General features: G+C 49.5%; 1 protein-coding gene across 4 annotated transcripts; it reads left to right on the top strand.

The window, feature by feature from the left end:
* Nucleotides 1-20704: 20704 nt before the first annotated feature.
* On the top strand, nucleotides 20705-49025 carry CXCL12 (C-X-C motif chemokine ligand 12). 4 transcript variants are annotated; one of them, XM_060034607.1, is made up of 4 exons: nucleotides 20705-20849; nucleotides 25047-25164; nucleotides 27338-27424; nucleotides 48709-49025. In XM_060034607.1, the coding sequence occupies exons 1-4, from the start codon at nucleotides 20789-20791 to the stop codon at nucleotides 48791-48793; spliced, it is 351 nt and encodes a 116-aa protein (XP_059890590.1). In that variant the 5' UTR covers nucleotides 20705-20788; the 3' UTR covers nucleotides 48794-49025. The 4 variants fall into 4 exon arrangements, with proteins under 4 accessions (XP_059890590.1, XP_059890591.1, XP_059890593.1 ...); XM_060034608.1 differs by lacking the exon at nucleotides 48709-49025 and adding an exon at nucleotides 32653-35870; XM_060034610.1 differs by lacking the exon at nucleotides 48709-49025 and adding an exon at nucleotides 30008-32643.
* The last annotated feature ends 22070 nt before the right edge of the window (nucleotides 49026-71095 follow it).

Here is a 71095-nt window from a genome sequence, read left to right as displayed (position 1 = left end):
AACATCAAAACAACACAAAATTACAATAGACTTCTCATTAGAAATTATTACAATTAAGTGATTTTTTAAAATGCTTAAGGAAAAAAAAACTTTTAGCATAGAATTCCATAGCCAGTAAAAATATCTTTCAAAAATGAAGGAAAAAAAAGGACTTTCTCAGAGAAACAAAAACTGAGATAATTCACTCCAGCAGACCTCCTCCACAAGACATGTTAAAGGAATTTCTTCAGGAAGAAGGAATATGACATAGGTTAGAAAACAGAATCTACACAAAGAAATGAAGAACACTGGAAATAGAATAAATGAAGGTTAGATAAAATTCATTATTTTTAATTGCTCTAAATGATAATGGAATATCTTTAAAGCAATACTAGTAAAAATGTATAGTATATTTATAGCTTATGTAAAAGTAAAATATATGACAGCTATAGCACTAAAGATGGGAGGAAAATTGGGAATAAAGATCCTTATATGACATGTGAGGTGGTATAATATTATTTGAAGGTGAACTCAGATTATTATTGTTATTTTATTATTTATTTATTTATTTATTTATTTATTTATGTATTTATTGCGGTACACAGGCCTCTCATTGTTGTGGCCTCTCCCATTGCGGCAGGCTCTGGATGCGCAGGCTCAGCGGCCATGGCTCACAGGCCCAACCGCTCCGCGGCATGTGGGATCTTCCCGGACCGGGGCACGAACCTGTGTCCCCTGCATCGGCAGGCAGACTCTCAACCACTGCGCCACCAGGGAAGCCCAAGATTATTTTAAAATGTATATTGCAAACCCTAACACAACAACTAAAAGATTTTTTTTAAGTGTATAGATATAGACATACTTAAATTGAAAACATAAAATAGAAATAGACTAGGTAAGGATTTCTCTCAATGGAGTCTAAACAGGTGCGGAGGGAATCAGAGCTGGGAGGAGGCAGGGTTGGGGGTGGGTGGGTGGGGTGGGGGTTGTGATCACTTGGTTAAAATCAAGAGTACTGCTTGGGACCAGTGTCCACAACTGCCTTTTTTTCCTTAGCTTATGCAAAAATCAGTACTTTCTTTTGTTACTAGACAACTTGTCCACTCATAAAATGATTTTACTGAATAATTTCCTTTACCTTTCAGTTCTGTATCTAGTCCTTCAAGTTTACCAAGGGATTACAACAAAAATACCAGACATACTTGTAAAAACTTTGTTGACCAAAACAAGGCCTACATAATGCAGCATATTTATCAATAACGAGCTACACTCTTCTTAATATTGTATGTTAGCCTGTTGACTTTTATCTTTTTATCCATCTTTTGCTTCTAAACAATGAAAAATACCAAATTGGGAGATAGGCATGTACACAATTATCTTCTTACTGATGCAACATTAAATCCTTTAAATTTACCAATCCATTGATCATCCATGACTACAAAAAGAGAGAAGAGAAGATGAGAGGTGAGGAGAAGAGAGGAGAGGAGAGGAGAAAAAAGAAAAAAAAGTGATTTCTATACCAGCATTTGTCAGGGTTATTGACATAGAATCTAGAAGTAGTCTTTCAAATTTAGAACAGCAATTTATTTTAGAAAAAATAGACACCCATTTTCAGATTAAATTCTATCAAAAAGAGGGACCATCTACATATAGCCGAGGCACTGACTCTCCTATAATGAGAATCTGGAACTGTGGTCACCACACAAGCCATATCGAAATTTAAATAACTTCACCAAAAGCAAATTTCTCATGAGAAACCAAACTAAAAGCACTAAAATACAACCGAGCAACTGTAAATTTTCACATGGAAACCACTTCTCCAGATGGTTGAGGCTCTTGAGGACAGCATCATTGCTCCAGAGGCTAATTTACTGCCTATATGAACTTGAAAATGGTTCTTCTTCAATGAAAGTTAAACTTTCCATTCAGAACTTTGGCCATTAATAATTTTCCCCAAGGAATTTCTGGATTTTTTCATAATAAAAATCAAGATCATGAGAAAATGCACTCTAAATTTTTTTTAATGCTTGTTTTAAAGAGTAAATCTTTCCTTTTTGAAAATAAAGCTTTCTTTTTTCTGGTGAGGTATTTGTAAATTTTTAGTTATTCTAAAATAAAAATTGTATACATTTAATGTTTACAACATGATATTTTGATATACCTATACATAGTGAAATGCTATAGTCAAGCTAATTAACATAGTTGGCTTCCTCATATAGTTACCATTTTTTGTGTGTGGTAAGAATATCTGAGATCTATGGTTTTAGTAAACTTCAAGTATCCATTGCCATATTATTAACTATAGTCACCATGGTGTGCATTACATCTCTAGAATTTATTCATCTAGAGATGAACTTTGTACTTTGTACTCTTTGACTAACATCTCCCCATTCCCCCCACCTCCCCATCTCCCGGCAACCACCATTCTGCCCTCTACTTCTATGAATTCGACTTTTTAAAAAGATTCCACGTATAAGTGAGATCATGCAGTATTTGTCTTTCTGTGTCTGACTAATTTCACTTAAAATAAGGTTCTTATCTCAAGACAGTACTATTAGCTACACTAAAGATGGAAGACAAAGGGTCACATTGTCCAAATTGGGTATTTATAACATAGAAAGGGCATATGGCCTCGCTGGTAGCAACTGTGACGGGAATCTGAACCTGACCATCAGTTGTCTGCGCTGGAGACTAGAGGCTTCCAGCCTGCACACCATCAAGGTACGGGCTCCACAAACATGCCCTGAGCCCTGCTTGCCTGCTGGCATCTAGACGGGGCACTAGAGGCCCAAACATGAAAAGGACACTCCTCCTCCTCAAAGAGTCACATCCTGGAGAAGACAGACAGACTTAGAATTAATTAAAAATGACATTTCAAGTAAATGTAGCCAAGCCTCCTGCTCAGTAATTTCTCAAATGAACCAAAATAACTTAATCTAGGAAAAATGAAAAATATTCTTCTACACAAAACCAGGGAAGTCCCGCCTCATTCCAGAATCTCTGTAGACTAGCCTCAGACGCACCAGAGTTGGGAATGAGCTCAGGGACAGAGGTCGTCACATCACAAAACTAGCCACCCCAGGACAACGCTGTCTGGCTGAGGGCATGTCCCCACTGCCCTCCAGCAAGGAGGGTGAGGGCCAGCGGCTGGCACTCCCCTGAGACTTGAGGGTAAACCCCAATTCGCTTCTCCCACCCAGTGCTGGTCCGTATGGGCAAAAGGACTAGAGAAACGTGTTACCAAATAAGGTTTCTATTTTCTGTGACCAGGTTTCACAGACAGGAGGGGTGTGGTGAGGAGACATCTGACTTTATAACAATAGATCGTAAGTGACTCGATAGAGGAAAAAATACACTGAAGTCGAATCATGAAAAGTTTTTGAGCCACAAGGCATTTTTCTAATCTGACTTTGTACTAACATATCAAGTCTTATAACACGGTAGTATATCTATTTATTTTAAATTTTAAGTTATACAATAAAACTAAAAATCAACTATATCCCTTCCAAATTCCTGAAGATGGTTTTTGAGATGGAAGAAAACAGACCATAGTTCAAAAGATAGAAAAAATTTTAAAACACCAAAGAAGCATTAAAATAGAACACAAAAGCTATGTCTTACAGCATCTATTTTATGCAGTAAATATAAATGTATAAACCCAACTCACAGAAGAAAAGCTTATCTCAGTCAGGACCAAAACAAAACAAATCTCAGGCATTCTACAGAAATATGCAATTAAAATAAAGGAACTTAGGAAGGTTGAAAGTAAAGAGAATAACAAAAATACCCCAGTTCATTGTACCTAAATAGAAATCTGGGTGTTAATATCATACAGTTACATTCAGGGCCAAAAAAGAGGATTGTGTCATAATAATATTGAACTGTATTCAATATAAAAATATTGTGCTCAACATATTCAATATAAAACTATAAAATATTGTATGATTTTTTGTTCAATGATTTAAAGTTAGTTTTATTTATTAAATAGCATAGCACTAATAAACAAAGCAATAGCCAAAGTAAGTAAAAGTATAAATTTGGCAAATCACAAAATCATTAGAAGATTTTAATGTAGCTCTCTCATTCAAACCAATAAGTCAAGAAATTAAGGATGATTAAAATGCAGAGAATCTAAATAATACAATTAATTAGACTGATCATATATATAAAACACATACATATATTTATATAAACACGTTTATTTATATGAATAGGTCTCCATGCATTGCAAACAGAAAGTTTACATTCTTTTCTACTGTCCGTTTTCTTATATTACTTCATGAAGAAGATTTCAAATTAAAAAAGAAAATAAGATGAAAAATAGCAGAAACTACTTTCTGTAAAATCAATAGAGTCAAACTAGAAATACATAATAAAGGTTAGTCACTGCCAATAATAACAAGGAACAATTTTGGAATTTTAAAAACTCTTCCCCAAACAATACTTTGGTCAAGAAAAGCTGAAGATAGCTCATGGAACTTTCTTAAAACTCCTTATCAAAAAATGTGGGATTCTGTTTATAATCATGGAAAAATGTACAGCCATTAATATTTTTAGTAATAAATATGAAAAAACAAAAACAAGTGAATTGAGAATTCCATTCAATACATTAAAAAAATTAAATTTGCTAAAAAGGACATTAAACAGAATATAAGCAAATTAAGAAGTTAACACACAAAAGCAGCATACAATTCATCATGATACAAAAGGTATTTCTTTGGGGGGAGGAAGGAGAATAGAATAGAATACAATAGAATATTTATTTGCCTAGTCAAGAAAAACAAAAATAAACTAATAAAAGAAAAAGAAAGGAAGAAAGGAAGATGGGAAAAAATAGAGTAAGAGAAAGCACAAATGTACAAACTTAGGTATTAAAAAAGAAGAAACAGAATTATACGTACATGTTAGTGACTCTGAAAACCTGAATAAGATGCCCTCTTTTCTAGGAAAATACAAATTATCAAAATGGACTCCAGAAGAGATAGGAAAGCCTAAAGAGCAAATCCAAACAGTTGTCAAAGAACTACGCCCTTTAAAACACCTGATCCAAACTTTTTTCTAGCTGAGCTTTTTGCAAACACTGAATTTAAACTGATCCAGATTGTAAAGTTAGGGGGAAAAAAGCCTCTCAATTATTTTTTGGAAAGCTAGTAGTACATCTCTGACATGAAACTAAAAGAGATAGCACAGAAAAAGTATAGAAAACTCTCACAGATATTGATGCATAAATCCTAAATTAAACATTAGCTTAAGTAAGGATGCATAAATGAGAAATGGGGCAATGTGCCAATGGCAGCCAATTTGTGAGTATCTTTCTTGGTCATTGGGTCCAACTACGTTTCTGAGACTGAAGGCAGGGTCCTGGCTGGAGGAAATGGAATGCAATTGAGTGCTTGGACCAAGGGCCTCCGGGGCTTGACCAAGTGCGGCTGAGCTAGGGGTGTTTGTAGAGGATGGGTCTGGAGCAAAATGCCGGTACCAGGCAAAGACTCTAGGCGGGTCTGAGTCTGAGAGGTTGAAACGCCTCTGTGAATGGTTCTGGGACTCTGCTGGAAAGTAGCGGTGAGCATTGACGCCTGGCCTCAGAGGTGCGGTGAGCAATGAGGGCTGGGCTCTCCCTCCAGGACAGAGGTGCAGGGGCGTGGGGTGACCACAGTGGCCTCTGGGAGAGAGAACTCTCCTCTAAGCAGGAACAGAGTGGTCTGCAAGACAGGAGCCTGAAGCCCAGACTCAGGGGCTTCACAGTTCCTGAGCACAGAGGAGATTTATCTTAGATGGCGGGGGAGGAACTTTGAGAAAAATAAAAGTGTAAAGAGTGAAAACATCAAAGTAGCAACAAAAGACAAAGAGAAATGTGCCATGCTTTACAACTTACCAAGCTTCTTTACAGCTTTTAGCCTGTTTCTTGTCAAGGTTTGGACAATGACCACGCCCAGGGAGGCTGGGAAGTTAGGGAGCACACCCCTCCCCTGCTGTGCTCCCCCTCCAACTATGATGAGTCACAAAATAAGTCACATGCCAGGTCCAGCCACCCATCCAGGCCTCGTTCTCCCCACTGTTGGGGCTTTCCAGCTTGAAGACCAACCCAGCTTGGAACGCCCCAGCGTCTTCTGAACCCATGAAGCTGTCCCTCTGCCCTTTGCCACATTTAACTCCATTGATTCCACATCCTCCGCGAGGCCCTGGAGAAAGTGATTTGTGTAAATGATGAGGTAAAGCGAGAAGGTTATATGGCAGAGCATGATTGATTCCCTGGGGCTTTATTGTAATAACTTTAATCTTCTGGAGCTCATCTGGTACGAATTTAGGAACCGTGCGGCATTTTGCTGAAATTCCCCCTTAATGCAGCCCTCGCTCTGCTGGCCTCGGTGGTTACGGAGTTCGCCATGTTTATGATTTGGCCCCAGGCTCCTTATTAATAGGCCTTGAAAAGAGGGTGTGGAATGTGTTGGCGCCTTTAGTTGTGCTTTTCTTGGGGGAAGAAACAAACAGAAATCTCTACCTTGAACCGTCTGCGCTCTGCCTTCCTCGAAAGAGAAGTAAATCAATTTGTGCTTCCCAGGCCCAGCTGGGGTGGAGAAGAGTCTGGCACCTGCACGGTCTCTGAGCTCTTGGTGTTTGCAGATCAGTGGGGAGAAGTGGGCTTCCTGAGGTCTTTGTAACAAGGAACTCAGGTCCTTCCACCGCTGGGCCCACCAGGGTTAATTTTTAAAAAGACACGTGGTTTGGGGTGCAGCTCCCTCTAGTTTAACAGCTCTCCTGGTCAAATCTGCCCACACTGGACATCAGGAGACTTGGGGTCAGATCCCCAGGCTTACCGACTTCGGACAAGTCACCTAACCTCTCTCCACATCAATCCCTCAGAGCACTTCCTGGAGTGGCCTCCAGGAAGGAGGGGTCCTCTGTGCTTTGCATCCACTGGGCATCAGGGTACCAAGGTCAGGGAAGCAGAGGCTGATCATTCCAGTGACAGTGAGTCTAGTGCACCTTCCAAGCTTCGCATTCAGAGCCTCCTCTGCAAAACCACCTGCCAGCAGATGACAACAGGCCAGGTGCTGCGTTAATGGAATGAGACGTCAGTGTTCCCATGACCCTCTGAGGCTTTTGTAAATCAACAGAACGCAAGCAAACAGCGGTGCCCTTGTAACCTTGATGGAGCCGTGTTGTGACCAGCTGAGATGGTAAGAATTGTGGCACCTTGAGGCGCAATGCGCCCTTCACAGTTTCCAAAGCACTTTCACCTACTTATTCTTTGTAACCAAAGGCTTTGGTCAGCCTTGTTTGCGAGCATGGGGGCTCAGCACTGTTAAATGACTTTCCCTGGAGCACAGCAGGAGTGCTGCCTGATAGAGACAGGCAGTGTGGTCCTCCCAGGATTCAATCAGACAGCCCACATTTTAGTCCTGGCCACTCATCAGCTCTACGGTTGGGCAAGTTATTTATGTCTCCTATGCCTGTTTCTTTCTTAAGTTAACAAATGGCAATAAGATTGCCTGCTTTGTAGAGTTCCTGTGTCAACTAAAAATCTAACGTGTGTCTGTTTCCCAGGAGCATGTCAACACAGTGTATGCTCGGTAGAGCTAAGCTCACCTCCTCGCTTCTTTCACTGTGTTTCCTGCACTGTAGGTATTGTACACATATTAACGGACAGTCGTAACCAGAAGAGAAAGTGTTCAATTTGTGCACTTGCTGGCACATCTGTTTGAAGGCTGGTGATGCCCAGACCTGGCTCTCGGGTCACCTGGCAGCTGGTATCCTCCACGCCCTCCTTGTCTGGCACTGTCTACTGTGAGCTCAGGATTAAGGGGCCCATGAGGACCAAATCCCTCAAAGCAACCACGCGAGCCCCCCGCAATGCCACTCTTCACCCTCGAGGGGCCTCGCCAGGCCATACGACCCAGAGGGAGGGTACTATTGTCTCTGACCAGACATCCTGAGTATCCTACTACGTTCTGAAAAGAATCCAGCACTAAGAAATAAGGCAGAAAAAAGCCAGCTGTGAGAGCCTACATTGGATTCTGAACCTTGCCAGCCCCCCGCTTCTGCTCTTGCCAGCTCCCCACTCTGGGGAATATCCAGTAGCTCATCTATTTCCCAGTAGCTGGGGAAGAAAGGGAGTGGAAGGGCATTAGAATGCAAGGACCCTCCACCAGGATCGGGACTGCAGCCACAAGACCCGGATCTATGCACCCCTGGCTGAACCGCCGGGACCAGTCTGCCCCACTCTCCAGCGGGCACTCCCAGCCATCCTTCGCTCTGCTCCTCCCCTCTTTCTGGTCAGGGGCCCCAATGAGGCCCCCCGACCTGCCTTAGGACCAAGCCCAGGCGTGAAATACAGGAGGGGTCCACATCCTCTTCTCTCCTTCTATACTTTAAATATGCAAAGGGGGAGGGAACCAGAGACCTAATCTTCCCTGAGGCAAGTCCGCCAGCCCTTCCCTTCCTCCGTCTATTTAGGAGAAACAGTCAATCCCAACGCCGTGCCCCCCCAACCTTGGCCTGGGTTTGTTCTGTTGGGTTTTAGTCACCTGTGATTGCAGAAGGCTTGCAGATGTTCTCTTCTAACGAGCCGGTGGAATTTTTATATCCCTGCTGTTTCCATTATAAAAGCTTCTTAGAATTACATTTCATCTTAAACCAAGCCAAACCGCTGCTCTGAAAGGTGTGCCATGAAACTCCACTGGGCACCCTGAGATTTCAGAGGCCTTGTCCAGCCGGCTTGTCCAAACAGACCACCCACACCCAGGAGCCTCCTGCGTGCATGCGCGTGGGTCCTTATGACAGTCCGAGGCCAGAGCCTTAGCAGGCCAGGTCCCCTTCTAACAGGAAACACTTCCTGAGAGACGGGGCTTGGCCAGGCAAGGGGCGGCCTGTAGTAGACGCTGTGATGGGTCACCAGGTCCCCTTTCCGGCCCGAAGGACTTGTTTCTTCCAAGTGCTGGGAGTGTCACCGGCTGAAGGCCAGCCTGCGGCTGCCCCATCTGAAGCTGCCCTCTGCTGGAGAGAGCAGCCTCACCCACGGTCGTGCTCTTCCCAGGGCGGCATCACCACCAGCCCAGCAGGGTGGGAGCATGAGGGCCCCTTTCCCTCAGAGTCTGGGCTCTTAACTGGCATCTTTTTAAGGCATCCCCCTCTGCTCAGTCCTGCTTCCTTCCCTCCCCTTCCACAGGTATCAGCCTCGGGAGTACTCCAGAATAAATTTGCTGCATATTAACAAAGTACACAGGTAAATGAAGACATCGACTGCAATCCCAGTAGTCCTGGGCTCAAACATTTTCAGGGGGCCCCCTTTATCCCCCAGAACTCTGCTGCACTCCCCACCATGGTCCAATGAGGCCAAGCATGGGGGTTCAGGTCATCCTGGGCATGTCCTGCCAGGGATGGACTGACTGGACTCAGATGGCCAAGACAGTGTCTAGAGAGAAAAGCAGAGACATGAAGCTGTAGGTGGCGGGACAGGAGGGCTGCGGGGGGCATTCTGGCCCCTGGCCAAGCCCCCTGAGTGGGTCTGAGACGGCCAAAGGTGGACAGCTTCCAAGATGGAAGCTCTGAGGCCCGGAGCCTGGTGCAGGGAACAAACAGGGGCTGCTCCAGCCAGCGCTGAGAGGAGCACGGCCTCTGCCTTGGCAGCTGGAGCAGCGTGGTCCCACTCGGCCCATGGCGCGCACCGTGGCTTTAGGGTGAGTCCCAACAGGAGGGCCGGCGTCGGCGTGTCCTCAAATAGCTGTGCGGGCCGGACATGAAATAGCCGGCCGCAGCCAGATGCCTTTGTGAAGGGGGGGCTCCAGTGAAAGGGGGCAGAGTGACCATCTCCTGCAGATGAAGCCCATTTGTGCCCATGGGCTGGGAAAGGTGGGGACAGTGAGTAATACCACCCTACTCCTTGGTCGGACACTCGAGGTCTCTGTGACCTGGTCACAACCTGCCCTCACTGTTTAGCATCTGATACTCCACCAAATCATGGTCCTAAGTGCCCCCAACATGACCCGTGGACAGCGTCCTCGTCCTCTCTTGTGCTCCCCTAACCCTCTCCCTCCACCTGCCTCGTCTTTACTTTTTAGATCTTTTCAGTCTTAAGCATTTAGGAAACCCCCTCCTTGATCCAACCTTTCAAATCTCCCCCACGATGTGCCTCTCCTCTGCCCTCCCCCCCCTTTTTGTAGCTCAAGACCTCAGGCCCATCCTGATGAGACACCCCCTTCCTCCTGCCCTGAGAGGGTGTGTGCCGCATGAAGGAGGGGAGAAGCTGGGATTTGTGGTTGAGTGTGAGTTCAGATCCCATCTGTTCCATTTATGGGTGACAAACTCCCCAAGCCTCAGTTTCCTCATCTGCGACAGAGGGGTGTGTAACCACGTGTAGGCACCAGGTGAGCTCCGAGGACTCTCCTTCCAGGGAGCAGAAGAGCTGCTGGGGAGTTCGGGTTGTCCACTCTGGCTTCTGCCTGAAAGCCGTACTCTTGCGGGTCAGCCTCTGCCAGGACCTCCAGTTACCCCCTGAAAGGGAGGGAGGAAGAGCCCAGGGGACCACAAGGGAGGAGTGTGCCCTTGCCACTGCAGGGCAGACTGGAAGCAAGGAGCACCCGAGGGCGGCGCTGGGTGTCCAGGAGGGCCAGTCCTGGTGCTCAGGTGTGACTGATGGGGCTGGAGATGTGGCATCGCTGAGATGACTCGGTTTGTTGGTCCCTCGGGGAAAGCAAATACACAGGGTGTGGGGCGAGGGGCCAGGGGGGCCGTTGAGTGCCCAAGGACAGGAGTAGAGGTGCCTTTCCAGATTCTTGCCCCAAATAGATCCCAGGAGGTGGGGGGCTTACTGGGCAGGAGCACAGAGGCTTCGTGGCTGCTGGCTGGCCTGCCTCACCATTAACTCACCCTCCCTGAGCTGACCTGCCAGAGGCGGAATGTGTGGGGCTCACACTCATGCTGGGCTCCAAAGCGTCTCAAATCTGCAGCTACGTAAGCCAAGCGGGTTCTGTCCAAGGTGCCTGGCTGTTGGGCGGAGACTCCCGCTGGCTGCAGTGCTGAATGCCCCTCTTCCCTGCACGGCTGTGATCTGAGCTGAACTTAGCACTGGCTGAGCAGTGCCCAGGGTCCTAGCATGGACACGGCAGGAGGGGCTGGGAAGGTGGAGGGGGCCAGGCTAGGGAGCTTAAGGCTCTTTTTAGGGGCACGCTGGGTGCTACCACCTACTGGTGCCCCTCCTCACTGGGCACAGACCCTAAGGGGAGCCTGAAGTGGGCAGCGGGCCATTGTGAGGTCTGACAGGTAGCTCTCCATCCAGCCCAGTTTCTTCCTTTATCTTATCTGCAAACTAAACACATCTACCATCTGGCAACCTGGGGAGATGGAGGTCAAATTTTGCACACATGAAGAATTTCTGCCTGAATAAACGAGTTTTTTGTTCGTTGGTTTTTATTTTTATTTTTTCCCCTCTTGGTTCCTGGTCGTTCTCAGAATCGATCCAGCTGTTCACAGCCTGGGCCACCTCCTGGCCCCAGAAGTACTCTGGGGTAAGGACACCCCTGGGCTGGCTAAGTGAGAGGAGGGGAAAGGCAGGTCTCACTACTGTGGCCGGGGCAGGAGAGGCCTGCCCTTGTTTGGGGTGGAGGGCAGACAGGTGGCAGCCAACCCCAGCCTCGCCCTGCCCTCACTGCTCTCCCTGGGGTCCTGGAACTGGAGGCTTGCTCCAGGGAGGGTGACTGACTTTTACCAACAAGCACCCTCTTCCTCCTACCAAGATGCAGCTCCTGGGAAATGCCCTCCCTCCCCGGACCTCAGTACAGCTCTCCTGTCCTGCCCTGCTGTCTCCTTCCACCTCCCCTTTCCCCTTCCCCACTGCTGATGGGGAGCTGCCCTGGGTAAAGAGATCAATTTATCTTCACTCCCATCTCCTATCAGTTCCTAGGCCTGCAGAGGGGCTGGTTCTCACTGAGACCATGATTGCCCGAATTCCAGGGGCAGGTGCTTACAGAAAACAAGCTCCCATTTAAGAGCCTGTTACGGTGCCAGGCTGAAAGCAGCAAGGGGGTGGGGTGAGCAGTGGGTGCTCAAAACCTGTTTTTCTTGCTGTCAGGTCTGACGCAGGGAACAGCAGCGTGCAGACACCTGCCTGAGAAGCCTCTGTGTTGAGATCGAGGTGGCCGACAGTGACCACAGGCAATGAATTGTTTTCCTGGCGTCTTGCTAAGGTCAAATCTGCTGAAGCAGCTGCACCTTCACCCCTACACGAGCTGCTTCTTCCTGACGGCACTCCCAACCCTCTCAATGTGTACACCAGCCTTTAGAGGTCCTGCAGCTGAGGGCGTGAAACCCCCCAGGACCCCGCCTCTCCACCCGCCACCTGAGCGACCTCCCTCAAGTCTTTGAGTCCTGGATTCATTCCTTGTCATCAAAATGGGGATGAGAGCTCCTGGTTCAGCGGGAGAGAGAAATGCATGCAAGAACTGCTTCATAAACCAAGAAGAGTTGTAAATTGGGAAGACGTAAATAATAATAAGTGCTGGCATTTCCTGCACTTACACAGAATGGAAGCGTGCCGTCCTCCAAGCTTCCGGCTCCACCAAAAGGGAAGAGCAGATCCCACCACCTCTTCTAGCGCCTGTAAACCATGTTCCATTCTAAGAAGCTGGTGCCTGGGCATGACCTTAGCTGTGAGGAGTCCAGATCTGCTAGGGCAGGGATGAGGGGAGCCCTCGTCAGGAGCCCAGAGAGCCATGCCTGGAATCCTCCAGGAAGGCGCCAATGGGTATGAGACAGGAGGCCCATGGCCCACGCTGGGGCTCCCAGTCGGCCTGGGCCTCCGAGGCTCTGCAGACCCCACAGCAGGCCTCAGACACAGACCGAAGGACTGGGGGCCTCATTCTGGTCTTTGCGGTCAGCTATCTGTAGGGTTATTAAACTGCCTCCTCTCAGCTCTAGGGTAGAACGTAACTGTGAAGTTTCAGATCCCTACTACATACCAGCCAGTGCTCTGCAAAGTGGGCCTTGGGTCAGGGGGGAGTTTTCCCTTCCACGTCCAAAGCAACCAAAAGACAGGCACCTCCACACCCAAACTGGAGCGAGCCGGGAACACATGGGCCATAGCATGAGTTCTGGGCAGAGTCTGGTCTGCACTGCCAGCTCAGCAGGTGATGGGAAGTCCATTCACTGTCTGGGCCTGGGTGTCAGCATCTGAAGAGTGGGTCGAGCACGCTCACCCTACAGTGCTGCTGGGAAGCTCAGCTGAGCTGGCAGTGTGACCCAGCTCTGGAATCGTCAGGGTCTGACATTCGGCCGTGGTTATCTTCACACACAGGACCTCAGGCTAAATGCAGCCTGGAAAGGCAGCTTCGCGCTTGGTCCCTAAGGAAGGACGGCCGTCCGCATAAGTTTAAGCTTTGCTTTTCCTTCAGACTTCAAGATCTGTGTGAGGTCTAATGGGCTCTTTCTACTGAGGCATGAGATTCTTATACAGCTAAGACTGCTATCTCTGCATGGTGGAATATCAGAAAAGCATGGGCCTCCTGAGGGCACTGGGACGAAATACAGCCTACAACTTCGCAAACCAGTGGTGCTGTTGGACCAGGTACAAACTGAAGTCACCCATCTCTGTTGATAATGGCCTGGTGTGCAGCGACTCTCACCCCGCCCAGCCAGGACAGGACAATGTGCTTTTCTTGGCCCACTTTGGGCAGGGGTTCCTGACCCCTCCTGAGTTATGAGTGCTCAGGGCTGGAGCTTCCTGCTCAAAATCTCAGCTCCAGTCAACTGGTAGACAGAATTATACCCACACTGACCTGCGGAAGAAGCCGCAGAAGTAAATATTGCCTCGGGTCAGAGCCCCTCCTGGAATCTCAGAACTCTGTTGAAACCTGCCAAGGCAGGGGTAATACATCACCACCACCCGTCTCTGTTTACAACCGGGTAATGCCTTTTATGACTGCCTCTCTCTACCCTGAATATTTGTTTTATTGCCCCTGTAGGGAGATTTTTCCATTTGGCAAAAATCATCAGATGGCTTTAGTCATGTTAACAACTGCTCATTAAATGCAAAGGAGTAAACAGTGAAATAAAGGTTTGTTTCTTTGCTGTTTTTTTCTTTCTTTCTTTTTTTTTTTTTTTTTTGTTATTTATGGAAGAAAATCATGGGATGGGCAATAAGAGGTAAAGGGTACTCAGATGTCATCCCTCCTTAGCGCCTTGCCTGGGTGGGAAGCCAGGAAACCTTCCCTGCCTTTCTGGGAGCCCATTCCTTCAGCAAGGAGAGAGCGAAGGTTTTGATCTGTTTCAAGGTGAGGGCTTGCTGGGTGATCTCTGGGTTTTGGGCCCTTTATGCTTGATTCTTCTTCCCCTGTGGCCCAGAAATCAGGAGGTACATCTTTCTGTTCCTGGTGGAAAAGGCTTCTCAGGGCTAGAGCAGTACCTGGAGAGAATTGGTGTGGAGTGGTTGAAAGGGAGAGCCAGGTAGATGGGTGGTTGGATGGATGGATGTATGGATGGGTGAGTAAACAGACGGAGGGGTGGATGGATGGATGGATAAGTGGACAAATGGATGGATGGATTGTTGGGTGGATAATGAACAGATGGGGGATGTTTGGATGAATGGATGAGTGGGTGTATAGAGGAATGGATAGATGTATGGATGGGTGGTGGAAGGGTGAATGGATGTGTGGACGAATGGATGGAAAGTTGGATTGCAGACTTATGAAAGAAGTATAGCATCTCTTGGTGGCAAGCCTAGGGCTGTGAGGCAAAACTTGGGTACTTTACAGAGACAAAGGGAGCATCAGTGATCCATCAGTCTGATTACAAACGTAAAAACTTCATTCTGCGAACCTAAGAAGAGAAAGGTTGCTGGAAGCTGGAAGCCAGTGAGATTTCATGGGTGAGACTCAAACTCCCAGTCAGCATCCTGGATTTGCATTGCTTAAAAACAACACCACCACCGCTAATTTACAAAGTTTTATCCATAACTTATTCCCAAACAAAAATATCTTTTAATGATCAACTTGTTTAACCTCTTCAGTCTGCTTCTGAGCAGTGGGGTGGGAGGATGCGTACCTTAGAGGTGCTGGCAATCCTCACCCGAGTCCATCTCCCACTTACATCCCCTGGGCCAGGCTGCCAGGGGGACCCGCCTTTGCACTTGGCTTTGAAAGTCTCTCTGGGCAGCCTCCGTGTGCAGTCTTGTCCAGCACATCTGTGAAGAAAGACTTCAGACTCTGGCCACAGGGATGTAAGGTGGAGGAAATGTACAAGTCCCTCCTCTGAACAGGGAGGGCCAGTGGGGCTGGGATCCTTACTTCTCCGACTAGGGGCCCAGCTGTGCAGGCAGTAGGCCCAGCCCCTCCTCCATGACCCACAACAGTGCTTGACCTCTTTCTACATCTGAGAATCCCTCCAGATAGGATACTGCTCATGTGATGCTCATTCCTGGCATGACGGCTTCTCCTCCTCCCCCGTACACAGCCCAGGCCTCCTAAACAGACAGAAAGGGTGTCAGTAGCTGGACTTCACATTCACCTGCCCAGACCAGAGGAAGAGGAGGGCTGGTGATGCTGGAGAGAAGAAGCCTGGATCTCCTTGCCTCAGGCATGACCAGGACTATTTCTGGAAGGTCAGAATTGGGGCTAGTGTGTCATTAAACTGTTCATAGCAAAAAGGAGAATAAAAAACGATCACTCCCATACTGCTTTAATGCGCCACTTGCCAGCCTAATAAGACTCTGTTGCAGCAAAATTCAAGAAATTCTCTCACTGAGAAAGTGGGTGATTTCACAACTTACCTTCCCAATGCCATTCCCACCCTCTGCCCACAGGTCCTGAAGTTGCAGGCAGGGAGCCCACAGAGAGGGGCTCCATTGTGTCGCGAAGAGTGTAAGACCCTGGGGTCGGGTTACCAGACTCAACAAATAAAAATCCTGCACACCTAGTTAAACTTGAATTTCAGATGAACAACGTATAATTCCTTCTAGTGTAACTATGTCCCATGCAATATGTGGAACATATTTATGCTAAAAAAAAAAAGACACATTTATCTGAAATTCAAATTTAACTGGGTGTTCTCTATTTACGTGGCAAATCTACTCTTCTATCCTTCACCAGGAACAGCTCTACTGCAGAGGCAGGCTAAGCAGGTTGAAATCCCCGCTCTGCCAAAGAGTAGCCGTGTGATCTTAGTTCCCAAATCTGGGCAATGGGGTTAACACTGAACCCGCCTCGCAGGTAGATGTGGGGATAAAGGAGGCAAAAGGTATCCAGCACGGAGTAACTCCTGTGTAAATGTTATTTATCCCCCAGGGCACACACTTCCTATCACCCCGGGGTTTATGGTAGGGGCTGGTGTATACTCCAGCTCCAGAAACTTTGATGGAGCTCCAGATGCTGAGGCCAGGCTGCCCAGAGGCAAGGGTACCAAGAGAGAGGGGTAGGATTAGGATTGACAGAGCAAATCTGGACCTGCCTCCACTGATTTTGGCGATGTGGTGCAGGCAGAGTTGCGTTGGTCTGTGGGAGCTGGTGTGCAGGCTGAGGGCACGAGGATGTCCCAGGAAATACCACCCCTGCTTTACAAGTGTCCATCAAGGGAGAGTGTTTGGGTACAGCCACCTTACACAGAAGATCTGGCTTGTTGGACGTGCACCTTCACCTAGGGTGAGCCCTGCCTGCAGCTGTGTCCCAAAGCCAGCCAGGACCCAGCACAGAGCGAGCCCCATGCAGGAGCCCTGCCTCAGCTTCCCTGGGTCCTTCCCTCCAGGATGAACTGAGGCTCTTGGAACTGGCTCCTGAGGTCAATTTTGGATCCAGTCAATGAAAACATAGTCAGCCTGACAGATGCTAAGCCCAGGCCCTGGGAACAGGACTCCAAGAGGTTCCCTAGACGCCTGCCACGGAAGTGACCTCCATCCCCACACACACTGGTGTTCCAGAATCCAGAGACGCTGGTCCAGAGAGTTGCGCCTTTGTCCTTGGCCAGCTCTGCCATGTTGGCCAAGGCCTTGAACCGCTCTGAACTTCAGGCTCTTGTCTTCAAAGCTGAGATATTAGGGCTTATCCTGCTGGTGTGATCTTTGTCAGAACCAAATGTGACGAATTCAGAGAAAGCAAACTGAAGTCCTGTGTAAATATCTTCCTGAAGGCCTTCTCTGTGCCAAGTGCTTTCACACTTAGTAAATCCAAAGGCCAACCCTGAGAGATAATATACCCATTCCACAGATTATAGCATCGAGGCTTTGAGGTTTTGTCTTTCTCGCGGGCCTCCTGGTTCCCAGGGTAAGACATATACCAGTGAACCCCAATGCGAGATGTCAAAGGTGGGAGAGCAGGGGTGGGTGGGGTGCAGCCCCTCCAGGCCCGCATGCAAGGCTGTATGAAAGAAGACTCATGATTGGGGTGGGAGGGTCATGGGTATCCAGGGCAGGGGGTTGGGATCTCATGGATCCCCGCACCCTTCCTGGGACCTGAACACTCCTGGGTGAGCATTCTCTGGCCTTATCTGGATGGCGAGAGTGAAGATGCCATATCTCCCTTGTATTATTTTGTTTTACCACTTTGAGACCAAATGGTTTGTTTATAAAAGGGGGAGTGTCAAGCAATTTTAAAATGTTCTTTATTTATTTTCAAACTTCAGATCTTTTTGTACCCCTGTCTGATTTTTCGCTATCTCCCCAACCACCTATACTATTGCATGCTTTGTTAATTTAAATCTACTTATTTTTTAAAACTTAAATCATGAAATCAGTCTTGAGCAATATCTGAAATGTCTGCTTTAATGTGCTAGTTATTTTTTTTATTACTTTAAAAAATAAGTTTATAAATCTATGTTGTTTAAAGTAATGTTTTCAGAGTACCACCTGAAGTCATCTTGTTGGTTTCACACTGGGAAACAATGATTGGGTGCAAACTTTCAACCCTGTATTAAGGTCCTTCTCCAAAATCCAGTCACTGAACTCTGAAGGTGTGAACAGCCTATTGCTGGGCAGAGGGCTGTGGGCAGGCACCCGGACTGTCACTAGGGGTCTAGAGACCATAGTACAAAATCGAGCCTTGGAGATGCACCTGTCTGTTAACCCAACAGCCAGACCCCTGCCTCCCTCTCACCTTGAACTCCTCATGACTGAGGTGTCTCTGAGGAGCTGCAGCTCTGAGTGCCGAGTGTGGGAGAAATCTGCAAGATCTCATAGGGAAGGTGGCATTGCTTTGGGCCTTGACAGGGAACTGAGTTTCCTGGCAGAGAAAGAAAGGTGGAGCCTTTTAAGCAGAGATAGTGCCATAAGCAAGAGACAGAGGAGAAAGGGTAGTGGGCCCTGCTACCCTGAATTTGGGAGGCACCCCTGTGACAGAGCCCAGAGCCCAGGTTAAAAAGGCACAGTCCGGTCCCCAGAGTGTTGACTTGTGCAGAGTTTTAAATTTAAGTAGCTTGCCAACCGGTCCATTTTCTCAAAGAACTTAATGACCTTCCATAGTTTACGTGCTTAATTACTTATGTAGAGTGCCATTTTCTTTTCCCCCATCCCCCCAGAATGTACACTCCAGGAGGAAGGGGGTTTGGGTGGTTTCGTCTGTTTGTGCTTCCTTTACTGAAGTATTTCAAACACTTATCCCATGTCTGGAACATAACAGGTGCTCAGTAAGAATTCTAATGAATGAATGGAGGAAGTGATGGCACTGATGGGTCCCACACTAATGTCTGTCCTGGGGCTGCGGGGCGCGGCCAGACAGAAGGCCCTGGTTTCCCTTCAGCCCACGCGGGTCCCTCCCAGTGGCTCCCTCAGGCTGTGGGAGCAACAACCAATTTGTGACCAAAAGCAAACAAATGAGATGCTTTGACATTGGCTTTGGCCGGACTTGCAGGTAAGCCTCCACAAGCGCGGCTGTCGCCGGGCTCTGGCCTCTGTGGTGTGCCCCTAAGTCCCGGCCACCCGATATATGACTGAACCTTGCAGCTTCACCGGTCTGTGCAGTGATCTGGGGCAGGCCTGAGTCTTGGTCCACTCGGACCGCAGGAGCGCGGGGGAGGTGGTGGGGGGAAAGGGGGGAAATGAGAGACTTCGCCACCAGAGGGCGTCCGAGCTCAGCCGCCGCGCGCCAGCTTGTCAGCAGCGGGCTAGGGCTCCAACTGGGAGATTACCCGCCCCAGGTCTCCCTAGAGGTGGAGACAGGGGAATGCCGGAGGACCGTCTTATCCGTTGGATTGTTAGTTCTTTAAGGGCAGGGACCAAGTCAGTGGGATTCCCGGCTCTACACCCAGCACCCAGAAGCGGGCTCGGCCCGGAGTGAATGAATGAATGAATGAATACAGGTTCACAGAGCACCTAATTGGGCGCGAAAGTAGTTTGGGAAAAAAAACGAAAAATGCAAAAGACACCCATCCCCACGGCCGGAAACCCGGGGCTCTCGCAGCTTCCTGCTGATTGCCCCTTCCCTTGGCCCCCAGTTGGAGCAGCTGAGCCCAGGCCGGACGGGCCCCTCCCACTCCCCCAAAGCCAGAGATCCGGGACTCCAGAGACTCGTTCCCACCAAACACCCCTTGAATGGACGCGGGGACAGAATCCACTCCATTGTCAGGTTATGAGGGAAAGAGCAGAGGGAGGTGGCCGGAGAGGCTTGTGACCACTGGCGAGGCTCAGAAGGGCGCTCTTCTCACTCCTGCGCCTCCCAGACCGCCGCCTGCTTGCAACCCTGTGCTCTGCTGGGGCCACCTCGGGTGTCCAGGTTAGGGTGCGGCAACCTACCAGGAGGGCTGGACACCGCCGAGAAACGACCCCGTGGGTGTAGTTCTCTGCACCAGAAGGACGTGGAGCACTCTCCTGGATGTGGGGGGAGAGCGGGAGTTCTTTCATCACTTCGGGCATCCTTTGGGGAGAGGGAGAAAATAACTGAAGTGTAAACAATTATTTCTAGCTTCCATTTCTTGAGTACAGACTATGTGCCAGACGCAGTGCTGAGCACTTCGTGGTGGTCGGGAGGGGAGTCTCAAGTCAAATCCCACAGCTCCCCTCCGCGGGGTGGGAACTGGGTTTATTCCATTTCACAGTGGAAAGAGCAGGGGTGCAAAGGGCTAAGTAAATTCACGTTTACTAAGAGCCTCCGGGGCGAACTGCCGTTATTTCCTTTCGGTGGCAGAGCACTCTATTTTAGAGCTTCAATTTCACAGTTGAGGAAACTGAGGCTCGGCTAATAAGTTATAGCTCTGGCTTGGAATCGAATCGGAGTCGCTCTGACTGCAAAGACTAGTCTGCTTCCCTTAGTCCCAGCTTTCCCGGCCGCGGAGCAGCGAGCTGAAGCCGGTGGTCACCTCCAGGTCCTACACTCCCCCAAAAGGACCCTCTTAGCTGCCCGGGACGCAGCTGGCCTAGCTGGCCCTCACCTCTAGGACCGATCTGTTTGTTTTTCTTTGGTTCTCATTCTGTTCCCGCCTCTGGGACTCAATCTTTCCATCTGCATAATGGGAACAGTAACCAGTCCCATCCCCGACCCTCACTTAGCGGCTGACTTCCTCGGTGCAGGTTAGGCCTACAAAGCAGGGCCCAGCGTAACCGAGAGGTCAAAGGCTGGGGCGCACCGCAGGCCCAGGAGCATCCCGGGCGCGGAGCAGGGGTGGGAGGGAGGGGACAGGGGGAGCGGCCGCGTGGGAGGGGACTCTGGTCAGAGCCCCAGGCCGCAGGCAGAATTCGGCTCCAGGCCCGCCCCTTGCCGCGCGCCCGCCCCGCCCCGCCCCGCCCCGCTTTCGCCTCTAAAGTGCTGGGCGCGCGCCTCCTGCTGCCGCACTTTCACTCTCCGCAATCGCATCCCCTTCGCGTCCTGCCTCCGTCCACCCGCCGCCCGCTCTTGCCATGGATGCCAAGATCGTCGCTGTGCTGGCCCTTGTGCTGGCTGCGCTGTGCCTCAGCGACGGTGAGTGCGCCCGGCGACGGAGGCGTGGGCAGGCGCCAGGCTCTTGACTCCCTGCGGGGCCACGGCTCCTCTGCCCCGGCCCGCGCCGTCCCAAGCGAACCTAATCCGCGCCGCTTTGCACCCGGGAGGTCGAGGCAGCCCACCTCGCGGGCGCGCTCCCTCGGCGTGCGGCGTTTGAGGTCCCCAGTGTAGGGCCCCCCGCGCTGAGGCTCGCACTCCGCTGCTGAGCTCGGGTTCCGGGACGCGGGAGCGGCCGCCAGACCTCGGGCGGGCTGCAGAGCGAGGTCGGGCAGGATAACTGGATGCGAGCGCGCCCAGGGCGCTTTCGGAGCCGGAGCGGGAGGGCGCGGAGGTGTGGAGCCGAGTCGGGAGCCGCGGGTCCCTGACCCTTGACCATCCACCTCCCAGCTAGTGCCTTCCCGCGGCCCAGCTCGGTTTCCAGAGTAGAATGGGCTCCTGGCTCCGTGCGGGGCCACGGCTCCTCTGCCCCGGCCCGCGCCAAGGCCCCGCTGAGCACCGCGCTGGAGGTGCGTTCTGCGGTTCCTATTGGAAAGAGCGCTTTGCAAAGCCTGTCTGGCATCGCGACTTGCTTGTGGTGGCAATGCGATCGGGTGCAGCTGCGAGGCGTCCCTCGCGGTCTTATCGTTCCGAGCAGCTGTCGGGTTTGCAGCGAACGCCTGGCTGCGCTTCTGTACCGCAACGCGGTCCGCAGCGACGCGGCGAAGCTGGAAGCGCGTCCAGACAGTGCCTTCCCTGCCTCTTTCTGGGGTCACCCAGGAGAGGCCCAGGGGCGATCTGGGTCATGCATGCGCCTGCCCAGCCCCCAAAACACACCTGCAGGCTGGCGCCTTTGTCGCCAGACAGGCGAGCACTGCTCTATCTCGGAGTGAGCGCTGCAGCAAAGTTCAGTCGCCAAGGCTTTAGGCCATGGGGAAAGGTGGTGTACCGTTTCACTGTGAGAGGGAGAGAGCTTTTTTCCTTTTGAGGCTTAAGCGAAATCTCACTGTCCTGTTACAGGACACCACTGCTGCAAACCAAAATAAACTGTTGCCTCTGAACGCACAAAACAAAACCATGTCAGCACGGTCAGGCCATGCTGAGCTTTCTTGGCTGCGAAGTTTCCAGCGAATCCTGCAAAGGGTTGAAGGACACTGTGCTTGGTGCAGCTGAGGTCTGTGCAGGGCCCCAGGCCCTGGAGCAGTCTGCTAGGTGCCAGCTGAAGACCTCTGCTGCATTCTCACTGGCTGGTGGCTGACCACCTGGGAAGTGTTCTTTAAAAGTGTAGCAAGTTGCTGGTCAGAGCTGCAGAGAGACTGGCACCAAAGGGAATTCAGAATTTTTCTGTAAGCTGAAAAAGTATCCTAGCCTGTGTCTTTACACTGACACTGACACCCCCAACCCAGGTCATGGGGCACACTCTGGTTTGGGTATTAACAATTGAGTGGTTTGGTGAGAGTAGACGTGTCATCATCCAGCTGTGGGAGGAAATGGTGCTTCTTCTAGCCGCCCCCTCCCCTGGGGAACTGCAGAAGTGACTAGAATGCAAGGACCCAGGTCCTTGAGTCCTGGGCATGGCTGACCTGGGGGGAGCACAGAAGGAGTAGGGGCCTCATCCACAGACTCCTCCTGACTCTGGGAAGGGTTGGTTGCTTGCCCATCTGAGTTGCCCTCTTGGCAGCCAAGTGGCCAAGTCAGGGTCCTGGGCTCCCGCTTAGTCGGGCTCTCCTTGCACGCATAGGCCAGAATGAACTTTTTGACCACCTGGAGCCTGTGTACCCATGCTGGGTCCCCTTGTTCAGGCTCTGACTCGGGCTCCTGCCCTCCCTCCATTGGCTAACCTCAGCCAAGCAGCTGGGTCCCCGGATGCCCTGGGCTTCTAGGGGTTAAAGTCAGGGTGGGCCCCATTCCTAGGCCTGGCTGGAGGGGCTGGCTTGGGCGCTCTTGTCTCTGCATTAGAGTGGAAGGACTGCTCCGGAGCGGAGCCAAGTTCACCAGAAGCCAAGTTCCCCCGAGCCCTGGGTAACATCTGGACCAGTCAGGCCTCTTGCCTGTACACGGACCACATGCAAAACAGTTGGAAAAGTTAGTAATATTGACAAAAAGCTGGCAGGAAGGTCACCAGCTGGACACAGCACCTAGCTCTCTTGGTAAGAACACTTGGGGCTCTGTCACTTTAAAAAACCTGTTGAAATTCTCCACTTGACAGGCAGGCAACTGGGTCCTGGGAGCAGGAATAAAAATTGCCTTTGAAGGAAATGGATAATCCCAGGAGGTGGAGAGGGGAGAAGAGAGAAAGAGAAAGCTTGTATTCTGAGCTCAGAATGGGCTCTGATTTCTGGCCTGATCGCCACTGCTTCGCTAATGGACTCAGAACAGCATCTCAGGGACACGGGGGAGGAGCAGCCCCCATCTTGCACAGCGCTGCCCCCAGCAGCTGTCCTACTGTGCACCTTGCAGTTTGCTGCTCTGGGGTTGGGACCAGTCCTGCCTCACCAGTGGGCCCCACATGCCGGTTCTGCTCAGCTCTGAAGGACCCCTGAGAATTTCAGGGGAACCTGGAGGCAGGACACTCGGAGGGGAGACTTTGGCTCTTCCTTTACCCTGGCCACCCAGCCCCCAGCTGCAGGCCACTTTCCCAGGTGATCTGGTTACAGGGCCATACAGACTTCTGCAGGGACCCGGTACACTTGCTAAAAGCCAGGCCCCAGCAGCGACTTTCTGGACTTAGCCCAGGTGTAAACCTGAAGCCTGCTCCAGGCTCTCCAGTGCCACGAGTCACTGAGAGCCTTGAAGCCAGGCTTTCTTCTTCCTGGTTTTCAGGGAGTCGAGTTTGGTCTTGGGGGTGCCAGGTGGTCTGCTTTCCCCCTGACTTGTTGGCCATGCCATCTCTTGACGGAGTTCAGCCTTGAGGAAAAAAAATGAAGTCCCTCACTCACAGGCCTCCCCAGCTCTCTTGCCCCACATATGGAGCTTCAGAACCACCAGGAGCCCTCTGGGAGCTCTGTAAACAGGCAAACTTTTTTTTTTTTTTTAATCTCTGGACTAAATATTCTCAGACCTACATTTAATCCCTGATGAAAGGATCCACAAATTCAAATAATTTGGGGTATTAAGTAGGGCTTGGATAAAATCTGCAGAAAACATGCACACATCCACGCGCACACATACACGCACACACACATCCACGCGCACACACACACACACGCGCGCGCGCACACACACACGCGCGCACACATCCACGCGCGCACACATCCACGCACACACACACGCGCGCGCACACACATACACGCGCGCACACACACACGCGCGCACACATACACGCGCGCACACATACACGCGCGCGGGCGCACACACACACACACAAAAGTCAGTACCCACCCACCCACCCCCCGGAGCTTGCAATTCCAGACTTCCAGGGTGAGCTGTGGGTTCTGCAGGAGCCCTTTGCTAATTTACACTAATGAGTGTCAATTATGGTATTTTGCAAATTGGTGAATTGGCAAACAAAGATGTAATACAACCCAGGAGGCTGGAGCATCCCTGCACAGGCAATGAAAGCCACGTTTCCCTCCAGCCCTGGAAGTGCAGGGAGAAGATGGGCCCTTGCCTGCCCTCTGGGGACGCCCAGGTAGGAAGCCGGTGGGATTCTTTTGTGGTTGCCTGGGCTTAAGGTAAATGTGAGGACAGAGAAGACTGCAGGTGGGGGAGGGGAGCATTCCCAGGGGAGCTGCAGTGGCTCCTGGGAGAGAGCGAGCCTGGAGCCTCCTTCTTCCCCCTCCCTGGTCCCTGAATCGGGAAATCTTTCTCAGTTGGCCATGGAGGAGTTTATTTTGCAAAGAATAACTAGGAACCTCAGTACCTTGGACTGAAACAGTTCTCTCCTGTGATTAATGTCCTTCATCTTGAGACACCCAAGCAGGGGCCTTCCGATTTTAGCTTCCCTACCCTCCTAAGGTCCAGCTCTCCTCAGGTCCTTCTGGCCTCTTGCCCTGTAGAAGCTGAGCCTCAGCCCACTCAGAGCTCCCTGCGCTGCCCAAGGAAAAGGTCTCTGCCAGGATGCACCCATGACTCCTCCCATCGTTCCCCATCCTACCCTCATTCCACCGTCTGATCACTCGGCTGCAGACTCAGACACACTTGTATCCCCAAGGCCTGGCAGGATAATAACAAGCTGCTTTGTTCTCGTTACCTCTCTAGGGAAACCGGTCAGCCTGAGCTACAGATGCCCTTGCCGATTCTTTGAGAGCCACGTCGCCAGAGCCAATGTCAAGCATCTCAAAATCCTCAACACTCCGAATTGTGCCCTTCAGATCGTGTAAGTCTGAACATCCTCCTCCAGGGATGTTCCATTTGATGGCCATAGTAACACCTAATTCACAGACTTGTTAAAGCTAGAGAAATGACACATGCCGAGTGTCCAGGCTCGAACCTGGCATAATTAGAGGCAGCTGATAGTACCACCAGGCAGGAGTTTTAAAAGCTTCTCTTACCCTTGGTGCCGTGCTCACTCACAGAGGGTCCTTGCCTCTTCTTTCCAAGCTTCCTCCCTTTAGTGCAAGAGATGGGAGCACATTCAGATGCACCCTTAGACTGGAGAAACATGGGATTCACCAAAGTTTCTTTCTGCTGAAGTACAGTAAATTAGCCAGCCCCTTGCTAGTAACAGTTCTGCCAATTTCAGGGCTTTGGTGCCCTAATTTAATCCTTTATCACATAGCACAAACTCACAAGACTCAAATTCAGTTGAAGTCATCGTTAAACTGTTTGGTGAAACTCAAAATTACCAGCGCACTTAACTGCATTTTCTGAAAAGCCAACACACAAGGTTTCAGTTTTGCTGGTGTTGATGGCAGCTGCTAACATTTGATTTTATTCATGTGGGAAACGAGACATACCAAAATCACACATACATGAGACACTAAGATCTCTCCTGGAGAGCAGGAGCCTGAACCAAGTCCAGAAAGAAAGCCACACGTGGCCGTCCATTGCTCGGCCCTCCGGTGCCCATGTGTCCCCGTGCTCGCTCACAGCGAGCTTGACCATGTGTCTAGATGTCGGGGAGTGGAGGCTCGGGGTCTCCTGGGCAGAGCTCACCTCCTGAAAAGTCCCAGCACTAAAAGCAAGACGGGAACACAGCAGTTGGAGCAAAAGCTACACCCATCTGACGACTCTCCACCCAACACCAACTGGTTTTAGGTTTGACTTTTCTTTTTCTCTAGCCTTTGCTGCCTTGAATGTGTTTGTCATTTACAATATGCTTTAGGGCACTAGAAGACGAATTTTTTTGTTTTCATTTTCTTTGCTTGTAATAAAATACTCTCTTTTGAGAAGTATTTAATCAGATAATGAATTCAGCGAGGATGGGCCCACTTTGCAGTGCAGACTCTGTGGGTTCCCTTGCCTCGAGGTTGAAGGAGCCAGATAGAATCCTCATGTCTTTCCGGGCAAACACATTAACAAACAGCAATCCCCAGAATTGGACCTGGATACGCCTTGCTCTGAGCCAGGCCCTCTGCACAGCTCGTTGACTCAACAGGCAGGCTGTGTGAAGACTCCTGGTGTCCATGAGCCTCTGTGCTGGCCGCACGGGTCCTCCTAGACCCCGAGCGGCTGGGCGGTGGTGTCCTCGGGCTGCTTGAGATTACCTGGTACCCAGGGGCTTTATGGAGAGGGATCCAGAGACAAGTCCAGGTCCTCTTCCAGGAGTCTTCAGAGAGGGAGGCTCTGAGTAAAGGTGAGAATTGGGAGGAAGGTGCAGTACGAACTTTCAAAGAACAAATGAGACAATGAACATTCAGTGAACTTGTAAAATCTCTCTGGAAACCATTTTCTGGCAAACTACCTAGACTACCTCTCCCCCTCCCCCTCCCCCTCCCCCCCACTGCCCCGCACTGTACTCTCACCTCTCCATCCCCCAGCCTATGCGGTACCCCTTTGTAGGTCTCCTGCCTCTAGGCTTACTCTTAAGTCTGTCTTCCATGTACTATCAAGATGGTCCATCAAAAGAAAAATCTGCTTCTGCCACCCCACAAGGTCCCGTCATAAACAGAATTGCAGATGAAGCCCCACTGCTTTGCCCCTTACATCTGGCCACGGGCTTCTTGAATGTCCTGTCTCCCAAATTCCTCACATCCGTCTCTGCACTGTTACCCCTTTGGGCTATTTGCTCTTGCTTTTCCTCCCCCCTTTACTTCACTTGCCCAGCTCCTACTTATCCTTCAAAAGGCAACTCAAATGTTCCCTGTGTGAATTCTCCCTGGACTCCTTAAAGACTTTTCTTCACTCCCCAGTGTCTCTGGGGTAAAACTTGCAGCACGGCTAGCACTGTCTCCCCAGCACACCTGGGGTTCCTGCCAAGCCTGAGCCTGCCAGGCGGGGCACCCCACTCCAGTTGGGTCCTAACCTGGGTGTCGGATGAACAGATGCCCAGGTCACAGCCACGCTCCCCTCCGATCAGCTGCACACTGTCGCCTCTTCTGTTTTGCCAGGGCAAGGCTGAAGAACAACAACAGACAAGTGTGCATCGACCCGAAATTGAAGTGGATTCAGGAATACCTGGAGAAAGCTTTAAACAAGTAAGCACAACCACCAAAAAGGACTTTCCACTAGATCCACTTGAGGAAAGCTAAACCCATGTGAGATGAAAGGGCAAAGGTGTGGGGGAGGAAGGCCTGAACGGTGAGGACCAGGTGTGCCTGGGGGGCAGCGCACTGACCTGGGCACGGGCGAGAGGTTTGCCCAGCATGTAGACAACTGCATTTATAGCCTACGGTACAATATCGCAGCGTGTGTTCATCTGTGCCCCGTACCTTTCACATTGGCTGTTTTATAACTGGGGTTTTTCTAAGACATTGTATCATCCCAATAGCATTTCCCACCAGTCCGTTCCCTCATAATCATCACAATCATCATCATTCTCATTACCCTTTTTTAAATCGATGATTATTTCAAGCTTTGTATTTGGTTTGTTTTGGAGATTCTCCTTTTCTCCCCGGGGGAGTCTGAGCACAGTCAGGTGATGGCCAAGCAGGGAGCTCAGATAAGCATCCTTCCTCCAGACGCTGAGGCTCGGAGGAAGACTGTGGGCGACTCCAGCAGGGGGTGCCTCTCCTGAAATGACAACCCACGTGCTGACCAGTGCTAGGCAGCGGCCACTACCTTCGCCTCCTCTTTCAAGCTCAGTGATTGGACGGGTGGGCTCCATGCAGAACTGCCATCACTGGGGACTGTGCTCAGAGACCCTCTCCGGGTCACTCCCGGCCTCTTCCTGCCTCCCAGAATATGCTTTCATCTCGCTTCTGCTTCTCATTTCTCTACGCACCCAGCTGGAGGAGGGTGACCGCAGGGGCTCCCACCCTGTGGCCCCCTCCTCCCTTTGCCCGCCCCTCCTCTGCAGGCCCTCTGTGAGATCCTTCTCTGGCCTCCTCCAGAACGGGGCTGGCCCTCTGCTGGGGGTATGAGATCATGTCTCCTCCTTCCCATGAAAGACGGTCTTTGCAGAATCAAATGCAGTTTTCAATCTGAGAGCTTGCTTTGAGGAATTTGGTTTCTGTAATTGCCTCTGAAACCTGTGTATGCCACGGAGGCTCTACAAACTCTGAGGTTTCTGAAATCAGGAGTGAAAAAATAGATGAATCAACGAGCCTCTTGCCACTAACCCCTCCTCCTGAAGCCACAAGATGGTTTCGGGTTCCAATCAGAAACGTTGGCGAGATGGAATCCCCTGCATAAACGTGATCCACAGATGGGCCTGGTGGTACTTGTAACTTTTTTGCAAGGCATTTTTTTATATATATTTTCGTGCACAATTTTTTAAACGTTACTTTAGTAAACAAATGTATTTCAGAATATATTTATAGTCGAACAATTCCTATATTTGAAGTGGAACCATATGAATGTCAGTGGGTTACATTTCTCTATTACCGTAAACTACTGGCGATTTGTAAAGAAATATATATGATATATAAGTGTGACTGCAGCTTTTTAATGTTACCCACAGTGTATTTTTCCACTTGTACTAAAATTGTATCAAATGTGACCTTATATGCACTAGCAATAAAATGCGCATTGTTTCATGGTATAAACCTCCTACTGTATGTGGGAATTTATTTACCTGAGGTGAAGTCCGTTAGTTGTCAGACATGGGGCTCACACACATTTCTGCAATTTATTCGGATAAGCTGGCCTGCTGGTCAGGTGCCTTGCATCCCTCCTGCCGAGTTCACATGCAAGTGACAGCACATGGGCCTTGCTCAGGAGCAGATTAGATCTGCAGCTCAAGTTTTTATGTCTTTTTTTTTTTTTTTTTTTTAAACCCAGTAGAAGCAGTGGGGCTAGTTTTCTGAAGAATCATATTTGACTCACTAATTCCTCCTCCCCTTCTTACTGCTCCTTGGTCCTCCTAACATCCCCACGTAATCTCCAGAGACTCAATCCTCATCATATCCAGCTTTCACATTTTCCCATGTAAAAATCCCATCATTCCAGCCCATGGCTAATATCAAGCTTTCTCAGGAACAGGTGGCCTTACCCCATAAATCATTAAATACCATTCAGCTTGAATCATTTTAATGTGACAGTCAAGAGCCAATTGCTCTAATAAAGTTGCTCTAATAAAATTCTGCTAACCAGCTCTCTCCCTTGCCCTCCAGAACAATCCCAGTCATTCCCAGGGGGTGTGTGCACAGGCGTCCAGAAAGGAGAAGGTGGGGTCAGGCTGCTTTCTTTCTCTCCTCCTGGAAGGCCATCTGAACCTTGGGCCTCCAACCTCCAAAGCTTATTCGATTTGAAATGCAGAGATTTTAAAGATAAAGCAGAGAGTTCAGCTCTGCATTGAGATGTAAAGAAGCCCTAGGAGAGCAGGTTGGGGTGAGACGGAAGACCAGTCCAGCCTGGCCCTGGGCGTGCCTTCCCACCCTTTCGGATCAGTTCACGGGTATCTGTGTTCTGGAAGCCCGTCTAACATTTTTTTGAATTGGGGAAAATGTCTAACTTATTTTAATGAAGTACTGACAGACAGTGCTTTGCCTGGGCGCCTCCAGACCTGAGACTAAAGACAGGGTTAAACAAATACACGGGCCACTTTTAAATATTGTGCAGACTGAGAAAGATTCCTGTTTATTTCAACGTTATTAATGGTTCTACTAATTTTATCTAAGGGGGCGCAGAGAAGAAAAAGTGGGGAAAAGAGAAAAGATAGGAAAAAAGAAGCGACAGAAGAAGAGAAAGGCTGCTCAGAAAAGGAAAAACTAGTTATCTGCCACCTCGAGAAGGACCACAGTGCACTCTGCTCTTGTGTCTCCCGGCGCTTTGTAAATCTGCCCCAACCCTCCTCCAGGGCAGAGCCCCTGCTTCCCGGGCGGGCGCTCAGACTTCCATGGGGGAGCAGCATTTTGCCGCCACTGTGGCCACCCCGGGTCCTGTATTTATGTGCTTTTTAGGGCCTTTCCTGGTCTGCTAAGTTAAGAAGAAAGTAGTTGTACAAAGACCGGGGTTGGAGTCTATGACACAGAGCCTGTGTGCTCAGGACTCTGTCTAGAACAGCCTGGGACTCCGGAATGGCCCAGCGCTCCATCTAGAATGGCCCAGGGTCTCTCTCCAGCATCACCCTGGGCTGAGGAGCCTCCACCCTGCCCTCCGCTCCCTCTCTCGCAAGGCCCATGATCACGAGCGCTCAGAGCTCACACAGCTCCACACTCTTACGATCTGCGTTCCCGTCTGGGGCCAGCGTGTGGCCACCTGGCCTGTGCACAGAGCGGCCCGCTGGCCCAGCAGCCGGCATCTCACCCAGCAAGGGCCATGTGCCTGATACCCTCTCACCTTCCACTGCCGGTGGCATCACTGCCTTTGCGGGGCAGAGCTGGCTGTGGCCATGCCATTTGCAGGCGGTAACTGACTCCTTTCCCCAAATGCCTGCTGCCTGGCTCTCCACCACTCTGCCACCTGGGGTAGGACTTTTCTGGCCTCTCCCTCCCTGGGCCTGGGGCTGTATGAGCAGCTTTACCTCCAAGCTTGGGCGGGTTTCTTCAGACCGTGTGGGGAGAATGGCTGACAGCTCTGCATTTCCAGAGAGCAGTTGTGGAAATGCTTCTCAGGGAGCCTCTTTGCAGGGCAATTCGCTTTGTAGATTCTTTAAACGGGTTCCCTGATGCAGAGGAGTTGTGTGAAGGGCCTGTAGCTCTGGGGACCCCTAGCCTATCCCCTTCCCCCTTCTGCATGACCCCAAGTGATTAGGTTCTGGGACGCAGCTGCCTCGGTCCTCACTCACCACCCCGACCTCAACACACATACACACGCAGATTCAGGGCTGAGCTTTCTTGCCAAGTCTCTCTAACTTGGACTGGAAGGAGGGGGATCACAGGGGAGAGCAAGGCCCTGATTTCAGTAGTGCTTTGAAAAGGGAAACCTTGAATATCTACTCTTCTCCCCATCCCCCTGTCACACATGGACACACACTCACCCTGTACCCCAGACCCCTGGTCATAATTTCAGTACATGGATCCAGAAAGACGACATGGTTGAAGGATGGGGCACATGGATTTCAGAAGAAGAAACCCAAGGTCCTTGCCTGTCACCTGGGTCACAGGGCGCTGTGTCCCCCTCACGCTTTAGTGCGCTCCTTTTAATTGCAGCATAAGGAATTACAGCCATTACTTTTCCTCACTGGAGAAGTGTCCCCCTAGGGCACTGTAGCCAAAGACTTTTACTTCCCACTGCCATCCCTTGTACCTGGCTAACTCCCCCAGCCTGTGGCCCTCTTGCCAGCAACAGGGATGGCAGGCCTGCTCCCGGGCGTGTGGGTTGCCCACTTACCTCATCCTGCCTGTGGTGCCTCCGAAGGCCTCTGGATGGCTGCTGGGCTACCCAGGGCTGCAGTCCTTTCCGTGGAAGCCAGCAGCAGTTCTTGTCTGCAGGACCTTGGCCAGGGTAGCGCTACTCTTACAAAAGCACCTGCAGAGGGTCAGACCTGTGACTCCACGCTCCCTTTTTCACACCGCAGGAGCAGTACATTTCTGTGCCAGAGAGGGTGACAGGTCTGTTCTGGGAGAGCTGTTTGCCCTGTAGCAGCTGTGGGTCAAGCTATTGCTTCCCTGAGGTAAGCAATAGCTTACAGACTGCTTTCTGCAGTGCCCAGGGAGACAGCACGGGCCACCTCTCCTGGGGGAGCCGGGGCTGCGGGGACTCAGAGGGTTGGACCCACATTAGAAAACATAGGCAAGCCCCTGTCTGTCCTTATATGACTCCTTTGGCCCTGGGGCCTCACTGTATCTGACCAGCGGGCCTCAGCCCCGCTGAAGGCAGGGTGGCCGTGGAAGAGCCGAAGAGCTGGACCTCCATTCCGTTGTGGGTTGAAACTGACTAGGCAGCGCTCGCGCGTCTGCCACCAGGTGCGCATGCGCGGTCCCAGTGCCGGCTGCCTGGGCGCCTAGCTCCGGGGCCGCTCCGCCGCGCCAGCCCAGAGGTCCTGGGGCTTAATGTCTATGCTGGGCTAAGGCATCGCACTTCGTCCTGCCTTGTGACCACTGTGCCATGCCATCTCCGTGCCCTTGTTCATCCATCCGCCCTGTGCTTGCTGTGCCCACCTGCCCTCTCTGCTTCCCGCCTTCCATCCGTCCTCCGCTTCTGCCATGCTGTCTCTCTCATTTCAGTCCCCCTGCTCAGGGTCTCGGAAGGCAGAAGCACCACAGAGATTTGGAAATCAGGGGTGTGTCCCCGGCTGGAGCGGGGCTCAGCGTCTCAGGTGTGCGGCCCGACCACTGCAGGAACCCGCCTTAATGGTGTCTCCCTCTGTTCTTGTTAACAGGAGGTTCAAGATGTGAGAGGCGCAGGTTGGGTCAGACGCCTGAGGAAACCTTACAGTAGGAGCCCAGGTCTGAAATCAGAGTTAGGAAGGGTCTGTAGCTAGCCACCCCCCGCACCCAGGCAGGCCTGAATGCATTTCCAAGAGCCTTGTCTTGCAGTTTGCCTTACTTCACCATTTGATCATGTAGCAAAATATATGGCGTTTATTTCTCATTTAGTCTGATTATCCAGTGTCACTGGCGACAGATAGGAACTTAGATTAAGGCCATTCTTTTACCTGCTTTGTTATAATATCCTTCCCGGAACCCCTTATCTAGCCAGAGGTTTCTGAGCTGTGCAGGCTGGAACCCCAGACGGAGGGAGCCTTGCCCACATCACCGTGTCCAGGGTGGAGAGCCACCTGGAGGTGTCAGCACCAGTGAGCGTGGGCAGACCTTAGTGAAGGCTGCCCTGTGCAGGGGCGGAGGCGGGTGGGGGAGAGGTTCTGGGGAGCCAGGCAGGAGCCTCACCCTTCCTCAGGGTGAGAGCAGGGTTCTGCCTCTTTGGCGAGTACCGCAGGGCTTCCCTGAGCTGAGGCAGGCAGGAGTGTGAGGCCAGGGCAGGGTGAGATTCACCCCTCATCCCAAGCTCTCCTCTACATCCCATCACGTCCTTCTCATCATTCTCTCTCTCATCCATCATCATGTGTATCCAAGACTGTCTCCATGACCCAGGAAAAGGACTCTCTCAAGAGCAAAGCTTTACTTTAAACTGGGCACCAAGAAGTAAATCAAAATGTCTCGTGTTACCTGGTCCTGGAAGCACTGTGCACGTCTGTGGCTTGTTTGGAATATTGTCCATTGTCCAATCCTGTGTTTTTGTTCAAAGCCAATGTCCTCGGTGCATGCACTGTCAGTTCCTTAAATGCAAAGCCTGAGAGTGAGGAGATGCCCCCTGGGGCCTTTGACCAGATTTTTGATTAGGGCTGTGATCCTTTTGGATGGAACCTTGTTTTCCCCATGATCACAAACCCATGTTGGATCAACAGAGCCCAAGGGAATTCGGTTTGCAGCAGTATGACCTTCGAGGATGCAGACCCTCAAGGCGTCTGTAACTGTTGGTACCTCAGAACTACAGAGAGTTTTGTCTTCGCGGTGTCAGCACTGTTTGGGGAATAACAAGAAAAGAATTTTCAACTTTTTTTTGGTTTTGAAAGCCCAATCCCTAAAATAATCAATCCTGGACATGAAGATTCCTTCCCGATTAAAATCTAACCTCATTTTTTTCACCATTTGATGATCCCATCATCTCTTAACTTGGCACAGTGGCCCCTGGACCTTCTCTGCTGCCGCTGTCATCTTGTGCTTACAGGATGTCCAGCAGGGCATTCCTCTTAGAAAAGAATGGGCTGGTTGGGAAAGTAGCTTAACAATCCTGACGTTTAGGGTGTTTCCCTTTATTGAGAGCAGTTTGTAGAGCTGCATTAAACAGTTTAAAAATCTCACTTTCTGAAAAGGAGGCACTTGAGGGCTTTTGGCTTGTTTTGTTTTTCATTTGGTCTCACTAATACTTTTCCCCTCTGGTTAAGTTTTTTTTTTAATTAAGAAAGCAGAAAAAAAAGAAGGGCAAAACAAGGAAATGTATCAATTGACAGGATGATGTAAACAACATGCAGAAAGGATATTCTTGTAAAATAATCTTGAATTGTAGGTGTTCTCAGATTTAATAACCTTTGGGTTATCAGTACCATGTGTTAGGCATTTCCATAAATATGCCTTTAAATTAGATCTTCATGCAAATAGACGCAAATCCATCAACCAAACAAAAATTCACATCCTCAAACCAGCTTTGTTATATTGAAAACAATAGAGTATGGAGGGGCCTTTATTAGTTATAAGGGATACAGAGCTGGTTTCAAAACCCTCTTCTGAAGTTAACCTGTCACTACAGGCCTTCTGAATTATACATGAAATGATCTAATTTTCAGTGGGAGAGTCATTTTCCAAGTAATTCAAGACATTTTAAAATCTCATGGAAATTTTGGAATTACCATCCCCTGGAACCCATGAACCAGAACCATTAAATCTCTTTCTCCAAGAAAATTAACATGGCCCTAAATAAATCTTGACTACAGTTAAGAATAATTTTTGTTTCTCCCCTATAGGGGGAAAAAATAGATAAGAGGAGAAACTGCAGGAAAAATGATTTGTGTGACAATCCCTCTACTTGCAATCTGCTCCTGAGTGGAGACTGCCCAGCTAAAGCAAATATGCATTTAAATAGTCCATTTGCAAAGGAAAAGGCTCTCCTGATCCCCTTTTGCTTTCAAAATACAAGTGGATCACTTTGATTAGGGGTCACCTAGCTGTTCTTCCTGGTCCAGTGCTGCCTCTACCTGACCTTCCCTTGGGCTCCGTGTAACCTCCAGGGTGGTCCTCCACTGCCAGCCTTTGCATCAGGACCCAGGCAGAGAAGACGTGGGGGCACTGAACTCACAGACGTGCTGTGTGTTGGAATCCGAATTTGTGCCTTGTGTTGTTTTGCACCGTTCTTTGTCCCACTCCGGCCAGGTGCTGAGACCCCAGCGAGACACACGAAGGACCCTCAGCTTATCTGCCTGTCCTCCAGAGAAAGGAGGGCCAGCTTTGAGCAGAGGGCCTGAGTAGCAAAAGGTTGCAGTCCCCACTGTGTGAAGTCCAGAGAACTTCTAAGCCTTTTCACTTGATCCGATTTGACCTTCCTTTTCTGACTGCCCCCTGGTGTTATCACTATGGGATCTCTCACTGGGAGTTCATCACCTTTCCCAGGTGGTGCATCCTTTTGTAGCTGGATGAGAATTGTGGGGTCCTGATCTCTCTACACATATTCCCTGGGAAATTTCCCATCCCTGGGAAATGTTCCCTGGAAACCTTCAAGTCCCCTAAGGAGACCACTGACATTGTCAAGTTGAAAAATCCCATAGACTGTTACTCTGCAACCTCGCTGGACTCTCAGTCTCTGAGCGGTGATGGGTTCAGTGTTAAATGCGATAAATACTGTATTTTGTATTGTTTAAACTGCATCTCCCACATAATGTGAAAATGGTCCAGGAGAAGGCAGCTTTCTATATGCAGTGTGCTTTTTTTTTTTAACAAGTAACAACTCCTTTTGAGAAACAACAATTTCTACTTTGAAGTCATATCAATGAAAAGATGTATATGCACTTATAATTTTCCTAATAAAGACATGTACTCAAATGTAGCAGCCAACGGTTTGAAATTAGTGTTACCATTTGGAACTCTCCAGACTTGGTTTTTCTTCCTCAAACCCAACACGGAGGGGTTATGTAGTTCTAGCTGCAATAGTCAGTGAAAAACAGGCCATTGTAATCATACTCATCATAGGCAAGAATTCTGGGGGCAGACTTGCGTCTCCTAGTCTGTGTACTTAGCAGGGGGGAAGGCTCTCCCTTTGCTCTGAATGTCCCTGGTTTTGCGGGAATCCCTTCTTAAAAGCGAGCCAGCCCGCTACTCCAGCCCGCTACTCCCTCCAGAAGGGATAGTTTTGTGCAAGGGCCTGGGTGTTTTCCTGTCAGCCGTGGGGAAGGAAACTTCCACTCTGTACTTCTCAGGCTTAGTAGAAGGCAACAGAGGCCCCGTCCCCGAAGGCATGGCCAGACACCCAGCACCTTTTGTATTTTCTGTCCTGCACCGGGGCCTCTGCTGGAAGCCAGTTGCTGATTCAGCCAGCAGTGTCCTGAATACTGGGGACAGGGGCTAAGCCCAACAGACAGGGTTCTGTCCTCACAGAGGTCAGTCAGCCTTTCCCACTTTCCACCACATCCCCTCTGATCCAGTCAACCATGCTGGAAAGAAGAGGCCAGCACAAAGCCCCCAAATCCAGATTGTTCTGTCCTCCAGACCCTCTTGCCCACATGCCCAGATGTGACCACATCACCCCTGTGCTCAGTACATCCCGGGTGTTTCTAGGGTGACTGCAATGTGGTTACCAAATTGCAGATGAACTGGAGGAAGAAGGAAGGATTAGAGAGACCACGTCAAGAGGCAGCGTGGCATCCTGGGACAGGCGTGGGAGTGAGGATTAGCAGGCCAGTGCTTGAACCCTGGTCTTCTCTCTGCTCACTGTGTGACTTGAGGCCCTTGCCTGACTCTCAGTCTCCCCATGTAACGCTGGAGCTTAGAATCACCAAGAGCTGTGAGGATTAGACTGGGATCCTTCTCTCTCACCCCACTGCTCCCCGGGGTCTACAGTGTTGGGATAAGATCCTGCCTGCCTCTGCTTAGACCTTCAGCAAAGCTCTGATACCACCTGGAGCTCAAAGTGATCTTAGGAGTTGAGCTTCACCCGCTTAGCCAACAGATGGGGGAAGTCTGTTGGTTGGGTCTTGTAGGTGTCCCAGTGCCTGTGCGGTGCTGGTCCCAGCATGTCCCACCACTATCCTGGCAGCGGGAACTCACAACCTAACCTCTGGATTAATTCCACGGAATGATGTTGACTCTTCAGAATGATGTTGCATTAAAAAATAATAATAACGAATAACTGGACCCATGGCCTACCATGCTTTACACAGCGGACAGCCCCCCTTTAGCCAGCCGACAATACCCGCCACGCCAGGCCCGGTACTAGGTGGGCAGTGTGGATACCGTGGTGAGCAAGCTGGCGTGCCCCCCGATTTCAGGGAGCCTGTAGTCTGGGGGACTGTCTTGCAATTAAGTGAGCATTTTCGTAAAGCTTGGTAATGTAGGTCAGGGTGCATCCAGGGGTCAGGGAAGCTTAGAGCACCATCGAGGGCTCCTTAAAAGAAGTGCTGCTGAAGCTGAGACCTGAGAGAAGTAGATTATTTCCAGGGAGGGGAGTATCCACTGACCCATGAGGCCTGCCCTTGTGAGCCCACATGGTGTCCTGCTGTGAGTTAGAAATGGGAGCTTATTCTGCCAGGGGCGCGGCTCCCACGGGAAGCCCAGCATGACGGCAGAGAGAGCTGGATTTCAGCCCCTCACTCCCCTGCTGCACCCTTGCGTAAGGCACAAACTGCACACGGCGGTTGAGAAGGGCTGGGCCCCCCACGCGGATGGGGTCCTGACAGCTGGGAAACGTGATAAAGGGGTGCCCTCGGTACAGCTGACTGCATGGTTTAGACACCTGGCCCTGGCTGCCCGGTCCAGTTTTCTGCCCCAGGAGTGCAGAGTTGTGATTCACACTTCATCGGGTTCTCCGGGTTTCTCTGGGCCTACAACTGAGAGCCTCGTTCTCGGGAGTGTGGGTAGCTGGAGAGAGAGAGACGTAGAGGGAGCTACAACTGGAGGAAACAGACTCAGGGAGAGAAGGGGGGTGAGAGAGCAGGAGGCCCTAGAGGCAGGTGAGAAGTAGACAGGGAGGTCCAGCCACACTCCCTGTCCTCGGCTTCTGTGTGTTCCAGATGAATCCCTCTCAAGAGCTAGGATGAGGATTTCTCCTAATTACACCCAAATAACCATCATTGGAGGCAATTAGACAGGCACAGGGGGCAAGGCAGGTGGGGAGCAATGAGGCTCTGGACATGGGCTCACACTTGCACAGGGAATCATTTTGGAGACCTCCCTCCCTCCTCCCCAGCCTCCCCAGGGGTCTTTTCTGGGGTTCGTCCCTGGCTTCAACTTGAACTCCAAGGAAAGACCCCTCAGGCCTGTGCTTGCTACCTTGTTAAGACTGATAAATGACCCAGAAGCATCCCCTAAGCCCCTCCCCACATAAAAAAGTACACAGATTCCGTTTAGGACCAAGATGCTCTTCCTTCCCTGAAAAACACCAACCCAACCTGCCCAGCATAAATTGTGGTGAGACGGCTGAACCGTCAGCCTGTGGAGAGCTCTAGCCCAACCCCAGATGTGTGGCGGGGAGGCTGCAGTCCACCCACAGCCTATGTGTCCAATGAGAACAAACTGGGACAATGGATTCTCAAGTGTATACATCTCCTGCAGGGCTGCAGGCTCTGTAACGTCCTGTTGGGGATGGGGGAGCTCTGCGGTGAAGAGCGCTTGTCATAGTGGGTGTTTAACAAACATTTGATATGTGAGCTGATGTCCTCGAGTTGTGAGGCATCCGCAGACCCTAGCAGCAGCTTCCCGGGCAAGCCACAACCAAGCCCTGCTGTTCCTACCTGGCACTGGAGCTAATCTCAAATTCCAAGGAGGTTGTTCTGCTAAGTTTCCAGAAGTTAACACTCATTTTAGAGCAAATGAATTGCAGCTACCTCTCGGCCCGTGAAACCAAACAGAAACATAGCAGAGTGAAGCCCTAGATGGGGGGGGAGAGTAGAGTGGCAAGGGGTGCTTGTGGGTGGGAGGAGCCTTGGATTCGTAGTGAAAGCGAGTAGCTGCGGATTGCTGTATGACCCATCCCCAGTTCAATCTAACTCAGTCCGCAGGCCGCCTGCCTGCACCTCTGTAGCTGACTGGAGCTCAGAGAAAAAAGTACATCCCCGCCATCCGGTCTGTTTAAATTCCTGACACTCACCACAAGTGGGTCCTTAGTGCCGACCGGATGCTACCACACTTCCCTGTTCCATTTCTCCTACTTCTCCTGGGTGCTGATTCCACACTTTCCTCTCTCTTTAAGTCTTCATCGCCCTCTCCCTCCACACTCCCAGCTGATGGTCTGGTTTCTATGTCAGAATGAAAGGAAGAGGTAAGAAGGGAATTTCTGTGAGCTTCCCCTCTCGTCCACTGTCTGTCCATCCTGTACCCACTGTCACTGCTGTCACCTGGGAGTGGTGCCAAGTGCTTCTCACCTGCAAAAGAACATTTCTCCTAACTTCCCCCGTCTCCTACACCATCAATCTTTCACTGTCTCCGTCATGCCGACATGCTATGATAGCGCCCTTGGAAAGCAAAACAAAGCAAAAATAAAAACAGCCTCTATACTGTATCTTCTACCCCTAGGTCCCCCTACAACTTCTACAGTATTTCTGTTTCTTATCACACAAAAGTCCTCAGAAAAGTTGCCTGTATTTCCTATGACCACCTCCTCTCCCCCCCTCTCTCTTATCCTTCCTGAACCCACCCTACCACTCACTCCACTAGGGCTGCTCTTTGTCGAGGGCGTCATTGAGCCCCGTTGGGAAATCGAATGGTCGGTTATCAGTCCTCAGCTTCTTCAGTCTCTTGGCATCATTGGACATCGTGGAACAGCCTCCTAGAAACACGTTTTCTGGTTGGCTCACAGGAGACCACTCCTGACTGTTTCTTTGGCTTCACGCCTTCTCGTGTCTCTTTGCTGCTTCCTTCTCACCCTCCAGACGTCATCCAGACAGGAACACCCCGGGACTCAGTCCTCAGATGCTCTTCTTAAGCACCAGGTGAACTCACTCACTCTCTTGGCCTTGAACTCCATGTGAAGGTTAAGGAAACCAGTGATCTCTGTCCTGGACTATCACCTTGTAAACTCAGCACCTCCTCTGAAATTTACCATATGCAAAATGAAACTGCTAATTCCCAATTTTCCCCCAACCTGCTCATCCCGATTTCTGCAAATAACAGCTCTATTTCTTCCAGTTGCTCAGGCCAAAACCTTTTAGTTATCTTTGATTTACTGTATTATCTTACAGTCCTCAGCTAAACTATTACCAAACCCAATTAGTTGCCTTCAAAATATATCCAGAGCCCAATCACCATGCTACCATCTGATCCAAGCCACAGTCATCTCCTCTTTGAATCCTTACACTAGCCCCTAAGCTGGCCCACCGTCATGTCCTGCAGTGTCCTCTCAACAGCAGGAAGGGTGGCCGGGCATGGTGATGTCACCCCTACTCAGACCCTCCAGTGGCCAACAGAGGCTTACACCTGTGGGCCCCTGTCACCTCTCTGATGTCACCTCTCTGTACTCTGGCCACGCTGGCCTCCTCTCCCTGGAACAGGCCAGGACTGCCCCTGGCAGAGGACCTTTGCACTTGGTGGTCCCTGCCTAGAAACCGCATGGTTTACCCCCTCCCTTCCTTCCGTCTCTGATCGCCATCACCTTGTCAGAAAAGCCTTTGCAGACCCCCGATCCTGTACAGCAGCTCCTCACCTGCATGTACCCTGGCACCTTATCCTGCTTTTTCCTGTCCACAGCACCACCTGCCCTGTTTACTTGCTTGTGGACTGCTTCCCCACAGGAGAGGTTTAATACCACGCAGGAAGAGAGGGGCTTGGTCTGTTTCACTCACTAATTTTTCTTCTTTGCGGCTGGTACATAGAAGGTACTAAAGAAATATTTTTTGAATGACTGCCTGATAAATCAACAGGATGCTAACATATTGGATGTTTTCTTTGCTTATCTGTAAAATAAAGATAGCAATGCTCGCAAGGTTGTGCGTTCATTCATGCACCCAAGGTCACACTGGTAAGTCATTACTTGCATCCAATTCATCTTACTCTACTGTCCGTATGTCAGTGGTCACACACATGACCCTTCTCTAGAATCCCCTGTGCCTGACCCTTCCCCCTGAAGTCCCCATCACATGAAGAACTATAGTGGTTCATTTCCTGTGAGTCCAGATTAAAGAATCATCCCTTTCCCCAGAGGCCCCTCCTTCTGAGCGTTCCTCCCCCCTGTGAGGATCTGCACACACTCCCTGTGCAGACCACAGGGGCGGTGAGTGCTGGGCTGGGGTCCAGTTGGCCGGGGGCTCAGGGGGAGGACAGCCACAGCCAGTACAGGTCCCCAGGGACGAGATCTCTGCTGCTGGCGTTTCATCACAGGCAGTGGATGGCTGGCCAGACCTTAGGACCCAGCAAGAACCCTAGAGGAGCACGATTCCCGAAATACTGAGCAGAAAAGAACAATCTACAGGGGTCAGCTACAGGAAACTGAGGCCGTGTGACCACAAATGGACACGAGTGGGAAGTGACAGGCTGGAGGGGTTCCAACCTCCATAACCATCAGGATTCCCTGCCTCACTTCTAGGGGTGCCCGTGTCTTTCCCACTGCCCTTCCCAAGTGGAGGGCTCCAGGTACCTGGATGCTGCTGGCTTGGCCTGAAGGCGGATGCTGGCAGCCAGACCCAGGAGGAGGTAAGGCCAGGGGCTGAGAGCTCAGGAAGGTGGGCGGCAGCAGAGGCTGTGCTCAGCTTTCCTAAGCAGCAACAAAGCACTGCACTGCAGCTGGAGAAGTTGCTCAGGGGAAGGGGTGACCTGTCAGCCTAGAAGGCCCCAGCTGCAGCCACTGGCTCTCACCTTGTCCTGGCCTCTTCCCGGGCATTTTCCTGAACACGGGAACATCAGCCCAGGTCACACAGGCTTGTAGGCCGTGAGGAAACAACCATTCTGAGCATTCCTGAGCTGTGGGGGAGGGGACTGTCCTTCCGGCCACTGTGGGAGCCCCCAGCACCAAGCCAGGTCCTTGGCACCTAGGCACGAGGCCTGTGAGGGACCAGCTCTTTCCAGTTCCTCCCCTGATAGATCACCTGCCCAGCCAAGGCCTGCCCCCTGCTCAGGAGGCCAAGGGGAACCAGAGGCTAATGCATTCACCGCGCGTTTCCTATGTGGGCAGGACAGAGTTCCCAGCGGGGAAAACAAACCCCTTGGTCAGGTGCTTTCCATCTGCTGACATTTCTGGTGCCGCCTGTACCTGCCAGGCCCATAGCAGTACTTTCTAGGCATGGTCTTCTTGTCCTCCCAACAATCCCACGAGAGACCAGCCCTCTCCCGTGTGATGGACACAGGTCTGGGGCGGCCATGGAGCCTTCATGCCTCAGAGCTGGGACGTGGAGAGGGCATTTTGGCTCCAGTGCACCAGACAACCCGTCCTTGCTGTTTGCAAAGCGGGGCCCCAGGCAGAGGCGGGGCGCAAGGGCTGCCGGGTTTCAGATCCCTTCTGCCCTATATGGCCCAAGCGTATTTCCAGACCCCAAATGAGAATCCATGTAGAAGAAATGCTAGGCAGACTCTGGCTGTGGTGTCAGTATAGCCTGTCAGAAGCAGCAGTTTTTAAAAATGAAATAGCATTGAACAGAAAAGAAGAGAATAAATTGGAAAATATGGGAATATGTCACACTTACTAAAGGGAAGAACAATTCACACTCGTGTGGGTATGTGTGTGTGTGTATGTTTCATAATGTCAAATGCAATTTTTATTGTAGACAGTGGTCAAAATTGTACTGGTCTTGTGTACATACAACCCAGTGATGAATGTGTCTCACCCTCCCTGAGTAGAAGGAAAGAAGTTAGAGGATAGCACTAGATTTCCTTGATTTAATGAGTTAAAAAAATTCTTATGTTTCTAAAATGAGGATGCAGTAATAATAACAGTATGCATCAAATGGCTACTTACTTTTTCTTTTCTTTCCTAAAGAGCTGTAGGCTTCTCTAGAATAGCAAAATCAGATCTAACCCACCGTGTACTTTTCTGGCCCATGTTCTCAAGTGGCAGGGGAGCAGGAGCCAGATCCCCACCATTATGCCTTTCCAGGGAGTCCAGTTCCAAAGGGGACCCCAACTGACCTCCCCAAGCCTGGTCTGTACTCAGGAAGCCCAAGGAGCAAGGGCCTGGAGCCTGGGTTCCAGAGAGGGTAGGGCCTGAACCTCAAGGTTCCCAAAGAGCGAAGCCAGAGGGTGTAGTCCCCTGGGCAATAAAGAGTATCGGTGATGCTGTTAAAACGCCCTTTCAGGGTCCTTAACACTGGAGTGATCCTGGCCCCCGATGTGCCCAAACAGTCCCAGTGTCTGCCTATTGTCCCAACAAAATCACTAATAGTGCCCTTTCTCTCTCAGAAAGTCCTAGTTTGAATGACAAATTATATGGCCGCCTTATCAAAGGATGAATGAGTGTGTGGACTCCGCTAAGCTCATGCCTGCTTCTCCCAGCCCTCGTACCCCTCTTTCTCCTCCCTTCCCTTCAGCAAAGCCTGAACAAGCCTCAGGTCCCTGTCCCACTTCCTCCCCTGGCCCTCATCTCCTCTGCTCACCCAAACCAGAGCTGCTTTCTGGGCTATCTGAATCCCTGGCCCAGCCTTGGGCCCCTCATTCTCCCCAGAGGCCAGGTACAAGATAGGGCGGCTGGCCCAGGAAGAGGAGACATCACAATGCCCAGAGCTTTTGAAGAGTCACTGGACCCACAGTCAATGCCCACCTGTCCCAGACCACACTGGGGACCCAGGGAAGCCTCTGTACCTCCCTGAGCCCTGGTCTCCTTGTCTGTGGTTCCTCATCTGGAGCTCACAGAGAGGGGAGAAGGGACAACCCTGGATTGCCCTGGAGGTGGGCAGGGCAGGCGCCTGAGTGCAGGGAAGGTACCAACGTTGCATTCATTGCATCTTCCTTGTGCCCGGCACACAACACACACTAATGGGTGCTCACTGCAAGGGAGATGGTGTTCCTACTTTGCACATCAGAAAAGTCAAGTTAAGCACTTTCCCAAGCCATGTGTGTAAAAGTAACAGAACTTTGAGTCTCCACATGTTTTATTGCACCATCTGTATCACCAGTTAGTCCTCCTTCCTGTGTGTCTCAGAAGTAACCATCAGCCGTGAAGGGATGAAAGGGAGGTGCTGGGGTGGGGAGGGGTTATGATGACAGGAGGGAGTCACTTGGAGCCTAAAAGGCAGTGGGCACTCTTTCACCATCCACTTAGCTGGGGGCTGCCCAGGGATAGAGGGGTGACGTGATCGCGACTCTCATGGGGTCTGCACATGCAACGTATGCAGAAGTGTCTCCTGGACGTGACCCTGTTGACTGACATACCCCCAGCCACGCGCAGCCATGGACTCAGGAGTGTGGGTGGAAGGAATGCATTCTTGGGTTGGAAAAGGGGTGGGGGTTAGACCTTGCCCTGAGCAGGCGGCATGGAGGGAGCCAAGGTAGAGGCTGATAAGGAATAACAGGAATAACAAGGACAAAATGATGCCCGCTAACGTTCCCCACATGCTGATTACGTGCCACACAGGGCTGGCTGCTCTAGGTCTGCGACCTCATTCAAGCTGGGACAAAGGGAGTGAGCTGCTCAGGGCCACGCAGGATCAGTGGCAGACGCGGCCCAGAGCCACCCCATCTCTGCATGGTGTGGGCTTGAAGGCTAGCGATGGGGGCTCTGCAGCTTGATATGTTGGGTTCCAGGGAGTGCGGTGCTGGGCTGGTGTTCCCCTCCCTGTCTTTGCCCCTCAAAGCTGCCAGCATGAGACTCTTTCATTTTTCAGGGCTGCCTCCCACGTCCTCCATTTGTAATCAAACCCATATCTTTATGAAGCGCCAGGGGCTCTTGGTGACGTTCATCCCCTCAGCTGTCTGTGTTGAGGGTGTTCCTTTGCTGGAGACCAGGCTGGGATAAAGGGTTAAAGCCCACCCCACCCCCCCTTCAGCTTTTTCCCTAGGGCTGTCTCCCAGTAGGCTCCTCCTGGGGTAGCCTGGGCTGTTTGAAGTACCCAGGGCAGGATGTTCTCATGAAGCCAGGATTCAGGAATTTTTTCAGATTCATGTGGTTAGGCTCTGTCCTCGGCCTTAGGGTACACAGGCCCACAGTCCACCCACCCCGGGCTCAGCCTGTTGCTTCCTTTCCCTTCCTCATCCCCACGCTGCTCTCTGTCTGTAGTCTCACCCCATCCACAGGGACCCCAGCTCCTAGCTCAGCCCTTCTCCAAGATTTCCCACTCACCCAGGGCTTTGGGCCCTGTTCCCCTGGGCCCATTATCAACAGTCACCAGCTCTGCCCAATTTCATGGAAATTTCCAGCTCCTAAGTCTCCCTCTTGGGCCCACCACTCGCTCATTGCAAGAAATTTTAATTACTCGCTGAAGAAAATATTTAAACAAACAACTGAGGTTATGTAATTGCCACCGGCTGCAGCTCCCTGACCCGCAGCTCTGGAAGCGTTGGGACAACTGTGCTCTGGGCTGGACCCAGAAAGAGTTGCCCATCCCTGTGACACTTCAACACACGTGGCGCATCTGATTATAAGGCTGCTAATGAGGACGTGGTTTGAAAATCATTTTTGCTCCTTTATCTTGAACTGAAATTCTTTTATCTGGCTTTTACCATTGCTTAATTTTGCTGAGGGTTCACAAACCACAGATCTTTACAGTGTTGAACATATGTATTCTTGGGAGTTCAAATTCCCAACTTTCATCCTTCACTCCCAACTGTTCCAGCTTCAGCAATTTCATTTCACCAGCTGTCCTGCCAGGGGACCCCAGCACCACCTCATGCCAGTGTTACAGATCCTTTCTCAGAGCAGCCAGATGGCCTCTTATGCAAAAATTTTTTAAAATTAAAAATGGTTTCCAAGTAAAATAAGACAGGCAGACAGAGTCTTCCACCTCGTCCCCTCAACCTAAGCCACTCACCGCTCAAACTGGTCTCCACCCAGAGGTTGCTTAGAAACACGTACAGAACGTCCAAGGCAGCTTGGAAATGACTTGCATCTCTTCTCCCAACACACACCGTGGGCTGTTTTACAGGAATCAGATCAAAGTGGAACAAACTTGTGAAGTTTCCAGCAACCAAATGCAACTTCCCCATTGTTTTTGCTCACATGCTCACACGATTCACTATCACAGTGAAACAAAAGACAGAAGAAGGCATCTTTGGCGGGTTAGGGCTTGGAATTGTGACTGGAATTAAAGACACATGAGAAATCCCGTCTCGGGGACCCAGCCAAACCTGAAATGAATGAGTCAGGGAGCTGCTGCCAACCTTTGGGAGTAACTCCAGCCTGATATGTGACTCTTTGGGTGTGCCCCCAATGCTTAGGACAAGGGAAGACATGTTTTCGGACCTTTGCACTTCCCAGCATCCAGAAAGAGAAACAAAAGAGGTTACCTGATTCCCTGGACATGGCCGGTGGGCGTCATCCATGGTGAGAAAAGAGATGCAGTGATTTAAGAAGAGCCTGGAGGGAAAAACCAAGCAAAAATGGAAATGGATGGAAGGAAAACATAATTTACAAAATAATATTAAACATTTAATTTTAAACAATGTGAGGAGAGCCTTTGGAATGGTCTTGAGCCTTTTAGGATTTTGGATTCAGTGTCTTTCCTCACAGAAGAATGAAAAGTATCTCAAAGGTAGCAACGTGTTAGATTCTGGAGAAGAAAGATCAGCCTCACCTTGCTTTGGGGTTCCCTGTGTGACTTCATTGTAGGCACTAAATAAAAATGCTCTGCGTGGATCTTAACATCCTTTATTTGAAACCCTCCAAGAAAGTCCCACAGCTCCCCTCTGCAGCCCCACTTCCCTTCCCCATCCTCAATCACACCATCTCACCAGGGTCCTCAAATGCATCTTTCCTTTGCCCAAGCCTCTTCCCAGACCTTCCACCCCATGGCTCTATTGATCCTTCATCTGGACCCTCCCCTCCACCAAGATGCCTCCGCGATAAGCATTTCTGCTCCACCCTGTTTCCCTCACAACGCACAGATCTCCACATCATCTTCACTCCCTTGTTCACGTGTCTGTGTCTGTGGTCTGTCCTCCCCCTGGTTGCCAGCCCCACCAGGCACTCTCTTCCACACCGTACCCCAGCTGTCCCTGGTAGGACAGCCTCTGCGGGCAGCTGGCATTCCTCGGTCTTGTCTCTCTGGAAGTTTTCTCCTGTCACACAGCCAAGTCCAAGTTTGTTTACCTTGTCTTTAGCCAAAGCCTGATCTACTATCCCAAGAAGAAAGGCAGCAAAACTGTCTCCTGTTAACTATTTACAAAGCAGTACCTTTTTTGTTGCTGTTGCTTACATGCCCTGAGGGTTTTGCATTGGTCAAATTGACATAATTTGAATAATGTGGTAAGTTAATATTTCTCTAAAAACTTTCACGTGGTTACATTTGTAATGTATGTTAATACATTAATATAAACTGTAGTATTCCTTTTATTTAAAAAAAATCATTTGGCAAGTTTCATATGGAACACTGTAAGTCCCCAAGACTACAGGCTGAAGCATTAGGAAAAATCGAATACATTATTTTTAACATACTGTGCAAAACCCCCAGAGGATTTGCTCACAAGGATCTATCTTGTTCAGGCACTTTTTTTTTGGCAGTGCATGTTTGGAAAGACGATTATCACCCCAAGTTGTTTTCAGTGAGTAGATGAAAAAAAGAGAAGGCAAATCCAAGAAGAGGATTTAGTAAAAAGAAATACGGGAAAGCAAAGAGATAGGAAGAGAAAGTCCAGAGGCAACAGAGTCCTCCTGGAGGAAGGCCCAGTCCAGGGGCTCAGCCCGAGCTGCACGTTAGGACCACAATTCCCAGACTGTGAGCAACAAAATCAGAGTCTGGGGTTGGGAACCAGGTGGCAGTACTTCCTTTGCTCTTAGGGAAACTCATGGTGGGAAATCACTGCTGTAGACCACAGGTGCTCACGTTTGAGAGGTGATCAGAGGGCTTCTTAGGACACATTTCTTGGCAGCACCCCAGAGCTTCTGACTCGGCAGGCCTGGGTGGCCCCTAAACAGGTGCATTTCTAACGGGTCCCAGGGGATGTGACGCTGCAGGTCCAGGACCACAGGATGACAGCGAGCCTGTGCTCTGGACCTGGGATGCTTTGCCTTGGGGAAAAGACAAAGCCCCAGGGATTGTTTGAGAACGAAATCAAACACTCTAATAGCTTCACACAGCCTCTGGGCTCCCATGCCTCATTATACCTGCTTTTGCCTATACCTCACCGGGCTGCATAGGAAGCTTTCAGGGCTTGCGGGGAGAGAGTGGCACGTGGAAGTGGGAGGGGTGTCCGGAGGCAGAGGCAGGGCCAGCCCTGCAGCCGTGTTGGGGCAGGTGTCCTGCCCATCTGCTGCCTTCAGCCATGGGCACCCTCCTCTCCCTCTTCTCAGCTTGTCACTGAGGACTCAGCCTCTGTGTTGCTGCTCCCTCTTCCTCTGCATTAATTTCTTTCCCTCTCGTTTGATTAGTGGGATTCTCTGAGTGTATATGGCCGACCTCATGCTACTCACTCAGTGCCCTGCAGAACTTGAGGGCAGTGGGCTGCGGGGCTTTGGTTGGGAGGAACGGTCCAGGTTTAGTGAGTGTGTCAAGCACTCAGTTCCTAAGATGGTATTTAGAGACATAGCTGCCAATAGAGGTTACTTTATAGGATGGGATTCTGGGGCACTGTGTGGAATATCTTCTGTCACCTTCCAGACCCAGTCCCACACTCTTGGGCCTGACCTCTGCCCTGGGAACCAACCTGGCCAACACCACTGCCGGCATCACCAGCAGGAGCTGAGGACGACGGGATGTTTATTCCCTGGAACCTTGAGCCAAGTCATCCCACCTCCCCCACCCCCCCGGCCTGCTTCTGCTGATGGAAGGTGGGAACTCTGTCCCTCTGTCCAGGCCTGCTCCCTGACTTTGTATCTGGTGACTTCTCCCTCCCCTCCCTCCTCTCCAGGGGAGGTGACTCTGTGTCCTGCCTGCACTTTTGTAAGGAATTCCTTTATTAAACTCTCCTGAAATGATGTTAACTGGAGTGTGCCGTCTCATCTCTGCTGGGACCCTGATTGCTACATTTACTTCCACATTTTCAGATTATATTTTTCCATGATGTTTGCATTTCTTATAACAAGCCCATGTTACTTTTACAGTAGAAGAAGTAAACAGCAAAGAGGAGAAGCGAGGAAAGGCAGCAGTCAGTATGCTGCATGGGGCGGAGAGCTGCTCCCTGAACTGGCCCACTCTGGGCCTAGGTTTCAACCCCCAGGGGGACACAGAACTGACCCAGGTCCCTGCATCTGTGCATAAAATACCCAGGGGAAGATTTTAACTCAGCGAATTATGATGATGCAAAAGGATTTGCCAAGAACGACTCAATTCACCCTCTGGAGTGAGAAGGTTATAACTTTACTCTGCATTCATTTCAAGGTCTACATCAAGCTCAGAGGCTACAAGGCCAGGCTTTGGAGTTAGGCAGACCTGGGCTCCAGCCTGTGTGACCTCAGAGAAGTCACCTAACTTCTCTGAACCCCAACCTTGTCATTGGCAGAATATCAGCTGTGGAGAGAATTAAATGAGATAATATATTTTCAATCTTTAGCAAAATGAGCACCCAGCAAGTCCTCAAAACACGGAGATAATTCTCCTATAATTATTATAAATGCTATTCCATACCTTGAGCAATCGTGAGTACAGTAAGATGGGTGATGATATACACACTTCTAGTTTTTCACATGGCATGTGTGGCAAGAGGCATTTTTGGTCCCAGTCTGGCCTGGTCTGCTCCAAGGTCTTCAGCCCCTATTCTGTCCATCCTCAGCTGAGGGTCCCTAAATACCTGAGGCCCAATTTGCTCTGCCTTGGGGTGGCAAGCCCTCCTCTCAAGGGCTTTGCCACAGTTGGCAGAAGATCCGCAGTCTGAGGATCTATAGTCATTCAAAGGTCACTTCATGCACAGAGTGTTACCACCTGACGTCTGAGGAAGAAAGCTTCCCTCCAGTAAGCTTCCCAGGACTCCAGCCGCCAGCCTGGTGGTCAGTTGGGACAAGCATCTTGCTGTCGGTCACGCGAGGGCTCTGTGTCTGGCTCAGTGTAGTTTGGGGGCTGCCATCTTAAACGTTTGCTGTTTGGGAACAGTCTTTTCCTGAATGAGATTCAAGCTCAGTGCTCCCACAGGACACGGGACAGTTCCCCTATAAAGGCACCCTGTCGTCTCTGTCCATCCAACCACTCCTCCGTGGTCAGAGGGCCTCAGTGGAAAAAGCATTATGTGTTTGACCCTGTCCATCAGGGGTTCATCGGAGCTGAAGGTAGGAATGGTCACCTTGAAGCTCTACGTCTCCAGGCCTGAAAGACCGAAGCCACTTCCTTGTCCCACCCCTATGGGCTGGGAGCAAAGGCTCGCATGGGAGCCTCTCGGGATGGCACTCGAAGGACAGCTGGTCTCCATGGACTGTGGCACACTCTTGTTTCTGTCCTTCCCTGGCCACTCTCCCTCTGCACATCTATGGCCCAGGTCTGTGGGAGGATCACGGAGATCATGGGTGTAGGGTCCGCGTGGCTCGGGGCTCAGCTCCTGGTGTCCACTATGCAACCCCAGGCCCAGCTGCAGGACACGCGTCCACCAGTGGGGTTCTCTCTGGCACCAGACCCTCTACTGGGCATCCAACAGCTCCCAGCTGCCAGACTGATCTTTAAAATATAAATTTGTTCATACCCTTCTCCCTGAGTAAAATTCTTCAATGCTTTTTTTCTGCGCCTTTATAATAAAATTCAAGCATCTCTCTAGAGCCCACCCACAGGCTCAGGAAGCTCTGCCTCTGGTTACCTTCCAGTGCTCATCAAAAAACACCCCATCACCTGTTTCCTGAGATCCAATCTCCCCACCATTTCTCTGTCCCTTGACCAAGCCCCACTTGCTCCCTCCTCAGGACCAGGACGTTTGTACTTAGGGTTCCCTTGCCTAGAGCACTGTCCCCTACATCTTCCCACACTGCCCCCTCTTCACCCCCACCTTAAAGAAGTCCCCCCAGGGAGCCCTCTTCTGGTCCTCAGGCAGACACCCTCTCCTCTTCAGTCCTGCCTGCACCCTAACTTCCCCCAACCCATTTATCATTTGACATTTTCTCCCTCATTGTCTGTCTGTGAACGTAAGCGTGTAAGGGCAGAGAGCCTGTTCATTTCCACCTGTGTCAGCAGGCCCCTAGGACAGTGAAGAGAACATAGTAGGGGGTTAATAAATAGGTGAGGATGGGTGATGATTCCCCAAGTGCCTTACAGTTTAGAGACAGGGGGGTCCTGGCTTCAGGCCAGCGAGCCCAGAGAAGCCCAGGCAGCCATGCCCCCTGTGGACGAGTTACACAACAGGGAAATAGAGGTAGGAAGTGTCCCAGCCTGGCTTCTGAAGAGTGCAGGCCCCCAGTGCACCTGATGGAGAGAGACTGGGGATGCAGGAGAAGTGGGTATTCAGAAACCGAAGACACTCAGGTGTGGGGAGCACACTCAGGTGTGGCGGAGGACAGGTGTGGATGCTGTGGGTTTCCAGCAAGCCTGAGCCCGACACCAACGAGTGGGATGCTGGGCTTTGGAGCTAGGCGGCTTGACCAGGCCACAGCTGGCCAGGCTCAGCTGAGCCTTCCCAGAGGGGGAGAGCTGTGTAAACAGGAAGTCCACTGCCCGGACGCTGATGTGCCTTTGATAAGGGCGGAATCCTCGGGGGTCTCTTTCTCCCAAAGAGTTTCTCTGTTGGTTTGAAGCCACAGCTCCAGTGCAGGAAAACAAACTGGAAAGTGTGGACACTTTCCTCCTTCCTGGCTCAATCTCCATGGGGGAGGGACGGGAGGGGAGAAGAGGAGAGGGGAGGGAGGGAGGGACTAGGGATACATGAGAAAAAGGGTGAAAAGCGGAAGAAAATAAGACGAGGAAAATGAAGGAGAGGGTGAGACACCGAGGAAGAAGCAAGAGCTGAGTGATTACGTAATTTCTCTGAAGTAAAACCAACTAAACAAAATGGAACTTTGAAAAGCTAGAGGTACTTTGAAGGGATCAACATATGAAGTTTCATAGGTTAGAACTTCTGTGGAGCCCCTGCTTGCAAACACCCGAGTCAGAAGCACTCTCTTTCCAGGAACGGGTCTCTCCAGAAATTCCATTTTCTAGTGTGTGATCTTTGTGGAGAAGAGAGATAAGGCAGCTTAGCACCATCCCTGCGGGGTCTCTCCAGCCCTCTTCTCCCTGCTTCCTATGCAGTCTCCCACCCAGAGCTTATCTAGCCCAATTGTTCCATGTAAATCGTTCCCAAATCTCCACTCTGTCCTCATTTCACTTCCAAAATTCAGTCTCGCATGTTCTATTACCACCTCCAGCCTGATGCCCCATCGACCCCTCAAACTGACTAAAATCTGGCCTCTGATCATCAAGTAATATACAGAAATAGAAGGAATGCATCAAAAATGAGAAGTAGAAGGATTGCTTGGAAAGCAATTGTATTTCTGCAGTATTCCTCCACCTCCCCACACATTACTAGGTCCTTTGCATGAAGCAGGTGATCAATGGCTGTTCACTGAGTGAATAAATTGATAACAGACACCACCATCCACCTAAATGGAAATCACTCCCTTGTGAAGCCCAGTGAGCCCCACCCCTGCCACCCTCCCTGTCCCCTCTCTGCTGCCCCAACTCGTCGTCTTCTTCAAACAGCACCATGCGGTAGCATCTTCATTTGTCCCCCTCTTCAGTTTTCCTCCATTCCAATGCATTTGACGAGCTAAATCTTTCTCAAGCCAAGGTTTAATATTTGACACGTACACATATGTCCTACTGTGTGCCTGGCCCTGTGCTAAGCATCTCACATACATGGTATCAACCTGCTCATCAAAGTCACCACGTTATGCAGGTACCCCTATTCCTCCCCCCATCCCTGTACAAGAGGAAAACTGAAACCCTCGTGCAATATTAGTGGGATTGTCAATTGGTACAGACACTATGGAAAACAGTATGGAGGTTCCTCAAAAACCTGAAAATAGAACTACCATATGATCCAACAATTTCACTTCTGTGTATTTACCCAAAGAAAACAAAAACACTAATGTGAAAAGAGAAATGAACTCCAGTGTTCATTGTAGCTTTACAATTGCCAAGATGTGGAAGCAACCTAATTGTCCATCAATAGAAAAATGGATAGAGAAGATGTGGTGTGTATATACACCTTGGAATATTATTCATCCATAGAAATAAAATATTGCAATTTGTGGCAATATGGACGGACCTAGAGGATATTATGCTAAGTGAAATAAATCAGACAGAGAAAGACAAATACCATGGAATTTCACTTATATTCTAAAAAACAAAACAAACAAACAAATCAAAACAAAAACAGACTCATAGATACAGAGAACAAAGGGGTGCTTGCCAGAGGGGAGGGGAATGGGGGAGCGGATAAAATAGGTGAAGGGGATTAAGAGGTACAAACATCCAGTTATATAATAAATAAGTCACAGGGATGTAATACACAGCATAAGAAATATGGTTAATACTATTGTAACTTTGTATGGGGATAGATGGTAACTAGCCTTATGTTGGTGATCATTTCATAATGTATGCAAATGTCAAATCATCATGTAGTACACCTGAAGCTAACATATTCTTGTAGGTCAACTATATTTCAATTAAAAAAAAATAAATAAATACATAAATAAATAAATAAGAGGAAAACTGAGCTTAGAGGTGGCACAGCTCACCAGGTTGAAGCAGGGAGCCTGCGGTGACTCCACAGCTGATCACTACATTGCTCTCTTGGGTTCTCACTTAGCGCTCCCCAACGCTGGAGAACATAATAGTAAGTCCTTCCCTCTGACGTTCCAGACCTTCCCAGTCTGCGCCCCTCCCCCTTTCCAGGAGGATGCCCCTGGAGGTCTTCCAGTTTGGCTCCTCTGAGCTCCTTCTCCACATGCTCACCTTTGTTCTTTCCCCTGCCTAAAGGGTCATTTCTCAACATATTCAAACCCCACCCATTGTGGAGGGCCAAGATCATATAACACATGACACCTCCTTTTGGAGGTACTTCCATGTGACTTTCCTGTGTAGTCAGTACCTAGCCCTCTTGTGCTGATGTAGCCTCTTGGGGAAGTATGTCCTGGCAGCACCATGGTGTCTCTCCCTCCCGGACCTTGGGGCAGAAAGGAATATCCACCCTCTAGTGGTCAAACTGCAGGAGACCTCCCAGCTGTTCCTACTGCCTCCTCCTAGCAACCAGACTAAAAGGGGAGCTATTCCTCAGAGCTCACTATGAACACCCCTTAAAGAGACATCGTCACCAGGGAATTCCATCTGACCAGCTTGCACCCAGGGAGGTCAGTATGTCCAAACCCTTTCCAAAGAATTCCAGAGCAGAAATAAATAATTGCTCTTCTAATACGCACTCTGACTTTATTGCCAGTTAAGTAATTTTGGTGTTTTTAAACTTTGGATTCATTACTCGAGGTCATTAAAAATAATCGTGAGCTTCAACATGCAGTACACTAATTAAGAGTTTGTGGCAGATTCCTGTCATTTCCTTCAAGTCCCTGAAATCCAAGTTCTCTCTTTCCCCAGTTTATTGAAATTCGAAAGCACATCCTGTGTTCTGTCAAGTTCCAGGTGACCCTGTGTTAAGAAGCCACTTTTTGGGCGGGATGAGTGGTTGGTATGAATCTGAATGTAAGAACAGATTGATTAATTTTTAAAAGTATAGGACATGTAATATTTTATCCTTTCAGAGTCCCCCCCACCCCCTAAAAAAAGTCATGGGATTCTTCCCCCAAAGAGTCCCAGGGGCAACTTAACAATGTACAGGAAATTCAGAGGAATCTATGTTAGCTTGATGCTTCCAAGCCCCACCTTGGAAGAAAGTACAGAAAGTTAAATGCAAGAAAAGTTATGCCCTGCAGCTACGCTAGTTTAACTAAGAAATGAGATGTGGCAGGTCAGGTTGGGAAGCTAGATCTGGGCAGCTGCCACGTCCAGGTTCACATGTAGCTGGCACCCCGTGGAGGCACTCTTAACTGCCCATGCACCCACGGCTGCCCTGTCCTCTGCCCTGGGGCTCTGCCTTTTCAGAGCGACAGTCTCCAAAATGTGGGGTGAAAGGGCTGGTCCCTGAGCAGTGCAGAGGAGAGGTGTGCGTGCATTTGGAAGGCTGCCGCCGATCTACACGCCCCAAGATCTCAGTAACCTTCAAGGCAGCCCTAAGATGCACGACTGCTGCATGTCCAAGGCTGTCAAGTTCTCACCTGTCTTTTTCTCTGCAGTAGGGCTTGCTAAATTGTGTACATATTTCTGGGTTGGTAGGTTAACTTCGGATCTTGGTTCTTTCATCCAAGGCAGTTGAAATTCCTCCATCTACACGCGGTCAAAGTCTTGATCAGAACTTCTATAGTGGACCAACGTCTCAAATGCCCTTTCGGCACCTCAACCCTTCTTCCCCTAGTCTGCAGGTGATGAGAGAGACCTGGGCGACAGGTCTTGTCGAGGACTAACCTGCATTATGTCCCCTTCTTTCCTTTGGGACGTGTCTTTTAATTCCTTCACTACTGCCATGGATCTCTTCCGTACTGTTCAAGTTTTTTAGGTGCCTTTTAAGAAATAGCACCAAGAGCTGAGTTTGGACTAGAAAGCAGGGCTCTGAGACTCCCCGCTCCCTCAGGGGAAAAGGTGGAATCAAGGACTCCCCTTCGTCTAATCCATTTGACGGTCATCCTTGCCTCTCTCAGCTGGATTGTGACCCATTTACACCCCATGGGGAAAGGATGCCCCACGCTGCCCACTGCAATCCCATTTTCACATCTTAGAGATACACCAAGGTTCTAATGACATTTTTCCAAACATTCTTGCTCAGAAAAGTTTAAAGAGAAAGGATGAGCCTAGAGTCCTTCTGCAGGCGGGATGTGGAGAGCCAGATGTTCCATCCCCTTGTTCCCTCCCCTCAACAGAAGTGGGCATGGCTCTTTACACCGAGCTGGGCTGGGCGGTGGAGTCTGGGAAACAAATAGTCTGTTGCTTTCTCTTCCCTCCCTAAAGAAATGCATTTCCCTCCAAAGCAATCTTATTATTTGTGTATGTTCTCAGTGTCCTTCATCACAGGTGGCTCGCAGCCAGCTCAAGGGAAACTATGAAATTCACAAGAGAGCCCCTGTAGATGGAAAGAATCACTCACTAACTCCAGTAATTATGATGGTTTTTTTTCTTTTTATTAATAGAGTAACCCCCGATGTAGCCTCAGCTAAGCAATTTATCAAATATAAATTCCAGAGCCTATATATAACTGGATTCCTTTTAAAGCTTTTAACGGATCCATCCTATAGACTTCTTTTGTTGAGGGTTCAGTGGAACACGAGAGGATGAAATGAGGGGAACTCGGGAGTTAACCCTCTAAAATTGAGATTTCTTGAGCTGGTTCAGAGAAGGCTATGTTTCTGGGGAAGGAAAACAAAGAAAGATGAGACAGGAAGAGGTGAGAAGTCTTAGTATTTGGTGTAATGAGTACTGTTTGGGGAGCTATAGGCTTTCAGCCATGCCAACAAAATCCTCCCTCAGCAATATTTGAGGAATATTTCTCCTAAAGATGTGAGTAGTTCAGTTGTGTATTACTGTCTACCAAACCATCCCAAACACAGTGACATAAAGACACTTCACCACTTCACTGTGCTCATGGAGTCTGTGGCTCATGAGTTTGAACAGGGAAGAAGGGGGTGACTGGTCTCCCCTCCATGCACTTGGGGGCCTCAGCTGGAAAGAACTGAATGGCCAGGAGTGATGCTCACAGCTGAGGGCCGAACTGAAGTCATCTGGAGGTGCCTTCTCTCAATGTCTGGCACCTGGGCTAGACAGCCAGCAGGTTAGGCTCCACTGTGACTTGCCAACCACAGCACGAAGGCCTTGCCTTTCCATGTAGCCTTTCTTGGATTCCAAGTGAAAGGGCCTGTGATGGTTAATTTTATGTGTCAACTTGGCATGGCCGTAGTACCTAGATATTTGGTTAAACACTGTCTGTATGTCACTGTGAAGCGTTTTTTTTGTTTTGTTTTGTTTTACTGTGGTTTTGTTTTGTTTTTTCTTAGGTGAGATTAACATTTAAATCAGTAGACTTTGAATACAGCAGATGATCCTCCGTAATGTGGGGGGGCCTCATCCAATCAGGTGAAGGTCTTAAGAGAAAAAGACTAACCTCTCCCAAAGAGGGAATTCTGCCTCCAGACTTCCCTGGAACTCAAGACTGTAACATCAACTCTTCCCTGGGTCTTCAGCCTGCCTATCCACCTACCTGCCGATTTTGGATTTGCCAGGCTCCACAATCAGGTGAGATAATTCCTTAAAACATGTGATTAGTTCTGTTTATTTGTTCTGTTTCTATTAGTTCTGTTTCTCTAGAGAAACCTACCACCTAGGGGCTCAAGAGGGACAATCCCGAGAGACCTAATCGGAAGGCTGAAGCATCTGGGCCTTTCCTGGCTGAGCCCCAGCACAGAGTGTCACTGCTCCATGCTCTGTTGGTTAAGCCCAGATTCAGGGGGAGGGCGTGTAGACCACCTCTCAACAGGAAGCGTGTCGAGGAATGTGGGTCCATGTCTTACAGCCTGCCCACTATAAAATCCACAATGGCCCTTTGAGAACTAGGCTAAGACACAGGGTAAAGGTTCCCAATAATTATCTAAGGAGCCAGACGAAGTACAGATTGAAGATCGTGTCTGTGCCAAGAGCCCTGGCATCATCACACAGCCTCTGAATGCATTTCCTTACTGGAGACAAGAGGGGATGGTCAAGGTCACATTTGTCCTAGGTCTTGGGTAGGACCAACTGTCGAGAGAACTGCTGCCTTGCTCTGAGCTTTGGGAGAAGCTGTGGCTTGTGTACCATGGGTCTAATCTGTGTGACAGAGTAGACAACTTGAAAGAGGGCATATAGGCAGAACCTAAAATTTTAATGTGGGTCAGGTTGAGGGGATGGCCGAGGGCACGCCCCACAAGACGCCTCCTCTCAGTGTGCTGACTGTATAAGGTTGTACTCAAACTCTTTCATTGTCTCATTTAACTTTTCAAATAAGCATGTAGAGTAGTTATCGTTGTTGCTGAACCAATCACCCTCAGATCTAGTGGCGTGCGGCAGGAACAATCATTTCGTTATCCATCCTTGTGGTTCTGGGTGGACTCAGCTCAGCTGGAAGCACCCCATGGACGTGTCTCAGGTGGCAGTGAGGGCCGAAGTCACCTGAGGCTCACTCGCTCACAGGTCTGGCTGCTGAGGCTGTCACGGAACCTCCACTGGGACCGTCAGCTGGAACGTCTGCATTGGTCCTTCATGGAGAGTGACTGGGTGCTGAGAGGGAACAGCCCAAGAGAACCAGGCAGAAGCTGGCCAGCTTCTTGTGACCTCACTTTGGAATCACGTAGCATCACTTCCACTGCATTCTATCAGCTGCGAGCATCACAGAGGTCAGGCCATATTTAAGGGAAGGAGTCTGAAAGCACTTTCAGACATGCTAAAAACCATCACATGTTATTGTTCCTCTCCTCTTACAGATGAGGAAACTAAGATCTGGAGAGGCTGAGGTGAGTGGTGGTTCACACAGCTAGTAAGCAGCAGAGAGGAGACCTGAACGAGCTCAGCTATACCCTGCCTCTGTGTGAGCCCACATTCTAGCAGGGCACATAAAACACAGATGTGTAGGACCAGAAATTGAGGTTGAAATTGATAAGTACTAGAAGAAAGGAGCTGATAAATTATTCTAAGAGCAAAGAAGGAATGAACCTGTCCTGCTCAGAGAAGTACGGAAAGGCTTCCTGAAGCAGGTGGCTTGGAGCAGAGGGGGGAAGGATCTGTGTAAGATACAGATGTGCAGAGAAGCTGGGGGAATGGTGGGGAAGGTGGAGAGGCACAGGCATTTCTGTCAGAGACACTTGATGAGTGGATATGCAGAGGCAGGAACACACATGGCAGCCCTGTTAACAGCTGAATGTGCCTAAGACATTTCATGGAAGTAGATGCAGGACACGAGGACTGCCACCTGATGATGAAAACGGGCTGGGATGCCAGGTTGAGGCTTTGGCTTTTATTTAAAGCTGTGCTTCTCAAAATGTGATCCCTGGACCAGCAGCAAGGGCAGCACGAGCACCACCTGGGAACTTACAAGAAATACAAATTCTCAGTCCCACCCCAGACCTACTCAATGAGAAACTCTGGGGAGGGGGCCCAGCAAGCTCTGAGGCAGGCTCTTGTTTGAGACCCTCTGCTCCCAGGTACTGGGGGCTCCCGCAGCAGTTTTGAGCAAGAGAGTACTGTGATCTGAGATCCTCTTAAAGCAGATTGCCCTGGTTGTGGTGTGTTGGGCAGGCTGAAATGAGAAAGCAGATACTTGTCTCCAGGAAAGAGGTCCTGTACAATCGTACAAGTGCAGGAGGAGTGGAGGATGGGGCAGAAGTGATGGGCGAGGCACCAGGACAGGCAAAGCCCTGGGACTTGGAAACTGGTGAGGATAGTGGTCCCTTCCCCACAGCATCCCCTCTAAGGACGAATAGTTAACAGGCACAGTTGGACTATTTAGAATTTCTCTAAATATTTGAACCACGTGGCCCAGGAACCTGAGTATAAACTGAGGACCCGGGGGTTGGATTACAGACGCGGTTTCCTGTTACACAATCAAGCTACTCTCTGCAGTTTTCCTGGGGGAAAGCATTGCTTGGTCCAGCGTTTTCTTCTTCATGCTTCATTACAAGGTCTGTTGGTTCCATCATGCTGTTGCAGAATGGGTTTAATAATACGAACTATCACATATGGTTGAAAATTAAATAATTCCTGCAAACTCAATATATATTAGCTATTTTAATTATTATCATCCTCGTTGTCATCATCAGTATTCATTTATTAAAGATACATTTCTACCGTGTGCAAAGCACTGAGAACATAGTGGTCCATCCTCTGGGTCTTTCTATCCTTTACTGAGAGCTCACCTGTGAAACAGACAAGAACATGGAGCTTAGACTCTAAAAAATTGGGTTTGAGCTTTAAGTTTTGTAAAGTCTTAATTTTAATCTTGGTAAGCCACATCTCTAGGTTTGTTTAGTCTTCTGCAAATGGAATTAAAAGACTTGCCTTGCTTCACAAGACTGTGTGAGGATCAAATGAGAAAAAAAAGGGAAGACCGTTCTTCACTTTTTTTTTTTTTTTTTTTTTTTGCGATACGCGGGCCTCTCGCTGTTGTGGCCTCTCCCGTTGCGGAGCACAGGCTCCGGACGTGCAGCCTCAGTGGCCATAGGTCACATCCATTCCTGGTGCCTCCCTCTCTCTCCTTGCTCAAGGCCCGGTTCCCCACTGGAGTGTTGCAGATTTCATTGTCTCTTTTTCTGGGCTGTCCCCAGCTGCGCTTCCAATTCAATGAAAGCCAATTAAGTCACAAATCAATTGGCAAAATGACTAATTCAGTGACCATATAAATAAACAGATTTATCAACACCTTGTTTCTTTTGATTCTTTATTGAGACTTTGGCAATCTTACTGGATGTGATGATTTTATCAGCTTATTGATGTTTTAAGGGATGTTTCACTTGTGCTGCTGTAGGGATCCTGGAGGGCACCGGGACGTAGAGGAATTCTCTGATGGAGGACAGGCAAAGGCAATCAGCACGTGGATCCCCCTGGACTGCCTGACTCGGAGAGGGAGGGGCTGGCAGTATCAGCAGAATATGGAGGCCTCACAGCCCAGACTCCTACAGCTCTCTTAGGACCTGCCAATCCATCAGATGTAAATCGCTAGAGACTTTAATAAATACTTTGGTAAATCTGCCAAGTTTGCAGATTTGAAATACTGAAACATTAAAACATTAAAAGCTTTACATTTAAAACATTAAATTAGCCCTCCAGTGCCCAGTGGTCCAGTCACCCACCCGTGTGTGGTCGACTGGTTTTTAGGGACTTGTTGAGGCCCAGACAGACATTTCCGAGTGGACTTTCAGCACATGTGGCCGAGCCTGGTCTTCAGCGCACTGCGATTAGCCTTGTCTCTGGCAGTCGCCTGGCTCTGACTTGAGCCCGCAGACCTGCTCACTGACTAATGTTTCAGCAGAAGCCACAGAAGCAAAAGCGGGGGGACCTGCTCTCCAGGACTCCACACCCGAGTGAGATTTGGTACCACCTGGAAGAGTTCTGGCCTGAAAATTATTGCGTCAGCTCTCCTGGGGGCCTGCGTTTTGGGTATTGTTTACTTCTGTGGAAACTGAGGGCTGTAGGCCAGGAGGAACGGTGCTGAAGACGTGTCAGTAAGAGACGAAGGTGAAAGTGAACAGCGGGATTCTGAGCCCCTCCATCAGCTGTGCTGGGTGTCTCCGCTGGGTCTCTCCGAGCCCACTTGCTTCCTACTCTACCCAGCAGAGAAACTGGCTAAAGCTCCAACCTGATCAGATGTCTCAGGCCCCATGTCACCTCCCAGCATCCCCTCGTCCTTGAGGACAATTCCCAGACTCCTCAGTTTGGCACATGTGGCTTTAACTATTGGAGTCCTGGCTGTGTCTCTGGACTGACCACCTATTTTGGTTTTTACTAAACCACAATGTCACTGCCACTTGTGTGTCTTCTCACATGCTGGACCCCTTGAATGAATGACCCCCATCTTGTTTCAAGGCTACCTCTTACCCAGTGTATTTGTCTGCCAGGGCTGCCACAATAAAATACCATGGTCTGGGTGGCTGCTACAACAGATATTTATTCTCTCACAGTTCTGGAGGCTGGAAAGACCGAGGTCAAGGTGTGGGCAGGGTTGATTCCTTCTGAGGGCCATGAGGGAAAGGTTTGTTCCAGGTCCCTCTCCCTGGCTTGCAGATGACCACCTTCTCCCTGGGTCTTCACAAGGTCTTTCCTCTGTACGTACATGTCTCTGTCCCAGCCTCTGTTCCTTATGAGGACACTGGTCATGTTGAATTAGGGCTCACCCTAGTAACCTTTTAACTTACCTCTTTAAAGGCCTTATTTCTAAATCAGCCACATGCTGAGGTATAGGGGGTTAGGACTTCAACATATGAATTTGGGGGGACACAGTTCAGCCCAAATCACCAAGCCCCAAGTAGGGAAGTAATTGCCCTGGTTTGAAGCGGATTGAGGGGTTTTCTACAACGTGAGACTGTGGATGCTAAAACTGGGACAGTCCTGAGCAGACCAGAGCCGTTGGTTCCCCAGCCCTAAATCTCCACGGGTGGGGCTCCCCGCACGTCTATCGCATCCTTCATCCCATTGTTCTCCCAAGTGTCTCCGCCCGCCTAGTAGGAACTCCTTTCTTACTCATCTTTGCATATACCTAGCATAATTCGGTGTTCATATATGCAGAGAAACTAATAAATATTCCCTGATTATGTTCCAGACTCTTCCTTCCCTCGTTCCTGGAGTGCCTCTCACCCTCCCCCTTTTAACTTGCAGTTTTCATATCAGATCCATGATAAAGGCTCAGCTTGAATGCAGAAAACCATTCCAGATTTGTCCACCAGAGCTAACTGGGAAGGTTTCTCCATCATTTGTGCCTGGCCCTCCGCATCCGCTGTCTTCTGCTTTGGGCTTGGTTATGTGGCAGGAGGCTTGACTGTGAATGTGTCTCATCCTTTCCAAAGGCTTGAGTGCAGGAAGCAAGCCCAGCCCCCCCTCCTAAGGTGACAGTGCTTGGTCGGTTAGACCAACAGTGCTCAGAAAGCTGGTCCTCGTCTCAGGTTGTTTGGTTCTCTCAGAGCCTGAGAGGTGGGGTCCAGAGAAAGTCAACGGCCTGGGTGGTCACACAGGGGCAGGGGTGGAGCTGGGAGGTTGCACTTCCAGTTGCAAATCTGTGGCGGGTGGCTGGAGTCCCCTGAACACCGAGCCGGGTGACCTCTGGGCCTACCTCCTCTGCCCGCCTTATGTCTTGCTTCCCCACAGGCGTTGTTCAAAGCCCCTGCTGGCCTGGGGCTTGCTGAGTGTGCGGGTCTCTGACTCCTCCCTGCATCTGTAGTGGTCGGGCACAGTGCCAATGAGATGTCTCTAGCACTTCCTGGTTGATTTTTGATCACCTGCTCTGTGCCCACCTGTGATGTGCAGGCAGAGGCACTCATTTTAGGAACGTGAGAGTTGAAGGCTCTCAGACTGTAGCTGTAGATCATGGACTGATCTAAATTTAAATTATAGGCATCCCTGTAATAATAGCTAACATTTATTCTGTGCCAGACCCCTCGGTGAGGGGGCTCCCATGTATTAATGTGTGTGAGCAGACTAGAACCCAGTGGGGCTGCTTCTCTTGTTATCCTGCAAATGAGGAAACTGAGGCACTGGGCGATTACATGATCTTTTCAAGGACACAGACCAGGCGTGACCCACTGAAATTCACACCCACCAGCCCTCTCACAACCACAGTTACGCTCTCAAAGTTTGTGTTCCACTCTCAACTGGAATTTAAATGGGAAACCTTCAAACTAAGAGTTTACAAACACACACTCCTACAGGATGGGGCCCCCTGAGCTTGTCCAGTGCTGGCAGGCTCTGTGTGTCCCAGGCTGGGAGCTCGGGCTGGTGCACCTGCATGCAGCCATCTGCATCCCTCCCCTCAGTGTTCCCTCCATGTCCATCCTCCTCTCCTCCCAGCTCCGTCCCTCTACTCCGTGGTCACGCTGGCCTCACTGCAGCCCGATTTCACCACAGCTGTGGTCCGGGCCACGGGATTTCGCAGGGAATCAGTCTCTAATTGTATCCTATGAGTCATGACCATCTCCCAGCTAATAATAACTATGGCTACCCCTGCACAAGACCTCGAAAATCTCAGAGCTCTTTTACGTGGGAAAGTGCAATTGATCCTTCTCGTGGCCTCATTAGGGAAGCAGGTGGCAGTGCTGATTTTCGTCTTCTAGGTAATCTAAGGGCCGGGCAAAGGGACAGAGGAGAGTGGCTCCTTTGCCCTGTGCCTGAAACATGATGCTGGGCTTCAGTGTGGGGTGGAGCCTGTGGAATGTGGACACTGTGGCTGGTTCTATGTGCACTTTCAGAGACCACACAGATGGGACAGACGCTTTGCTCCCAATATGCATCATTGCAAAAGTCACAGAATGTAGTCTCTACAAAAGGATCTGTAAAGAGACAGAGAGGAAGAAGACAAAACAAAGCCAGAAAGGAGAAGGCCCTGCTCAGCAGGCACGTGGAAGTGATTGGAGCCATAGGGGATCACCTTACACCCCTGGGAAATCAAGCAGGTGGTGATTCTGGGGATCTAAGGGGGTTTGAAAGTAATTATCCCCAGTTTATTATTCAGAACAGCATCGTTTATAGCTGAGCAAGAAGAAAGCAAATTCACCTTTCCTGAACTTTGGCCTTCTTGCCTCCATGACGTCTAGACCTGGACTGTAAACTGGGCTGTGAGGACATCTGTATTGGACAGCTGGATCTGGGAGAAAGCCATGCATGCGTCAAGGAAGGATGCAAGCCTGTGTTATCTAGGAGAATCTCACAGCTGCAAGACAGAGTGTCTTGGGGTCTTCATTTGTGGCAACTTGAAGGGACAGAGGGGACTTGGAGGATTAGGGAAAGGCTCCCTGACACCCAGATGCAGGGGCAGGTCTGGGCCTGGAATCAGAGGTCTGCCTCCCAGCTGGGTGCCTGCCAGGACCCTGCAGACCAGAACGGCCCCTCAGTTTATTGATTCATTGATTCATTTATTTATTTTTGGCTGCGTTGGGTCTTCGTTGCTGCACGCGGGCTTTCTCTAGTTGCAGTGAGCGGGGCCTATACTTTGTTGCGGTGTGTGGGCTTCTCATTGCGGTGGTTTCTCTTGTTGCAGAGCATAGGCTCTAGGCCCGTGGGCTTCTGTAGTTGTGGCATGTGGGCTCAGTAGTTGTGGCTTGCAGTCTCTAGAGTGCAGGCTCAGTGGTTGTGGTGAACAGGCTTAGTTTCTCCCCAGCATGTGGGATCTTCCCGGACCAGGGCTCGAACCCGTGTCCCCTGCATTGGCAGGCGGATTTTTAACCACTGCGCCACCAGGGAAGTCCCAGCCCCTCACTTTGAAATGCTCCCGGGGTGTGGGTCGACCTGGTCTCAAGCACCTGAGCTCAGCTTCTGCAGCAGGAAGCACGTCTTTCTCTCCAGCCCAGCCTGTGATCCACCCACACAGTGCAGGACGTGAGGGGGTGTTTTTTTCCTTTTGGAAGAAAGTTGGGCTTTGTTTTCCTTTTTTCCCCCTTTCTCCTTCTCTATTTCTTCACTTAGAACAGACCAGTACCAGGCATGTAATAAGTATTCGAGAAACAGCTGTTAAGTATAGTACTTTATTCTTCTTTTTAAGTAACACCTTTTGTGTTTAGTTATGGAATTCATATGAGTTCAACTGTAGGAACTCTTGAAAATAGAGATAAGTATAAAGAGGAAAATAAAAACTCTCTAAATTTCCACACTTGGACAAATACATGTTAACATCTAAACATATCTTCTTCTGGTCTTTTATAGATGCATACATTTACATACATAGTTAACAAAGCTGGGGGGCATCATTTATATAAAGTTTTATATAGATAGATAGATAAATATAAAATATATTTGATTTTTACTTATTATTTATATATAGTTATATATATATATAAATATGCAGAGATTTGATTTTCACTTGTTATTTATATATAGTTATATATATATATATAAAAATATGCAGAGATTTGATTTTCACTTATTATTTTAACAGAAACATTTTCCCCACATTTTGTTTTTTTGGCTGCACCATGGCGTGTGGGATCTTAGTTCCCCCACCAGGGATCGGACCCGTGCCCCCTGCACTGGAAGCGAGGAGTCCTAACCAATGGACCACCAGGGAATTCCCCATTTTCCCCACATTATTCAAGTTTCTTAGAAAAAAATGCATCTGAGAGCATGCTCACCATTTCATCACACAATGGGCCGTAATTTATCTAACGCTTCTCTTCCTATAAACACTGCTGCTATGTACAGCACCATGCACAAATCACCGTGTGTCCTGGGTGGGGAGCGGGTTCTTTAGGGTCATTCCTAGAAGGGAAGTGAGTGGCTTTAGGGCCCCGTGCACACTGCACTCCAGACTGCTCCAAGGGCTGTGTGGGTGGGTCTCTGTGACCTGCTCACTTCTCTGGAGCTTGAGAACACTTCAGGAGCATCAGGCTCCATGGGTACTTAGCAATCTGTGCCTGTGAGTCATTAAAAATATAAAATAAATAAAGGAAGGTGGAGCAAAGACATGGGATGTGAGAGAGGAAAGAGGCAAAGTGCACACACCAGGAGTCTGGCTCAAGGACAGTGAACTCTGTCAGCAACTAGGTCTTCCCAAGGTGTAGACAAGCCGATGCTCCTACAGAGGTGCGCGTGGTCACTTTCCTATGATCGAGTGACTCTGTAAGGCAGTAAAGGGGTGCCTATTTCCTGTAGCCTGGGTAGCTCAATAAGTATTGATATTAAAATAAATCCCAGTGATTCCTCTACTTTGCTCTGAAAATGATTATGGTTTTCGTTCTCAATAGATAGAAGTACCAATTTCTCAGACCTCCAAAAAAGGACCCTGGCTTATCTTTCAGACCTTATTTTCTACTTATTCACTTGCATAAATTTCAGACTCCAGCTAAGAGAGAAATCTCTCTGTGATCCAATCATGTCTGCCCCCCCACACCATGCCATCACATTTCTACTTCCTGACTGTTGCTGGACCAAATCTCTGCCCCTAGAAGACCCCTTCCTCTCATAGTTCCTCTCACTTCTTGTAGAGGTCCTGATTTCTCAAAACCTGGGATTTACTCAAGAGTCTGGTTTTAAGAGTCTCGTTTGAGGTCCCTGCTGTGTCAAGAATGAATGGATCACAGCAATCCCACTCCTGGGCATATACTCAGATAAAACTATAATTTGAAAAGATACATGCACCCCTATGTTCATAGCAGCACTATTTACAATAGCCAAGACATGGAAACAACCTAAATGTCCATCGACAGATGAATGGATAAAGAAAATGTGGTATAGATATATATACAATGGAATACTACTCAGCCATAAAAAAGAATGAAATAATGCCATTTGCAGCAACATAGATGAACCTAGAGATTATTATACTAAGCAAAGTAAGTCAGAAAGAGAAAGACGAATACCATATGATATCACTTATATATGGAATCTAAAATATGACACAAATGAACACATCTACAAAACAGAAACAGACTCACAGACAAAGAGTTTGGGGTTAATAGATGCAAACTATTATATATAGAATGGATAAACAACAAGGTCCTACTGTATAGCACAGGGAACTATATTCAGTATCCTGTGATAAACCATAACAGAAAAAATATGAGAAAGAATGTATATATAGATATATCTATATAGAGAGAGATATATCTATAACCGATATATGTGTAACTGAGCCACTTTGCTGTATAGCAGAAATTAACACATTGTAAATCAATCATACTTCAATAAAATTTAAATTTAAAAAAAGAATTGATGGATCAGATGAGTAGCAAAACGTCATACATCCAACACATCATCTAGTAAGAGGAGAGGCAGAACTACTGTGAATTCTGTGCCTCTGCTCAGTCGAGAAGGAAACACAGCAGAGGATGAGATGTAACCATGCCTGGTACCGGGACACAGAGGGAGACGTGTTAACTTGCCTTAACCATGGCTCTGGGCCCCAGGCTGAACCAAGGTCCTCTCACCTCTGATGAAGATGCTCCTCAATGCAGCTGAGAAGTGAAACTTGATATGGAGTGAAATTCAACATTTGGGTCTGGGTATCCCCAAACTGAATTTTTTGCGCAATCTGGACCACTTCTCAGTGGAAACATCAGCACTGGCTTGTAACTGGGCTCTCACCCCTAGGACTTCCCATGAACAAAGCTTAGAGTTAGAATTCTGGGGAGACTGTGGGTTGAAACTTTGTTTCTTATGCAGGAGGAGCTCTGGAAACCTGGGTCTGAGAGGCCACAGATGCTCAGGCCAGGCTGAGCAGGTTTAAACATTTGAACCATCTGCCCATCACAGAGATGGTAAAGAAGGGAAGAGAAAAAAAAAAAAAAAAAGAAGGGAAGGGTCCAGCTATGATGCAGAAGAACAGATTCCTGGAACTAAAAATGAGAACAGATGTTTTAAATGGGGCTGGAGATGATGGTCCGTGTAGAGGGGAGGGTAACCAGGCAATTCCCAGAGGCGTCAAGGAAACTAAAGCCTCTTCCTTTTTTTTTTTTTTTTGCGGTACACGGGCCTCTCACTGCTGTGGCCTCTCCCGTTGCGGAGCACAGGCTCCGGATGCGCAGGCTCAGCGGCCATGGCTCACGGGCCTAGCCGCTCCGCGGCATGTGGGATCTTCCCGGACCAGGGCACGAACCCGTGTCCCCTGCATCGGCAGGCGGACTCTTAACCACTGCGCCACCAGGGAAGCCCTAGTTTCACTCTTTTACCAGGAAAGGAGACAGGTAGTGAGAGAGGAGTTGATAGTTGGGAGCAAAACCCGGAGGAATTCCATGAAGTTCCAGAGAAGCGGTATTCAGCTTAGCCAAGGATGAGCTGTTAAGCGTTTTGAGGTCTTCAGATCTCTCTCCCCACCTCCACTTCTCTTTCAGTCAAGCTCTTGCTTCAGGTAAAATAGGTCTCTCAGGTCCAGTGGGAAGACCCTACCATTTCCGGAGTAATCTGAACATGGGAGGGAGTTCTGATTTCCTTCCACCCCAGCCATACTCCTCCCAGTAAACCAGGTAGCAGAGCTCACTGTAGCCTTCCCATGGGTCTTGTGATTCTTTCCCTTTACTGCTACTACTAAAGCTACTATTTAAAAACATTCAATTATTACCTAATTTAATCCTCTCAGTAACCCTGTGAGTTATACATACCCATTCTACAGATGAGGAAACTGAGATTTTCCTAAAGTGACTTTCCTAAAACCTCATTAGTTGGTTGTAGAGCTGAAAATTAATGCCATGCTAGTCTGGTCCAGATCTCATTCATGTTGACCACTGGGTTGACACCCTCCCCTAGCTAAGTAAGAGTGTTGGAGCACCGGGTCCATTGTCCTGGGTGTCCAGGTCTGAAGTAAGATTACTTGCCCAAGGGTTTAGATTCATGGGGCAAGATAGTGACTCCAAGGACTCTCCAACTAAGATTTTTCTTAAGTCAAGAGGTACAGGGTCAGAAAAGGGGGCATCAAGACACAAATTTGGGAAACTAGTAGATAGTCGTGTGGGTAGCAAGGGAGTAGATGAGAAGCCAAGCTAGGTTTTCCCTGATTTCTTTCCTACTATGGTGGGTTGATTAGTGTCCCCCACCCCCACCCCATCCCAAATACATGTCCACCTTGAACCTCAGACTATGACCTTATTTAGAGATGAGACCTTTGCAGATGTAACAGTTAAGATGAGGCTATCCTGGATTAGGGTGAGCCCTAAATATGACTTGTGTCCTTATCAGAAAAGGAGTAGACATGCAGAAATACATGTCTTATAGATAAGAAGGTCATGTGAAGACAGAAGCAGAAATGCTGCTGCCACAAGCGAAGGGACACCAAGGATTGACTGCGACAATCAGAACCTGAAAGGGGCAAGAAAGAATTTTCCCCTAGAGGCTTTGGAGGCAGTGTGGCTCTGCTGACACCTTGATTTCTGACTCTGTCCTCATGAACTGTGAGACAATACATTTCTGATGTGTTAAGCTGCCCAATTCGTGGTAATTTGTTATGATAGCCCTAGGACACTAACACACCTACTCAGGAGTGAGAAGGGATATCCCTGTTGAAACAGTTAAGGTGACATTTCCAGATACCTCTAATTTCTTATTCTTTGGATGACCTGACTTGCAAAATTATCTCTGCTTCTTGGCATGTGAGATGCAAATGAAATAAAGTCCTAGATCTGAAGCTGCTTCTCAGCACGTTTGGTTCTGGCTGGGATGGGCTTCTCAAAACGAGCAATGTGTGGCAGGCAGTAGATCCTGCATGTTCATATTTGTTGAATGGATGAATTAATTTATGCATGAATGGGTATGGGAAGTAGAAGAGATCGTTATACTTCTTTATGGAAATCAGGCCTCTTCATATTTTTCTTTGATTCACTTGTCTGTAGGAGATGGTCTGGTTTGCTGAAGTGGTAGAGAATGGGCTTGATAATCAGATAAACTTCAAGTTCCTTGCTGTGTGACTTTGAGCCAATAACTTAGCCTCTCTGAGCCTTTGTTTCCTTACCTGTGAATAAAGAGGACAATGCCTGCCTCAAAGGGTTAGTTATCTGAGTACCTGGGCTATCGTATAAGTATACATGGTCACACCTGCTATAATGCTGATCCACTTGCTCCTCAAGGGGGTGGTGCCTAATGGTAACATCTGCAACGGCCTTTTGAAATTGGAAGATGCATGCACGCATTTTGCAGTGTGTGTCTGTGTTATGTGTGTATCCTTAGGTGTGAGGTGTGTACAAAGTAGTGTGTGTCCAACGAATGGCTGTTCTTAAATAAACCTGAAAAACTGTGACCACCCTCAGCTGTTGCTGAATTCAGCTCTAGAAAAATCCAAGTTTTCCAAGTAGCCCTCTTTGGAGACTGGAGCATCAAAGAACTGAGTCACTTAGTCACACATTTTAAATCTCTGTAACATTTTCCTCATTCATCCCAGGACTGTCAACACAGCTGTTATGCAACGTAGGTGTAGACAGCTTTCTAAATGGAATGGTAAGTCCATTGGTTTTGGTTTAATAGACACAGTATTAGATGTTTTCCACTTTTGACTACTGTACTCAATAAATCATCTCCTCTGGAGGATATACAAAGGAATAAAAAAGAAGAGGGAGAAGAGAAAAGGCATCAATCTTGACCGATAATGATCCCAGGAGCTTCTCTCCCAGGGAGGAGTTTAGGAGGAGCGTGTGAAGGCAAGTGCCAGAGGTGGACACAATTAACCTGTCTTGAGATCTATATGCCAACATTCCTAACACCGAGCTGTGCCCCGGGGAACATACCCCCAAGAGGAGAGGAAGGTGAGGGAGCAGCGGGAAATCTGACGCTGAAGGAAGTGGCTCCTGGTACCGTGGAGGCAGATGCTGGCAAACAAATACTATGCACGACCTGGTCCCCAGCCAATTTC

The sequence above is a fragment of the Delphinus delphis genome, chromosome 16 (genome assembly GCF_949987515.2).
Source record: "Delphinus delphis chromosome 16, mDelDel1.2, whole genome shotgun sequence".
In the NCBI taxonomy this organism is placed as follows: domain Eukaryota; kingdom Metazoa; phylum Chordata; class Mammalia; order Artiodactyla; family Delphinidae; genus Delphinus; species Delphinus delphis.
Note: the sequence above shows the minus strand (reverse complement) of the source record. Positions and strands in the feature narration are given on the sequence as shown.

Bases quoted from the DNA above. Each gene is read 5' to 3' on its own strand.
- CXCL12 (XM_060034610.1), top strand. From the start codon at position 20,789: ATGGATGCCAAGATCGTCGCTGTGCTGGCCCTTGTGCTGGCTGCGCTG. The intron at 20,850-25,046 runs GTGAGTGCGCCC...TTACCTCTCTAG, and splicing joins TGCGCTGTGCCTCAGCGACG to GGAAACCGGTCAGCCTGAGC. The intron at 25,165-27,337 runs GTAAGTCTGAAC...CTGTTTTGCCAG, and splicing joins AATTGTGCCCTTCAGATCGT to GGCAAGGCTGAAGAACAACA.